This window comes from Tiliqua scincoides, chromosome 1 (genome assembly GCF_035046505.1).
Source record: "Tiliqua scincoides isolate rTilSci1 chromosome 1, rTilSci1.hap2, whole genome shotgun sequence".
NCBI lineage: Eukaryota > Metazoa > Chordata > Lepidosauria > Squamata > Scincidae > Tiliqua > Tiliqua scincoides.
The window spans coordinates 284,921,409-284,983,239 of NC_089821.1; the positions used below are offsets into that span (position 1 = coordinate 284,921,409).

At 45.1% G+C, this 61,831-nt stretch overlaps 2 protein-coding genes across 3 annotated transcripts; one reads left to right on the forward strand and one right to left on the reverse strand.

Annotated features, from left to right (window-relative positions):
• The first annotated feature begins 5,319 nt into the window (after positions 1 to 5,319).
• Positions 5,320 to 29,356, forward strand: VASH1 (vasohibin 1). Its single transcript, XM_066627554.1, has 8 exons — positions 5,320 to 5,776; positions 6,111 to 6,465; positions 14,596 to 14,684; positions 16,215 to 16,271; positions 17,179 to 17,253; positions 21,185 to 21,566; positions 22,973 to 23,085; positions 23,496 to 29,356. Exons 2-8 carry the CDS (start codon positions 6,190 to 6,192, stop codon positions 23,566 to 23,568), a joined length of 1,065 nt encoding a protein of 354 aa, XP_066483651.1. The 5' UTR covers positions 5,320 to 5,776; positions 6,111 to 6,189; the 3' UTR covers positions 23,569 to 29,356.
• Positions 29,357 to 37,666: 8,310 nt separating this feature from the next.
• Positions 37,667 to 59,003, reverse strand: ANGEL1 (angel homolog 1). 2 transcript variants are annotated; one of them, XM_066627605.1, is made up of 11 exons: positions 58,916 to 59,003; positions 55,595 to 55,624; positions 53,296 to 53,895; positions 51,698 to 51,924; positions 51,048 to 51,117; positions 49,049 to 49,482; positions 47,732 to 47,858; positions 46,493 to 46,603; positions 45,483 to 45,552; positions 43,202 to 43,365; positions 37,667 to 42,486 (listed from the first exon to the last, which is right to left on the reverse strand). In XM_066627605.1, exons 1-11 carry the CDS (start codon positions 58,977 to 58,979, stop codon positions 42,326 to 42,328), a joined length of 2,058 nt encoding a protein of 685 aa, XP_066483702.1. In that variant the 5' UTR covers positions 58,980 to 59,003; the 3' UTR covers positions 37,667 to 42,325. The 2 variants fall into 2 exon arrangements, with proteins under 2 accessions (XP_066483702.1, XP_066483711.1); XM_066627614.1 differs by lacking the exon at positions 55,595 to 55,624.
• Positions 59,004 to 61,831: the final 2,828 nt, after the last annotated feature.

A 61,831-nucleotide genomic window follows, 5' to 3' on the forward strand; every position in this document is an offset into this window, starting at 1 on the left:
GGAATGGACCTGCTTTGTTTTTCTGTTATGCAGCTGTTAGGCACAGGAACCCTGCTTGGGGGGGGGGGGGCTAAATTGTTAGTGTGAAAAATTGGTTATCTTGTGTTGAATTCTTGAGATAATTCATTTCAGAACTAGTTGTATAGAGTTGCCAATATTTTACTAGCTCACTTGCTGATTTCTGCAAGCTACTATTTTAAGGGAACAGGAACAGGTCATACAATTTTTTCTGGTCAGTTGGCAGCCTATGGTTACTGTGATTGTATTACACTGAAATATGGAGTGTATTGTATGGCGAACAATAGAGCAAAGGCAACTCTAGGATGCATTAGACACTTAGCCAAGACCAGTTTCAAGGCCCCAGCATAGGTGTGGGTCCCCTCCATGATACAACTTTATCACACACACCCCAGTCCCCAGCCTTCTCATTTTTATCCAGAAGCATTCTCTTTTACCTTACACTGGGAAATGTACATTTCCCACTTACACTTCCATTTCCTAAGGGAAATGGGGGAAATAAAGGGAGCTTAGGCACCACCCTCCACTCAAAACTACAAAAGAAGTAGACAGTCCCTGGCAGATTCTCAGGACAAGCATTCACTACTTAATTGGGTAAAAAGCAACTATGGAAACACATATGTTCTACTGGTAACATATCGACCAAAGAAGCACACAGCACAATCTTATACACATCTATTCAAAAGTAAGCCACATTGAGTTCCATGGAACTTATTTCCAGTTAAGTCAATAAAAGATTGCAGCCCCAGCTACCCATACATATGGTCTTAAAAGACACCCAAGCCAGAGACACTGTAGCATGAGAAATGGCAAAGTTACATGTGACAGGCATTTCTTCTTGTAGTTAAGACACAGCAAATCAGCTATGCAATAGCACAGGTTGCATGAGGTAGTGGGATCCGTCCTTCTGGCAGTAGCTTCCAGGATGCAGACTAGCTAGGAATGAAAGTCTAAATATTAATTGCAAAATGCTGCCCACAAGAAAACAATGCCCATTCCCCTTTACACTGAAGGAACAGAACCACCTAGTATGTAATTGTGAACTGGATTCCTCTTAGGCCCACTGGTAGCAGGAATGGGCAACTGCATCACAGGAATGACTTTTGGAAGCCTGCTGGCAATCTCAGGGATGTTTTCAGAACCACCTGAAGATTCCAGATGCTTTTCAAAGGGTGTCCTTCAGCACCTGATAGCAGTCTAATAGCAGTCTGATAGCAGACGTGACTAGAGCCTGGATAAATCAGGAAAATAGCTCATAACATAAATAATGGAAGGAATGCTTATCTCTATGCTATGCAAAACATTACCTGCTGATTCCTGCATACCATGCTGCCATTAAAAGCACAGGAGCAAACCAGACTGTTTTATTCTAGCCAGGTGTACTCTTAGTTCCTAATGGAACAGCAAATTCCTAGCAAAGAAGTCTGTGTGAGGCCTATTTATGCCAGGTCTCGAACTCAGAATGTTTGCCTTACCACTGCTTAGTTCTGGAATATATGCAATAAGAGTCAATGGGAGTGCACTTAAGCACATGCAGAGTGCATATTCTCACCAAAAAGGGTTGCAAATTGGCCATAAAAAAGAGTTGGTAAAAAAAGACAATACAGTAATTAGTTATACTGATAATCACAGAGAATCTTCACATGTCAGGGATGAAGGCGGTCAAAGGGTATTGTTCCCAGCCACGTTCGGGTCCTGGCATCCTCATTTCTAGTGCTAGAAGTCCAAACCCCATTTCATAAGCATCTCATGAAGGCCTTTTTAAAGCATTTTAAGTATGGGAATTTTCAACATGCCCCCTGGGGGATTCATCTGCAATTCTCTGATTACTCGTGGTTCACAAGTTTTCAGAAGGAGAAAAAAAGAAACTAAACTAGCTAACAAAACAGGCTTTCTTTTCTCTTAAGCTTGTGGCTCTGCTAGACAATGAGTCAAGGACATGAGCAGCTGATTCTGCCCAAGGAAATTTGTGACTGATCTTTTTCCAAGTTGGATATTAAGTCACACATACTTCATTAAAAGTATACTTTGGATCAAGAGTCAGTTACTGCTGCAGAGCATGAACTACTAATGGAGGGAAACCTCATTCTTTGGGTCAGTCCCAACCCTGGACCTATGTGAGCAGATGTGTCTTAACTCTCACCCGAATGTGGAGAAAGGAAGGGCCCGATGGATCACCAAAGGGAGGGCATTCCACCTCCACTGATGTTACCCACTGAAAAGCCCCATCCTCCCAGCTGTATCTCTGGGTTGAGAGATCCACTCCTACATGTTATGTACAGCTTGGCTCGCATTTTCAATCTTTCTTTTGAGCATGGAATTTGCATTTTTCATCCCCATTGCGGCCTCCCATTGTGGGCTTTCATCGAACTATCCACCACAGCTCCAAGATCATGTTCCTAGATAGGCAATGCCAGTCAAAGTATATTAAAGCTAGAATTTTCTTTTGTTTTGCCCCAATGTGCATCGCTTTACAGTTACATTCAATTCCATCTGCCATTTTGCCCACTCTGAAGGGATACTTCTGGAGCTTTACAGTCTGCAAGGGCTCCTGCCAGCCTCGATAATTGAAAATCATCTGCAGATTTGGCCACCTCACTGCTCACTATGGATCATTTGTGAACAAGGTAAATATCAATGAGGGGCACTGCTTACTTGCTCCCATTGTGCATATGGTCTTACCCTCTGCTTTCTTTTGTATTCAAGAGCTTTTGGTAACTCAATCCCATATCTGAAGTCATCAGTCCAATATATAAAGTAGAAGCGCATAGATCCCATTCTAGAGCCAATGACCAATCATAAATCTGACTGTGAGTTCTGCTACTGCTACCACACACAAAACTTTACAACTGCATCTTTATTGTCCACATGGTCATGTTCAGCACTAACACAAATGTGATCCTTTTTCAGTAGGAAACGAACAGGCATTGTTGCTTCAATGCCAGCATTTGCAGTACAATTGCAGTAAAGTATGTTTACCCAAAAGGAAGTCTGACTGAGTTCAATGAATGGGACTTACTCATGCATATAAAATGGCAGCCTGAATCATCATTTCTGTGAAGACTCTGGACAGCCTGCAAGTCCCCAGACCCTAATTAAACTAGTAGTCCAATCCTAACCAACTTTCCAGCGCTGAAACAAATCATGCCAATGCGGTACACACAGTGGTGTACCTAGGGGGGCTAAGGGGGGCAAATGCCCCAGAAAGCCATTCCTCAGGGGACAGCACCACCTTCCTTGCCCCCTTACCGCTGCCCCCACCCCCATCTGGGGGCCTTCAGAGAGCCAGGGAGGTTGTGCACCGCCTCCTTCGCCCTCCAAATGCCTTCTGAGACCTCAGGAAGGCCAAAAATCGCTATTTCATCTCAGAAGACATTTGGAGACTGGGGAGGCAGTCTGTGGCCTCCCTTGTTCTCCAAAGGCCCTCAAACAGTGGGGAGGGGGGAAATCACCCTGTTGTCCTGGCTGGGGCAGCACAGTGGCCAGGAATGCCAGTGGACACACACTGCATTCTGTGATGGGAGGCAGTCATGGAAGCCTCCTTAAGGGAAGGAGGGAATGTTCCCTTACCTCAGGTTGAATTGCTGTTGCACTGGCACTGGAAAATTGGTTAGAATTGGGCTGTAGGCCTAAGTATGTGTAACTCGCAATCACATACGATTCTTCCTCTGTTCACCCCTGCCTCCATTTCCGTCATCTAGGCTTATACAGTTGAGCTGTAGTTATTGGAAGATATGAACTCTGCCTATTTCACATTTACAAATTGTATACATTCAGGACTGGCTCTTCCATGAGGCCAATGAAGGGCCCAATCTTATCCAATTTTCCAGTGCCGGTGCAGCCATGCCAATGGGACATGCACTGCATCTTGTGGTGGGAGGCAGTCATAGAGGCCTCCTCAAGGTATGGAAACATTTGTTCCTTTACCTGGGGTTGCACTGCAACTGCGCCGGTGCTGGAAAGTTGGATAGGACTGGGCCCTGAGGCAATCACCTCAAGCAACACATTGGCAGGGGGTGACCATCTCTGCCTATTTACCTCCATTGCTGCTCCTTCCTGGATTGGGAAAATAAGAGGATGGTGGTACAAAAGAGGAAGTGTGGAGGAGAGGTGGGCTGAAGTATTTCTCCTCCTCCACACTTCTTCTATTCCATCCCTCTCTTCCTTGCCCAGCTCAGGAAGTGGGAAGAGCAGAGCCTGGCACATCACCAAGAAAAAGAGGGCAGCATTTGGCACACTATCTCAGGCACCAAGAGGTACTGGGCTGGCTATGTGCATATGCTCTGTTTCTTCTGAAACTCAAGGCTCCATATCTCCAACCTGACACAGTTTGGGCCTAATCCTATCCAAATGTCCAGTGCCAATGCAGTAATGCCAATGGGGCATGCGCTGCATCCTCTGGTGAGCAGGCAGTCCTGGAGGCCTCCTGAAAGTGAGGGAACATTTGTAGCTGCTTCAGGGCTGAAAATTGGATAGGATTGGGCTCACAGACTCCTATAGATCAGGAGTCTAAACTTTTCGGCCAAAGGGCTGCATCAGATATCTGGTACAGTGTTGAGGGCTGGAAAAAAATGTTAAATATAAAATTTAAATGAATACATTAGAGATGGAACATGAATGAATGAATGAATGAATGGGCTCAAATGCCCAGGATTACTCTAAGCACCAACACAGCCCAAGTAATAAAGCACACACTTAAATGGACCCCCATTGCCACACCCCACAAGCACAACTCTGGTCATATTTGGTCAACTGGGCCAGAGGCACTCGGGGGATCAGAGGCTGGCTGCGGACCAGATAGAAGCTGGCTGTGGGCCACATCTGGCTCCTGGGCCGGGGTTTGGAGACCCCTGCTATAGATCCAGCAGAGTGGCTGAGGGCCCAATCCTATGCAACTTTCCCGTCTGGGTGCAGCCCAAAGGTGAGGGAACAAATGCGCCCACGCCTTGAGGAGGCCCCAGTGCCTGCCCCCCAGCACAGGATGCAGCGCACACCCCACTGGCACGAGAATAGGGCCCGGACTCACGGGCCACCTCAGTGGACGCAGACTTAGCAGGACCAAGGCTTGCTCCCTGCAGCAGCTCAGCGCCCTTGCAGCAAACCCTGCCTGTGCACAGAGCGCCCGCAGCCCTGCGACTCCTCCTGCCCCCAGCAAGCGGGGCTTCCAGGCCAGCAGGACTGAGCCCCAGGCTGCTCCCTGCCCGGCCGGGAGTGAGGAAGGGGCTTCTGTCCCTTTAACTGGGCACCACCGAGCGGCAGGGACGCATGCGCGGGGAGTGCTCGGCGCCGGGCATGGGGGGGGGAGAAGCGGCGGTGGCCGCCCCCGGTGCAGCCCCTGGGCGTGGGAGCCCCAGCGCCAGGCCCCCCTCGGGCGGCAGGACGCAGCCCCGCTTTGTTCCGCGCCTGCAGCAGCAGCATCTGCCCAGCCTGCTCCTCCTCCTCCAGCCCCGGCGGGCCTTTGTTCCTGCGGCTCGCCCGCCTAGCCAGCGGGGCTGGCAGCCAGGCTGCTGCGCTCGGCTCCTTCCTGGGCTGGCAGCGCTCGCCTGGGCATTGTGATCCGCTCTGAGCTCACCTGCCGTGCGCCCAGCCCAGCGCAGCGCAGCGCAGCGCTGCCCCCTCTCGCTCCTGCGCCCTCCTTTTGTCTGGCCTGGGGAGAAGGCTCTCGGCGGTGCCCAGGCTTGGCTGGCAGCCCATCCTCCTGCCTGGGGATGGTGGCTGGGACCTGCTGCTGCTCCGACAGTTGAGCATGACCAGCTAGGTGAGTGGAGGCTCCTCTCCTGTCAAAGCCGGACCCTCCCCAGACCCTTCTCTTAATAATTGATGACCCCCCCCAGATCATTGTTTTGTTGGAGAGCTGATATCTCTCTCTCTCTCTCTCTCTCTCTTTTTTATGGATTCTCTGAGCTTCCCTTTTAAGCCATGTCTGCCCAACGCGTTGCTTAAAGGCAACAGGGACCCAACACGGGCCAGGCAAAAATGGGTTAAGTTCCAGAGGCAACAGTCTGTCTACGAGGATGGAGTGGTTACAGTGTAAATCTTGAGCATGATCTTGTGTGAATGAACCACACCCTTCTTGTCTGTCTGTCTTAAAGGGCCTCTGCTTGCTAACTGCCATGTCTTCAGCAGCACTTGCAACCTGAAGACTTAAGGGTAGGTGCTGAGGTCGCGTTGATGGATGCTGGGATGTCCAGTGGCAGAGCAGAAAGTGGTGGTGGTGCAGCAAGCAGCTCCAGGAAGGCCAGCGAAGGGGTAGCACAAAGAGAGGAGGAGCAAGAAGAAGATGGTGATGAAGATCTTCGAGATGGTGGAGTCCCTTTCTTTGTCAACCGTGGAGGGCTTCCCGTCAATGAGGCCACCTGGGAAAGGATGTGGAAACATGTGGCCAAGATCCACCCTGAGGGAGAAAGGGTAGCTCTAAGGATCCGGGGAGCCACTGACCTACCCAAGGTGAGAGGATTGGGGAGATGGGGTGGGAAACTTTTGTGGTGGAAGACTTTGACTCACCACAACCTTGGAACACATCTGTGTGTCTGTATTGAGCAGCTTGCTGTTGCATCGTAGAGTGACTCTAATGCCCTGGAACCTATTGCAGTGAATAGTATTGCTCCTGCAAAAACATTACTGACAGCTTCATCCTGGGTGCATTGAATTTGTAGCAGCACATCTAGTTTTCATTTCACTAGAAGTTTATTTTTTCCTAGGGCCAGTGCTCTAGTTTTTCTCAGGTTGGGTGTAAGGATTTAGGTGCCAGTAAAAGTTGACCTTTGTGACACTTTGCTAAGAACTGGTTGCAGCCCAGCTGCAAGTACTGATATTAGACTGATGGCCCCACAGTCTGGCTTACTATTAGGCATGTGACATAGTGCTGGAGGTAGGAAGGAGACAGGCAGTGCTCACTATGTCCTGTGGGATTTCCAGACCCACTGGAGTCATAAATACTAGTGCAACCTCCATAGCAGCCATGGTATGTGACTTAATAGGGAATTTCCCTAAGTGGAGCAGAGTCAGATTGATTGGCTTCCCCTGCTAGGGAGAAGTGCTGCAGCTCTCTGGACTGGCCTTTGCTTTCCCTTCTCTTTTCTAGAAGTGCAGGCCTATGCATGTCTACTCATAAGTAAGTTCGATTGTGTTCAGTGGGGCTTATTCCCAGGAAAGTATGCATAGCCTTAAGACAGTTCCCAGAACTATTACAAAAGACTCATTCTGAAAGGTGCTTGTGAGTGAATAAAAGTGTGCTATGGAGTTAATACTGGACTACAGTCTATATTCTGTGCTATCTAAAGCTGCATTAGGGAGTTGTAAGTACTCTTCCTGTGTCTGGTTTCTTTTATTCTTTTTTCATTATTGGCAAGCATTGTGCTTCCCAGATGCTTTTACGGTTTAGCACCGTGGTGGTATCTGAATGTCCGGAGACCTGCCAAATCCTCACAATTCCAAAGCTGAACAGTGATCTCTGTTCCATAAACTTTCATGTCTGGATGAGATCCAGGCCCAAGCTGTCTGAGTCAAACATGAGTATCTGGAAGGTCTAGTAGCCCATTGCCAGGAATTCACATATAGATTTACAGTCGGGATTCAGTCTGCTTCTAAAAAGCTGTTGGAGCAGTTGGACACAAACCATGTGTTCACTGCCCTACCTCTTGGAGCACTGATGGGCTGTGCTTTAGAAATTGCCTGCAAAGTGGCTTCTCCAGCAAAATATTGTCACCACTCTGGAGATCACCATCTGTAGTTGTTGTTGTATATCCCTTCCCCAGTACACCTTGTTACTAACCCACATATTGTCAGTTTAGGTGAGCTGCATTTGTAAATTGTTATTCCAGGAACAGCAGTCATGAGGAGGGGGGAGCAGGAGTATGCTCACTAGCCCCACTGTATTCCAGCATGCTGACACTAGCCATACCCACATTCAGTGCTAGCCTCTGCAGAAAAGGGTTGAATTCATGAAGGGCCAGGTGTCTATGGCTAAGGAGCACATCTGCATGGAGAGACCAATCAATATGCTCCTGCTGTCCCCAGAATGATGACATATGAAGATGGCTCTGGTAACCATCTTACCAAGGATAAAATTCCCTCCTTATCTTCCTCCCTATTAACTAGATGTGATGAAATGGGTCCTGATCATGAAGGAAACTAGCTTAGGCTATTTTAACTAAGAATATCCTTTGGGAAAACTTGATCTACCTGCAGTGACTTGCCATATCAGTCTTCCTGCTACTGGGAGTGACTAAAGAAGTAGGTGGGTTGCAGAATTCCTTGGAACTATGTTGCTGACTTTTGATGGGAACAGGGTATGGTTTGAGGATACATGGTAGGCCTGCTGAAGCTAAGCAGGCTTGAGTCTGGTCAGTGTCTGGATGGGAGTCTACTAGGAAATGCCTTGTATGCTGCTTTGAGTTCCATCAAGGAAGCAAAATGGGATACAAGTGTAACAAGTGAATACCAGATAGCTACTGCTGATGTAGCTGCTTTGTGAAAATCTCTTTACATAAGAACAGCCCTGCTGGATCAGGCCATAGGCCCATCTAGTTCAACTTCCTGTATTTCACACTGGCCCACCAAATGCCCCAGGGAGCACACAAGACAGCAAGAGACCTGCATCCTGGTGCCCTCCCTTGCATCTGGCATTCTGACATAACCCGCTTCTAAAATCAGGAGGTTGCACATGCACATCATGGCTTGTAACCCATGATGGATTTTTCCTCCAGAAATTCGTCCAATTCCGTTTTGAAGGCATCCAGGCCAGATGCCATCACCACATCCTGTGGCAAGGAGTTCCACAGACCAACTACACGCTGGGTAAAGAAATATTTTCTTTTGTCTGTCCTAACTCTTCCAACACTCAATTTTCATAAATGTCCTCTGGTTCTGGTGTTGTGTGAGAGGGAAAAGAGCATGTCTCTACCACTCTATCCTTCCTGTGCATAATTTTGTATGTCTCAATCATGTCCCCCCTCAGGTGCTTCTTTTCTAGACTGAAGAAGCCCAAACACTGTAGCCTTTATTCATAAGGAAGGTGCCCCAGCCCAGTAATCATTTTAGTCACTCTCTTTTGCACTTTTTCCATTTCCACTATGTCCTTTTTGAGATGTGGTGACCAGAACTGGATGCAATACTCCAGGTGTGGCCTTACCATCGATTTGTACGGCATTATAATATTAGCTGTCTTATTCTCATTGCCTTTTCTAATGATCCCAAGCATGGAGTTAGCCTTCTTTACTGCTGCTGCACATTGGGTCGACACTTTCATCATTGTCCACCACCACCCCAAGATCTCCCTCTTTAGAAAGGATTAATCAGAAATGTATGTTTGTTTTAAGCAGTTGCACAGATCAATTAAAGCTATACTCTTGAAGACTTGAGTGAAGGAAATTGCAAAAGGGCAGTGTCTCACAAAGCATTAATGTAGCTTATCTGTTCACTCTGAGATGACAGGGACAGATTACTGTCTCTTGCCCTCATCTCTCTCCTCCCACCCCCCCTTTCTCTAAAGGAAAAGGCTTGAGTCCTAGATGTAGAGGAAACCCTAACCCAGTCTGGGCTTCATGCCCAGATCAGACTATACTTTGTTCCCCATCAGTCTAAATACTTAACTGAGAGACTAGTTATAGTAAGAAAATCTTCCATACTTTAAGTGGTTTCCATTACACTACCTGGTGTATTGCATACAGCCCAACGGGAAAGCAGATGAGTAGCAAAAAAACCCTTCTGTTTCCTCCAAATGAGAAAGGAGCAACTAAGAGAAGTGAGAATAACAGATCAACTAACTTCCATTCAGATGAAATCACTGTTATTACTTGCCCATTAAGTTGACTTGAATTCACCTTTGGTGTTTGGGAGGACTGTGTCTGATTTCTATCCCCCACCCTGTCTTTCAAAATGATGTGCAGTTTGGCTCATTCATGTGAGCAATTTTTTTTTGAAATTTTGCTCAATCACATGTAAATTAAGAGAACTTTCTATAAGTTCTTTCCACAAGCCTAGGCCAGTGGTTCTCAAACTTTCTAGCACGAGGACCCACTTTTTAGAATAATAATAATAATAACTTTATTTTTACCCTGCCTTTCTCCCCGAAGGGACTCCTTTATTTTTACCCTGCCTTTCTCCCCGAAGGGACTCAAGGCAGCTTACAACCGGTTAAAACAGATTAAAAACATAATTTAAAACAGATAAAAGCATATTAACACATATCATAAAAACAGCAGTCAGATAAAAAGCAGTTAGGTAAAAAGAGCATAGAGCAGCAAATCATAAAAGAATCCAGCCTGTAAAAAATATTAAAAGATCTTTAAAAGGCCGAGAACTCAGAAGGCTTGTTTAAACAGAAGGGTCTTCAGGCCTCGCCAAAAACTCTCAAGAGAAGGAGCCATTCTTAAGTCAAGGGAAGGGAATTCCATAGCGTTGGTGCCACTACTGAGAAGGCCCTATTTCTTGCCGCCGCCCCATGTATCTCCCTAGGCGGCGGCACTTGTAAAAAGGCCTTCTCTGATGACCTAAGAGGACGAGCAGGATTGTATGGAAGTAGGCGATCTCTAAGATACCCTGGTCCAGAGCAGTATAGGGCTTTAAATGTCCAAACCAGCACCTTGAATTGGGCCCAGAAACGAATGGGCAACCAATGCAGCCGCTGGAGAAGCGGACTGACAGAGTCGAACCGCCTACCTCCAGTAACCACACGGGCCGCCGCATTCTGCACTAGTTGCAGTTTCCGAACCGTCTTCAAGGGCAGCCCCACATAGAGCGCATTACAATAATCTAACCTCAATGTCACCGTGGCATGGATCATCATGGCCAGGTCTGCACAATCCAAGTACGGCCGCAGCTGGCGCACCAGCCGAAGCTGAGCGAAGGGCCCCCTAGCTACAGGCACCACCTGGGAATCCAGGAGCAGCTGCGAGTCCAGGTGGACCCCCAAGCTGCGGACCTCCTCCTTCAGAGGGAGTGCAACCCCATTCAGCGCAAGCCGATAGTCCAGCACCTGCATCGAGGATTTCCAAACCAGGAGAGCCTCTGTCTTATCCGGATTTAATTTCAGCTTGTTAGCCCCCATCCAGATCCTCACTGCTTCCAGACAGCGCTCCAGGCCCTCAACCGCCATCCTGGAGTCTGGAGGAAAGGAGAGATAGAGCTGGGTGTCATCGGCATATTGATGGCACCCCACTCCAAACCCCCGGATGACCTCTCCCAGCAGTTTTATGTAGATGTTAAATAGCATGGGGGACAGAACTGAACCCTGTGGCACCCTGCACCTCAAGGGCCAGGGTGTCGAACAGGCATCCCCCAGCACCACCATCTGGGACTGATCTGCCAAGTAGGAGTGGAACCCCAGCAAAACAGTGCCTCCAACTCCCAACTCGGCCAATCGGCCCAGAAGGATACCATGGTTGATGGTATCGAAAGCCGCTGAGAGGTCCAGCAGGACCAACAGGGACGCATTCCCCCTGTCCAGTCCCCGGTGTAGGTCATCCACCAAGGCAACCAAGGCAGTTTCCGTCCCAAAGCCCAGTCTGAAACCAGATTGAAAAGGATCCAGATAATCCGCTTCATCCAAGACCCTCTGGAGTTGAGACGCCACCACCCGCTCAATTACCTTGCCCAGAACCGGGATGTTGGAGACTGGCCGGTAGTTGTCCAACACAGTGGAATCCAGGGAGGGCCTCTTCAGGAGGGGGCGAACCACCACCTGTTTCAAAGCACATGGCAACGTCCCCTCCATCAAGGAAGAGTTGACCACCTTCCCCGTCCACTCAGCCAGTTCACCCCAGGCAGCTCTTATCAGCCAAGCTGGGCAAGGGTCAAACAGGCAGGCAGATGGCCTCACATTCCACAGGAATCTGTCCACATCCTCAGGCTGTACAAGCTGAAAAGAATCCCACAACACTGGACAAGCAGTTGCCAGGGGGACATCGTCAGACATTGTCAATGTGGCATCCAAGTATTAGAATGACAGTCTGTAAGGACCCACCAGAAATGATGATATTAACTTGGAAGTGAGGTCATGGCTGGAAGTGACATCATCAAGCAGAAAATTTTTTAACTCCCCCCATATGACAAAATCAAATTAAGTAAATTAAAAATTTACAAGTTACAAAATTATTTACAATAAAGAACCCTCCTAAACCCCCCCCCCCGCAAGCAGTTGCTAATCTGTTTAAAAAAAACTTCCCCAAACATCTCAAAAGCTGTAGTCCTAACCACACTTACCAGGGAGTAAGCCCCATTGACTATCATTGTTAAAAGCATATACATAGAAGTCTTTTAAAAGGACAGATCAGTTACATTCCTCCAAATGCAGTCACGTACCATGGTAGCATCAAGCCTAATCTATCAAACATAGTATATGCATTGAAATGAATGGGGACCCACTTGAAATTGGCTTGTGATCCACCTAGTGGGTCCTGACCCACGGTTTGAGGAACTTTGGCCTAGGTACTTTTGCTGCTCTTGTGCATTGTTATTAGAGCTTTAAAAATACCTACCTGCCTGCATTGCATTTCCAGAAGATCCCCTAGCTGTGTGACTTTGCTTGGCAAATACCTTTAGCTATTGTGTTTGTGTTCACTGTTATTGGACAAATGAATAACTGTTAAATGTTGCACCCATCTGATGTCATGCTCCTTTTATTGCCTTGCCTAAGAGGTAGTCTCTATAGCAACACTCATATTAGTGGAGCTTGCATGGCTTTTAGAGAGAACTCATGCTCTTAAATATGCTTAAGTGCTAATCTACAGCACTAGAGTGGATGTAGACTCTCATGGCCACCCTTCTTTCAAATGCCTTCTGCTGAGGATGGTGGTGATAATTGATGCTCCTGTATTGATCCATTTCTGGTAGAGAACATGTTCTTCACTAACAAGGAACACCCACCCTTTTCTTGAGTATTCTTTGGTCACCATTACTTGTAACTGTTACAGCTCTTCTTACATCTGCAATGTGCGCTTTCATTTATTTTGTGCTCACTTACCTTTTGAAGTAGTTCTAGACTGGGGCCTAGGATAGAGACTTACCCAAGGCCGTGGCTGCTAGCTCAGGTGGTTTGAAAAAGAGGACAAGACAGAATGGAGGTCTAGCTGTGGGTGTTGGTTCAAAACCTTACTCAGTCATGAAGCTCAATGGGTCATCATTGTCTAGCCACTATGTAAGCTTAATTTATCTTACAGGATTGTTGTAAGGTTACCTAAGATCAGCAGAGGGGGCCCTGCTGTATGTGCCACCTCTGGAGCAGGGCCTTTTCTGCAGCAGCACCTTTATAATAGAACTCCCTCCAAGTGGAATTAAGAACTGCCTCCTTCCTTCTAGCAAAGGCTAGATGACTTTCCTCTTCCTCCTTGTCTTCCCTTCTTAATCAGTTGGTTTTGTGTCTTGTGGCTGTAGTCTGTTTTTTATTTTAATTTTTTCCCCTTGCTATACTTTATGATTAGTTTCCAATTATTGAACTTCATAATTTTGTTCTTATTTTTGCATTTTGCTGGTTTTTGTTTATATTGTACACTGTGTTATTCAGAGGAAAGGCAGGATATAAATCAATTAAGGATAACAGCAGCGGAGATGATATTTGTTGTTTTGAGCCCCATTGAGAAAGGGCAGGATAAAAATATAAGAAGTTGTGAATAAATGGAACTTTTAGGAACGGAGGTGGTCTGTATTACTCTGAGTGGCAGTTGCTGGGAAGCCTCAGAGACCTGCCCTTTCTTTTGTGTTCTGCTGTGGGCTACACAGAGACCAGTGCTGGAAATGGGATACTGAACTAGATAGGCTCTTGATCTGACCCAGCAGGGTTCTTCTAATTTTTTTTTATTACTGCACTGTGTCTGTAAACAGAGGTGGGATCAAAACTGAATTTCAATGCAATGGCTAAGATAAGAACATAAGAACAGCCCCACTGGATCAGGCCATAGGCCCATCTAGTCCAGCTTCCTGTATCTCACAGCGGCCCACCAAATGCCCCAGGGAGCACACCAGATAACAAGAGACCTCATACTGGTGCCCTCCCTTTGCAAAGATACCTTTGCTCTAGGTCCCTATATCTTTAACAGGCTCGCAGACCTTGGCTTCCCCTGCACTCAACTGCACCCCAGTTTGCATACAACTTATCAACTTTGCAAACAACTCCTGCATAGAGATACTGACTGACCTTCAAAACATTCCCTGAGCATTTAAACAAGGCTAGTCTGGAGGCAGTGTAACTCCCCAAGTTAAAACAATGAAGTGGCCTTCTTTTTAGCACATTAGTTGTCGTAATAAATACTTTCTTAGTTATCAATAATTAACTGTACAGATCTAGCACCAGAGCTAGTCCTGGTTATGAATTTCATGCTGTCTTTTTCTTTAAGAGTTTGAAATCATCAGGCGTTGCCTTTAGTTTGCTGCAAGTGGAAGACTAAAATCCCTTTTTCTGCATGATCAGCCCCTCAGGTGACCAGACATGAAAAATGGGCTTACTGCATGTGGTTCTGTGGGATGATGATGTAATGTATCTTCTGTGCTATGTTTGGGTGTGGGCTGCATGTGCAAGCTGATGTCTGCTTGGTGATCTCATATCTTGCCTTCTCCTTCTCCCTCCCTCTCTGTGTACAGATTCCCATACCAAGTGTGCCTACGCTCCAGCCATCCACTCTTATCCCTGAGCGCCTGGAGGCTATACAGCGCTATATCAGGGAGCTTCAGTATCCTTTAACTTCTGTCGAATCATCAAGGAATGAAAGGGGAAGTAAGGCAACTTCCCCAGCTGACTCCAAGAGATATTGTCTGACTTCTTGCTGCTTCAGCCCAACTGGGAAATGAAACTTCTCTGTGTCAGAAGAAGCTGCTATTTGTTAAAGCTGTGGTCTTCTTGTCCTAAATTGACCTGCTAGTTTCCTTTTGCTCATTTAATTGTCATCCCATCAGTTGGTCAACATTAGCAAGACTAATGTTGGTCTCTTGCCAGCTTTCCCTTGCCCAGATGTACAGTATTAATGAGGCATTTTACCCTATGCCCATCTTACATCTAAGGGGGGAGGGGAGTTGCCTGGGCTTTCAACTCTCCAAAGGAAAGTGAGGACAGTTGGGAACATGCTAGTGAAAGATCATGTTCTTGAATTCTCTTTGCTCTGCTAAAGGCTATCAGTAGTGGTTATAGTTCTTCTGTTTTTGTTTTTTTTAATCCACAGTTGACTTTCAGCTCCTTCTTAGGATCACTTTCTGTATATTCTTGTCCTGGGAATGAAAGTCTGGCATAGCCTTTGAGCTGAGCTGAGAACAGGAAGGGCATATGACCATTGGCTTTGAGAACAGAGCTTTATCGTGGTGATGAGCTGCCTTTACAGTAGCCAACTGACAATCCCAAAAAGGTAGGGCAAGTACAAACTTCAGGTATAGAGAATGGGTCTTTGAACCACCTCTGATTCAGGGTATTTTCTAATGGATCTGGGTAAGTTTGGGAGAAGGGAGAGCTACATGGTGTTACGGCATTTCACTATTGGTTTTCTTAAATGTTCAATGCCATGGCAGGGAGGCATAGGCTTAGTTTCCAGTTCACTGTCTTCAGTTCACTTTGGCAAAATGATTGCTAAGAACCTGGCCGTTTCAAAGGAAAAAATATAGCAGCTGGTTCTGGTATGCAGAGTCGTTGGCGATTACTAGAAAATATTCAGATGTGCAGGAAAAACTGTAATACACTTGCTCCAGAGTTGTATCACTTCAAACTGTAGCCAGGGATGACAAGTCGAAATGTAACCACCCCCAAAGCAATAGCCCAAGATGAGTTGAAAGCTACTTGCCTTCCTCATGCTAGTTTTCCACATGCAGGGAGACCTTGATGTTGGGGAGCATCTGAATGTTGCAACCTATAGTCTTTACTGGTATAGGCCTTGAAGGAATGCTAGAGATCCAAATTGCTTCCTGACTTTGAAGGGCAGGAACTGCTACCACGAGTTGCAGATGGTTTCCATTTCCTAGGCATCTGTGTGGGACCTCAACTTTTGCTGCTGGATTTGGCAGTGAGAAATCTCGAGGCCCAGCAGTAAGCAAAATAAATGCTTGCTTTTTGCTGTTTTTTAGCACTGCTGCTGTTTTTGCTTACTGTCACCAAGTATTTTGTGAATGGTAGTGGCTGTCTGCCTTGTTGCTACAGAGGTATCCCATGCTGCCTCTGACATTTGTATCTCCTCCAGTTGGCTTGTTCAAGCTGCATGGCCCTTAACTTCTCATTCCAGGTACAATCATACTGGGACGCAGTTTTTTGAAATCAAGAAAAGCAGACCTTTGACTGGGTAAGTGATATAACTCCAAACCTCGTTTTTTGGGTTCCTTCTAAGCTCCTGGCAGTCATTTAGGTTGAGCTCTCAGCTGGCCAGAGTCTTGGTGTCTGACCACTCGGAAGGGCGGCTCAGCACAAAAGCCAAATTCTGCTTTGGATGCAGCTGCTCGGAACTATGGCTCCTTGCCCTCCTTTAAGAGCACGATTTTCTCCCAGCGGCTGAGAATCCATTAATCAGCCCCAGCAGAACTATGCCCATTAGCCTGTAACTTGGGCTTTGTAATTCCTTTCTGAATTCACAGGCCTTGTGTACGTTTCTAGATGCTCCATTATCTTTTCTAAAGAAGGCCTCTAGTGCTCTAATATGCCTATGTGCTCATTGCCTAGCATTCTGATGCTTGATGTGTCATTGTCATACCAAATGTAGATGAAGGTGCACATTTCTGATTTCAGAGGGCACTCACAAGGTGTGCCCCACTTCCACATGGTCCTTGGCCTCCTGACCTCCAGCACCTGTGCCTGAAAGCAAATATTTCTCAGTATTGAACATAATAAGAATTAGTTCAGATTTTTTTACATATAATACGCAAACACACACAGGGAGAGTATCAATGATTCAGTAACAATTCATCCTCCAAGGAAGCTTACACACTTCCTTGGAGGATGAATTGTTACTGAATCATTGAAGGGAAATTTTGTGTCAGCAGTGAGTGAGGGGGGGGGGGTTGTGATGAGAACTGAGCCTGACTCTAACACTTGGCTTCTCCTCCTCTACCCCATGTGACCAGACTGCCCTGTTCCCTCCCCCTCCCTCTCTTGCCTCTTCCAGCCTGCCTGCTGCCTCTGTTCTGCTTGACACAAGCCCTTCTTGAATTTGTTTTGATTTTCCTCTTGCTCCTCCCCCCTGTCTTGTCCCATAGGCTAATGGATCTGGCCAAGGAAATGACAAAAGAGGCCCTGCCAATCAAGTGTCTGGAAGCTGTGATCCTGGGAATGTATCCTTTCCTTTTAGAAGAATACTGGATATACGTACCTGCTTACATTGCACAGTTTCAATATGTCTACTTTTGTGCTGTGTGGTATTTGAAACTCCCTTCATAGTCCTCATCAAAAAAGCACTGGGGTAGGGGTTATACACTATTCCCTGTTGGACAGGAGGGGTACAAGGAGAACAGAGGAATACTTGCCTTTTGCAAGGAATACTTGCCTTTTGCATTGGAAATGTCTACTTGCCTTTTGCACTGGACAAAGTGAGGCTGCTATTCTGTGTATCATATCCTACTTCTGAATCCCATCAGCCTTTGTCCTATCCAGATATTCTGGAGAGCACCTCATGTGAAGGGGATCTGTCTTTCGGAGAGCAACAGACTGAGGCAGTGTCTAGTAGATGCTATTGGGAAACTTGCTAGAGGGCTTCCTTTGCAGCAGCCCTGTATTTTTCCTTATGTTGGGTGTCCCACCCACTCATCCTCAGTGATTGAAAAATTGCGAAAATGTCAGTTACTGATTGTGGGATCCTTTGCAAGATACTTTTTTATTTTTTTTGCTGCATTCTTGCCTGGTTTTCGAGTCTCTGAAAAATGAGCTGTATTCTAGAGTCTTTAAATCCTCATGACTCGTTCCTCAGTCGAATCAATCTGGGGTATGCTGGGACAGCAGTTTTTCATGAAAGCTGTGTATAAAACTGGTATCTAATTTAGAAAGATAAGCACTTCTGCGCATCTCTTCTCATACACTGTCTTTTTTCCCCTGCCATTGCTCTACCTTTCCATTGCCAGAAATTTCCCTTCCCCAACCCAACCATACATAAACCATGCCTGCATTCCAGTGTGTGTAGGAAATGTGAAAAGAGCTGGGTCACAGAAGGGCAAAAGTGGAATGAAATGCTGTAAGCAGATGTCTGAGTGAACCCTAGATCTGTAAGAGATTGTTTTGTTTGGTTCATCTTAGAACATTTATGTGTGCACTACAACGCTTTGGACCCTCCTGAGAACTTTTTCTTCCCCTTCTTTTATTAGTCACAAAATGTGCAGAAACAAAATGCAAACATAAAATCCACCACAACGAGGAAGAAATACATAAAATAATGGAATACGTAAGAATTAAGCAATCTATTCATATATCTCTAAGAAAGGATTCCAGCTGTCTAGAAATACAGACATCCTGTGTATTTGCTGGGACAGTTACAGAAATATAGTGGATAAAAGGGAACCCTTCGAATGGTTCAAAGATCCCCAGTCACACAAATTGCTTATCTGCTGGTGTTTGCAGCCTTCCCGAGTCTTACTGGCTCTTTGCTGACTACAAAACGGAAGCAGGAAACACCAATAGGCAGTGGCAGGAAGCAAGCAGAGGACTGAAAAGAACCAAAGAACCTGCTAAACTCTTTGAACTCTATGATAAGCATTGTGTTTTTCTTCTTCTTCTTTGCTTCTTGTTAGTATTTCCTGGTTCCATTTTGCAGTCAGCAAAGAGCCAGCCAGACCCAGGAAGGCTGCAAACACCACCAGATAATTTGCATGATGGGGATGGGGCATGTGTGATGAGATGACAGTTTTGAACCAAGGATAATTGAATCTGCAGATACTGGATATGGGGGGGAATGCCTGTATTTCTATCCGTAGTTGCCATCTGTACACCATTCAAATGTTGATAAGGTTAAAAAATCCCCATTGAGTAATACTAAAGGGGCACTTGTTCTGAAAACTCTTACTAGTTTCTGTTACTATACAACCAGTGATTAAACACATCTCTCTTTGACTTGATAGTATCACACCTACATCAGTTGAGTAGGACCAATGGTTCCTCATGCCACATTCTCTCCAAATAGGCAAACAGCATTTAGTACTTTAGGAGGGCATGCCTTATTTTAAGAAACAGGAATACCTATTGGTTTGTCCAGGGCTTTTTTCTAATGGAACGCGGGGGGATGGAGTTCTGGCACCTTTTTGCGGGGGCCCCTCCCCTTTGGAGGCATTCTGGGGAGGGGAACAAAATAGAGGCATTCGCTGGGTGGGTGCTGGGGGGTGCAGGGTGGGTGGGCACCTGGCCCCTGCCTGACCGCACAAGGACCCCCTCCTGCCCCCATCTCCAAGCTCTCGCCTGAGCCCAGCCCAACTCCCCTCCCCCCAAGCTCTGCTTCCCCGCGCAGCTTCCAAGCCGGTGGAGGGCGTGGGGGACACGTGCCGATGCCAAGGAGGAGGACGGGGGCCAGCCAGCCAGGGAGACAGGGTGCGGCACCCACGGAACGCCCAGGTACTGGCTTGGCGGAGAAGAAGGGGAAGGAAGCTGGCTGGGGCAACCCCCATGCCAATCTGCAGCACGAGCCTAGACGTGACTACTCAGAAGTATGTCTCATTGTGCTCAATGGGGCTTGCTCCTGGGAAAGGGTGCATAGCCTTGCAGCCTGAGAGCCCAAGCATGTCTACTCAGAAGTAAGTTTCATTGTGTTCAATGGGGCTTACTCCCAGGAAAGTGTCATAGCCTTGCAGCCTGAGTAAACAGGCAGAGGAAAGGCTCTGTGGCTGCAGTCCTCTCCACACTTTCCTGGGAGGAAGCCCCACTGCCTCTAGTGGGACTGACTTCTGAGTAGACAGGCACAGGATTGGGCCCTGAGGCTGCCATCCTATCCACAGTAAGCCCCGTTCACTAAAGTGGACTTCTGAGTAGACATGCATAGGATTGGGCTCTTAGGCTGCAATCCTAGGCACTTTCCTGGGAGTAAGTTCCATTGACTAGAACGAGAGTTACTTCAGAGTAGACATACCTAGGATTGGGCTCTTAATCCTGGCAGAGATATATATCTGCACCCGTTTTCACCTGCTAAGGGCAGGTGAAAAGGGATTCTCCGTGTGTACAATGTGCTGTCCGGACTTGCCAGAGATCCTCCTCATCCTTCCCCCACAAGCATGCCCTCCGCCAGCCAGCGCTTGCAGCTCCTCTCCAGCAATGCACAGCAGCTGCTCAGGGTAGCAGAGAACATACAATTGCATGACAAGCGCCTTCCCAAAGACACAGAGTATTCTGATACCTGAATTAAACCATATTTAATGGCTTGTTTGCAAACATAGCTTTTTCTATGTGCACCTAAGGACCCCTCTCGTGTAAGAATTCCTTTTTTGTTCTTACTCCCACAGTTGCTTAGAGTAATTTTATTACATGGAACTCATTTCCGGAATCCATTCACTGCTTCCTCTCCTCGAAGCAGTGCCACACTACATACTACACGCTACAAGTGCACCTGTACAGTATTTTTCCCCTTGTGTAGAAAAAGTAGCTAGGGGGAAGGGGATGTGGAGATTGACAGCCCAATCCTATGCATGTCTACTCAGAAGTAAGTTCATCTTTAGGGGGAAAGCACATAAAAAATATTTTATTTCTCCAATAAAAAATGGTTTAAAAATAAATAAATAAATAAAAGATTAACAAGTTGTGAGTTCCTGCACCTTTTTATTTACAAAAAAGCACCGGGTTTGTCCCAAAAAGTCATGATTGGTGAAGTCTCTGTAGGACTATCCCAGAATTCTCTTGGGCTCCCCTTCTTACTGCCATACTCTCTATGGAGGAAATAGGCTCCCTGGGAAGGGGAAGAGGACACCCCAGTTAAAGTGCATCTTGCTCAGCTGAAGTAACTGTTGTGTGAAAATGGCTTAAGAGACCTTGAACAAGATGAGATTCTTTGGGCTGACTGATGGAACAAGATCACACCAAAGTGTGTGTGGGCATTGCCCAGAGGAGGTCCATATGAGCCACTGCACACTGTGCAATTAATCTTTAGATGAAGTATAGGACTAGACGGACCTAAATGTTGAACCTAACCTATCAGGATTAGTTACAGTATTGTGGGGAGTACAAAGAACAATCCTTGTTAGATTTTTTTCCTCTGTGTCATGCTGCCTGTTTCCTGAATTACATCACCATTAACAGTTACCTCACCAACAGCATGCCAACACTGGAGCGTTTTCCCATCAGCTTCAAAACTTACTTCTCAGGGAACTACTTCCGCCATATTGTGCTGGGAGTGAACTTTGGGGGCCGTTACGGGGCTCTGGGCATCAGCCGGCGTGAAGATCTCATGTACAAGCCACCCACATTTCGGACACTGAGTGAACTGATCTTTGACTACGAGGAGGCATACCGGCGCTGCTGGCACACCCTAAAGAAGGTGAAGCTTGGCCAGTGTGTTTCCCATGACCTACATAGTGTGGAGCAGATTGAGTGGAAGCACTCTATCTTGGATGTAGAGAAGCTGGGTCGTGAGGATTTCCGCAAGGAGCTTGAGAGACATTCCCGCGACATGAGGCTAAAGGTGAGATAGGAGGTGCTGGGCTATTTTATGTTCTGGTTCGCAGTGAACCAGAGAATGCTGGGTTCATGCCTTAAAGCCCAGTGTTGTCCACATGTGAACTTGCCTTATGTAGAGTCAGGTCAATGGTCCATCTAATGACTCTTCAAGGTTCAGATGGGTCTGAACCCAGTTCTTTCCCAGTTCTTTCTAGAAGTGCCTGGGATTTGATCCTGGACCTTCTCTGTCCGAAACATTCACTTCACGGTTGGATTTTGGCCCCTCCCTTTCTGTTCTAGTTGAGTCTTGTTATTTACTTGTCTAGTGTTCAGGATGATGCATGAAGAAACTTTTGTGTTTAGTGCCAAGCAGAGTGATAGAAAGGGAAGAATTTGTGTTTACTCTTCCACCAGCACAATTTTTTGATCAGTTGTAGCACTCTTTGCTATGTTTTTGGAACTCATTTGTTTTGTAGGTAGGAATACCTCTGAGCTAGGCAGGTGTGGATAAGGTGCTTATTAATTTAAATGTTGACAGTAGAGAGATGCTCAAGACAACATCAAACAGCTTTACCAACTCTCACAGATGCTAGAAGTCTCCTGTTCAATGTGCATAGTGACCAGGAGTATGAGCTGGGTGATCTCTGGTTCAAATCTCATTGTAGTCATGAAGGTGCCTTAGACTAGTCATTTTTCATTCAGGGTGCAAATCTAACCCCTTATGTCAGTGCTTTTGAGCACTGACATAGCTGTGCCAATGGGACGTGTGCTGCATCCTGCAGTTGGGTGTTACTCATGGAAGCCTCCTCAAAGTAACGGAATGTTTGTTTCCTTACCTCAGAGCTGCATTACCCTTATGTCAGTGCTGGAAAGCACTGACATAAGGGGTTAGGATTGCGCCCTCAGTGTCACTTTGAATGACAGAGGTAATAATGGCCTATCTTACAGCATTGTTGTAAGGATTGAGATGATAATATATGTGAACACTTAGAGCTAAACAAGTGCTAAGTACGTAATTATACTCAGTGCCACCTCTTTTCATTTTTGCTGCATCATAAGAACATAAGAACAGCCCCACTGGATCAGGCCATACGCCCATCTAGTCCAGCTTCCTGGATCTCACAGTGGCCCACCAAATGCCCCAGGGAGCACACAAGGCAGCAAGAGACCTGCATCCTGGTGCCCTCCCTTGCATCTGGCTTTCTGACATAACCCACTTCTAAAATCAGGAGGTTGCACATGCACATCATGGCTTGTAACCTGTGATGGATTTTTCCTCCAGAAATTCGTCCAATCCCGTTTTGAAGGCATCCAGGCCAGATGCCATCACCACATCCTGTGGCAAGGAGTTCCACAGACCATCCTCCCCCCATCTCTAGCACATGAAGGAATATGTGCTCATTCATATCGCTCATTTTTTTCCTCCTCTAGATCAGTAAAGGAACAGGGCCACCATCTCCCACCAAGGACAGGAAGAAGGATATGTCATCCCCACAGCGGAGCCAATCCAGCCCACATCGTCGCAACAGCCGAACAGAGAGGCGGTGAGCACAAGGCCGTTTGTTTGGTATTATGGCCCCACCTCAGTCACATTGTTCACTTTTGTTCTTCCACACTGTGCACCATCATACACCCACACACTCTGTGAGAGACAGGCACACCTCAGCTCCTGTGTTTCTGCATGTGCCAGAGGACTTGGGAGGTGGAAGGCAGGGGAGGGGTTGTTGGTGACTGAACACAGCGTTTTCTACTAAGTCAACGTGTATGGACCCTTTCTGAGTCTGTTCAAAATTTCCCTTTGAACATTAGGGATGGGAAGATCCCCATCCTCATTACATTTGTCTGGCAAACTGAAAGAGCAAACAAAACCCCTCCCCACAATTGGGATTTCCTCTGGGAGAAGAGTCCTGGATAATGGTTGTGTCAATTTCACTTGTTTTCCCCTCTCTTACAGGCCTTCTGGGGAGAAGAAACCTACAGAACCCAAAGCCATGCCAGATCTTAATGGTTACCAAATCAGAGTGTAAAGAATATCTTGCCTTTCACAGACCACTTCCTGGACAACTTCCTGGACAAGTTTGGGCCAAATCCCCCTGCAGGGTGCTCAGTATGTGGGGGGAAGGGTCAGTAAGCATGAATTGCTGGTTTTCCAAGGTATTTCCTGCAGTGCTGAACCCAGAGCGGAATCCTGTTGGATTACAGGGAATTCATCTCTCTGACATGTATGGGAAGGTATTTTTCAGTCCAGAAACTAAACAGTCTTTGATTAGTGGACCTGTCAGTTACTGGTTCAGTGTTGTACAATATTGGCTAGGAAAACAATCTTGTGATGGATGACAGGGAGGTTACTCTCCTTTCTGTCCACTTTGCCTGGGCACAGTTGGGATTCTTTTGACTTGACCTGGCCTCTCAGTGGGCATCTGTCTCCTTTCCTACTTCTGAAGGAATCCAAGCCAACACGAGGCCTTGGGTGATAAGGAGCCAGAATCAAAACGCTGACTCCCATGGAATAACATTTTGAATTTGTACCTTCTCAGCATTTTAATATTTTTACTGAAGGGGGAGGGGGGAAGGGAGAAAATGACTATATCTTAGCAAATGTTCTGAAACCATCAGTGTAATCCTAGTGCTGCTGGTTCCAATGATGGAGGTGTGACAAAGAACCCATTCCTCCATCATGCAGGCCCTGCTGCCAGCTAACTGGTGAATCTTGGCCCCTAGGAAGTGTCCTTTCTTAACAGGAGGCAGCTCAGAAGGTACCTCTGCTGTTGTGCATGGAAGCAGAATGAGGGACAGAGATATATTAATTGCCTGGTTGCAGTAGTCGCCTGCCATGATGCAATCAAGGGTGGCTGGAGATGAGGTTTTCATCTCTTTCTGGTGCTATTATGGTGTTGAACACATTGGCAAGACATTGCAGCTTTCAGGTGCCTGTGCAGTGGGGGGGGGGGGATGAACAGCATATCCATTCCCTTGTAAAAGGAGGAGAGCTGTCTTGTCCCCTTACTCATTATCTACTCCCTTGCTCTCCTTCTCCCACTCCTGGTGTGTGTTCATTTTTGCTACCTGACAATAACTTGCTAAAGATTCTTAGAGTATGTGCAGTGGGTTTTTTTGCAGCATTTTCTGCAGATATTCATGCAACAGTGTAAAGGGCACCCTGTATAATGAGATTTGTCACTACTCTGCACCCATATCTTGTGATCTTCCCCCCCCCCCCCATTAAAAAAATGCTTAGTTTGCTGTGGCCTGTCTAAACTGAGGACTTGCATTGCCTGGCTGCCTTATATGTTTACAGTGAATTGGCATCTCTTTTCAGCTAGACATATGTGTTAATTAACAGTGCAGTCCTATCCATGTCTACTCAGAAGTAGGTCCTGTTATGTCCAAAGGTTCTTTCTCCCCAGAAAGTGTATGTAGAATTGCAGCCTAAATTTGGCAACTAGCAGGAGCCAAGCCTGGTTACTTCATAGCCTTGACTTAAGGCTCTACCCACAATGGTGTGTTGCCAAGTGCATGGTGTGGGAGTTGGTGGTGCAACCTCACAAGCTCAGTGCTTATTGAAAAGAGCAAGAACCTTAAATATACAAATTGTAGGAGATAGTGTGAGTGAATGAACCAAGTGATCCAGGCCTCTGAGTAACTGAAATTATTTATTTGGACTTGCCTGGCTGTAGCCTTAAAAGGGCTTTAGTTCAGTTGCAGAGTATATTCAGTAATTTGCATGCAGAAGGTCCTAGTTTCAATCTCTGATTTCTCCAGATTGATTTGGAAAAAGGTCTGGAACCCAGGAGAGCACTGAGTTAAGCCATTTCTGCCCAACACTGCATGTATGCAATAGGGACCAAATGGGTACAGCTGTGGGCCGGGCAAAAATTGGTTAAATCGACCAAGGGTTTGGCTCTGCAGAAGGCAACTTTCTGTGTGAGACATGAAAACAAAATCTGGTCTTCCTTATGCCATTTTTCTCATTAGCTCACCATCTCATTAGGGCCAACTGACTTTGAGAGCAACATGAGCTTTACAGTCAGTGAAAATGCTGACAGATGCACCAATATTATGTAGGGAAGATAGCTTTAAAGGAAGCTTGCAAATCCTTCTTCCACAATATCTGGTTTCGCAGTCCTCCTATTCAATGTGGCCATTTTCAGCTGTATCTTTCATTGTAATCCCAGGAAACCTGGCTGTCTTCTGTTGGCCATCATGTACCAGATTTAAAAAAAACAAAACCCCTTCAACTCTTTGTAGCAGGAAAGAACTGGTCTTCTTCCTGATTAGTGCACTCTCTGGCATGGATTAATTAAAACTTAGAATACGATGTACTATAAGTGGGATTGAACATCTGCATTTGGGTATCTGGCTATAGGAGCAGGGAGCATTGTGGATGATCAGTGGAGTGGGGAGGAGAGGTCTGCACTACAGTAGCTTTAAATTAGGGAAGCCAAGACATATTTAGCATATTCTATTATGAAAAACATCTCATGCTAAAACTTGCCCCCAGAAGAGAAATAGGATGTTAGAAATATTTTAGGGTACTATCAAGCAAACCTGTTGCTGATTCTTTTGTGTCTGTATAAATTAGAAATGTCTTAAATATGACTGGATCATATTTTCTGTTTAAAGATGGCTGTTCTTTTTGTGGCTTACACTGAGCCTAATTTTAGGTAATAAATAGCAACACTCTACTGAAAATGAAAGTTCTGTCTGAAAATACCAAGTCTTCTCAGCGGCCTGCTATTCTGCCTTATTGCCACTGTGTTTCTTTCCCAGCTTGTTAGCTGCCAAGGCTCTCTACAAAAGAAAACACAGAAGGGGTGGAAGGAAGGTGGATGTTACCAGTTACTGAACCAGGAGGTGTTGATGGCTGAGAAGAGCTTTTAAGTGTCAGTGCCATCCTTCAGAACTTTAAAAGATGAGCCAAAATTAAATGCCAGGAAGGTATTAAATAGTAGATGCAAATTGTAGGGTTGAGTCCTTAAGGTGGACTGGTAGTTAAGAACATAAGAACAGCCCCACTGGATCAGGCCATAGGCCCATCTAGTCCAGCTTCCTGTATCTCACAGTGGCCCACCAAATGCCCCAGGGAGCACACCAGATAACAAGAGACCTCATCCTGGTGCCCTCCCTTGCATCTGGCATTCTGACATAACCCATTTGTTACTAGCAGGGTCATTGCATCATCAGGCAGCTTAACTTGTTTTTAGTGGTGAATGTGAAAATAAACACACAATTGAAACATATGTTCTTTTGCCAAGCATGTAGCAATCCCTGCCTCTCTCTAAAAAGAAATGGTCAGTCTACAAGTGGAGTTAACTTAGGGCGCAATCCTATCCAATTTTCCAGGGTTGGTGCAGTAGTGCCAATGGGGTGTGCGCTGCATCCTGTGGTGGAGGGGCAGTCACTGGGTCCTTCTTAAGGTATGGGAACATGTGTTCCCTTACTATGGGGCTGCATTGTGGCTACACTGGAGCTGGAAAGTTGGATAGGATTGGGCCCTTAATTGACTAGTTGAAAAGGAGTTGGAGGAGAGTTGCAGTTGAAAGGCAGCTCTTCTGACAAGAGGTGACTGAGAACTGGATGTATACTTGGTACAAAGAAAAAGAAGGTAGTGGAACATACTGTTGGTTTGTAAAAGGATCTCAAGGAAGAGTAGCCTTCCTCACCTTCCTCACTGAGATGTTAAACTACATAGAAGTCTATCGTCATGAAATGCTGGAAAGAATTTTCCAACTGTAATATAATTCAGCAGTAGCTGACAAGGATATGGAACAAATGGTCCTACATCTGAGATAGCTTGGCTAGGACTCCATATTTCCCTTCAGCCTCTGCTTATATTCTTTTTTATGAATTTGAAAATATGAAAATGACAGATAAATTGCAATGAACTTTTTCTGTGTAGCAAGCAAAGGTCAAGAGCTTGGCTTATTAGATTCAATGCTGTGCGCTAGCATATTTTGTGCAATCTTTCAAAGGGAATCTTCTACCATTTTTAGATAATTTTGGGTTCTGTGTAATGGTACCAACCTTGTTAATGCTTGGGGTGGGGGTTATGCTCTTTTTGCATCAAAGTTCCAAGAAAGCAGATGCACCAACAAGTAGTAAAAATGGAGAACTAAGCAACGTGATTAGCATCCCCATGTGGCGATGGAAGGAACAGAATGTTTGAACAGTCTCCCCCCATTTCACATAAAGGAGCAATTCAGATATGGTGATTGTGTGTGTGTGTGTGGGGGGGGGGGTGGAAGAGTGTTCAGATGTTTAAGTTGTACAGTCCATCAAGCAATATGACATGTGAGGGTGCTGATTGTGTTGGTGTTGTCACTGCCACTCAGTGTTTTGGAATCTGTGTGGTTTAATTTGGAATTTATCTTGTGTGATAAATGGGTGAAAGAACAATTTGATAAGGGAATAAAAGCAGGTGGGAGAAACTCTGAGTGGGCAGAGGAAGAAACCTCTTCTCTTTGCCCTAGAAGGGAAAAAGCAAGGAGTCATTCATGTCTTACAGAATTTTTGGAGCTAAAATGTTTACTTGCCTTAGAGCAAACATGGAAAGAAATTAATGTGGAAATGATGCTGTTGGGGGGGGAAGGTTTCCATTAGTATCTGTTTGGGAACTATTCTTTTTAATTAATACTCCCCTCTCCAAAAGCCTGGATTGGTCTCTGCAGAGATTTAGACAGAATGCAGATGGTGTTTGTAAATGAGCTGTTGGTTTACACCAGGGGTGCCCAAACCCCGGCCCTGGGGCCACTTGCTGCCCTCAAGGCCTCTCTATGTGGCCCTCAGGGAGCCCCTAGTCTCCAATGAGCCTCTGGCCCTCCGGAGATTTGTTGGAGCCCACACGGGCCCGACGCAACTGCTCTCAGCTTGAGGGCAGCTGTTTGGCCTCTTGAGTGAGCTGTGGGATGAGGGCTCCCTCCACTGCTTGTTGTTTCATGTCTATGATGCAGTAGCAGCAGCAAAGGAAAGGCCAGCCTTGCTTTGTGCAAGGCCTTTTATAGGCCTTGAGCTATTGCAAGACCTTCATTCATTCATATAAGTTCACCTTTAATATATTCATTTATGTAAATTTATTCAAATTTGAAATGTAAATTAATTCGGCCCCCGACACAGTGTCAGAGAGATGATGTGGCCCTCCTGCCAAAAACTTTGGACACCCCTGGTTTACACAGTAGCTGTGTCAGTATTACCAGATCTTTGTAGCAAATGTTGTGGGTCAATCCAATTTGGAAAAAAACCTGAGCTGGCTCCCTGCCCCCAAAGTAATGTCCCAGGCAGGTTTCACGTGGGTATGGCGGAACATCCTTTTACACTTTCTTTCTATATTCCCCAGGCAGCTGCATCCCAATTTCCATCTAGCTCCATCCTTTGATTTCAGATCGGCTCTTCAGCTTGCTACAGCAACTTGCCTGCTGTCATGGGAATCTGCAATGTAGCAGATAGATCTGCTGGAGAAAGCTGCATATTGCAGAGGGCTCTGGGAAAAGCTGTAGGGTACGGGACAAGTTCTTGTCGGGTGCTGACAGACCTGTTCGGCCTCAGTGTTTCTCTTCATGAACAGAGTGCACAACCCAAATGGACCTGAAACTTCCCTGTGGCTGCACATTAGAGGAATATCTATGAAAGAAGGGAAGCTCCTCTGCCGTTACTGATTTCTCATGGAGAAGCCCCTGATAACACAGGCCAACACACATTTTGCTTCCTTAAACATTACACCAATTCCTGGGTATATTTGGGGTGCCTATTCCAAAAATGGCATCTGTTTTGCCCTGTCACATCTAGTTTTGGAGACACGGCATAGCCCCTTTAGTGAATGGTTCCAGCAGCTTCCTCCTGAGGAAGCTGCTTGAACCATTCACTAATGAGGCTATACTATATCTCCAAAGCTAGATGTGATGGAGCAAAACGGATGCCATTTTTGGAATCAGCACCCCAAATTCATATCAAACCACTATAAAGTTTGGGAAAAACTTTTCTGACCCTCAATTTTGTAGGCCTGTGTAATTAGAAAAAAAGCAGTTGCTTAAAGAGAGCTGTAAACAGAAATCACACTATAGTTAATCTCTGCTCGCCTTGTGAATGACTAGAATTATTTCACCTTCTCTGGGATGTTCATAAAGAGTTTGTGACTCAGATCCTTCTCACTGATTGCTGCCCTGTTCAGGGGTCAGGAAATCAGCTGTGCTGAGCTCCTCAGGGAATTCTAAATGAAGCATGAAGTAGGAAGCAGATGTGGTCTTTAGCCATAAATGACTCTTCCCTTCTCTCTGGACAAGATGTGGTGACCACCTGGCTTAAACAACTGGGACTTCCTGTAAGCTCTGCAGAGCAGGCAGGACCTTCAGTCAGATTTGTCAGAAACAAGATGGTGCTAATGGGTATCTGAATTTGCTTCCACACAATCGGTATTTATCCTGTTTAGCAGCTAGATTTTGTTTTGAAATCCATGTCTGTTATCACGACAGCAGAGACAGGTGGTTTTCTTTTATTTCATGGATTGTCATGTGTGTCTCTCCTGTAAACTAGTGCCACTTGTGGATCTGTGATCATAAGTAGGTGACACAGACCCTCCTTAGATTTAGTTCTTGGCCCCGACTCTGTATTCCAATCCTTTTCAAAGTAAGAAATAAAATAAAGATTCTTTCTGCACAATTTACACTCTCTGTAAAGAGAAGAAAACAAATCTCTTTTTTGATGCTGTCATTTGATTTCATGGATGGTGTCTTAAGGTTCTCTTATTGCTGTACATCTCCCCCTTTCTCCTCCTTCCTTCAAAGCTAGTGCTGATATTGGGCATATCGGTAAGATAAGGATTCTACACTAAACTGGTGAATAAAATGTCAAGCATGTCAGAGGATAGGGCTACCCTACTCGAGGGCAAGATTTCTCTGCTGTGACTGCCATTATTGATAACCATAATAGTCATTATTGCAGTAATCCAGTTACAGTACAGTGTGATGTACTCTTCAAGCTGTTAAAGGCCCTAAGCCAGGGCTGTCTCACTCATACAGTGGGCCAAATAACATTTATGATGCCTGCTGAGAGCCAGAACTGATGTCATTAAGCAGGTTATCATGATCAGAAATAAGCACTTTTCACATTTAGGAACTCATTAGCTGCAAATGACAGAAGAGAAAATATGGAAACCTTGATCATATTTTCAAGATATAGCCCAATTATCACATGGGCTGTTCTTTCAGCAGTGACACCTCAGCTCAGCAGCTGAGAGCAGCTGATGGTGGTCTGTGAGAACCCGAGGGCCAGATAAAAAGCTGTCCAGGGGCCACATCTGGCTCACAGGCCTTACGTTTGACAGCCCTGCCATAGGTGATCTCATCTTGCATCTTAGGTGCCATAGATCTTGCACACTAGCTGAATGCAAGGTTTTGTTTTGCTGTGTCCCCCTCCCCTGTTAACAGTTGGTTTTTATTCAATTAACTTTCTAATGTGGTGATTTGGTATCCTGCCCTCATGTGAATATTTTATTTACTTGTTTTGTACACTGCTTTTCTCCCCAGAGGACACCCAAAGCAACTTCTTGTTCTTGTTGGCAACCTTCAGTCTCGAAAGACTATGGTATCGCGCTCTGAATGGTGGGTCTGGCACAGCATCTAGTGTGGCTGAAAAGGCCGATTCGGGAGTGACAATCCCTTCCACACCGGGAGCAAGTGCAGTCTGTCCCTGGTCTGTCTCCCTGGCTATGGGCCTTCCTTCTTTGCCTCAGTCTGTTGGCCAAGTGTCTCTTCAGACTGGAAGAGGCCATGCTGCACAGCCTGCCTCCAAGCGGGCCGCTCAGAGGCCAGGGTTTCCCACCTGTTGAGGTCCATTCCTAAGGCCTTCAGATCCCTCTTGCAGATGTCCTTGTATCGCAGCTGTGATCTACCTGTAGGGCGCTTTCCCTGCACGAGTTCTCCATAGAGGAGATCCTTTGGGATCTGGCCATCGCCCATTCTCACGACTTGATCAAGCCAATGCAGGCAATGTTTCAGCAGTGAAAATCAAAAAGAAAATCCCAAAACAAGGTTGGTGCAAGAACCAGCAAGGTTGGTGCAAACCCTCTTCAAGGTTCAAGGTTGGTGCAAAACAAGGGATCAAAAAGAAAATCCCAAACAAGGTTGGTGCAAGAACACAGCCCTGCTTCACGCCACTTTGGATGTCAAAGGGGTCTGATGTGGAGCCATCAGAGACAACAATGCCCTTCATGTGGAAAGACCTGATGATGCTGAGGAGCCTGGGTGGACATCCGATCTTGGGAAGAATCTTGAAGAGGCCGTCCCTGCTGACCAGGTCAAAAGCCTTCGTGAGATCGATGAAGGCTATAAAGAGTGGCTGTCGTTGTTCCCGGCATTTCTCCTGCAGTTGTCTAAGGGAGAATACCATATCAGTGGTGGACCTGTTGGCTCGGAATCCGCACTGCGATTCTGGATAGACGCTCTCTGCAAGTACCTGGAGCCTCTTTAGTGCAACTCGGGCAAACAGCTTTCCTACAACACTAAGGAGAGAGATGTTGCGGTAGTTGTTGCAGTCACCCCTGTCGCCTTTGTTCTTGTACGGCGTGATGATGTGCATTCTTCATGTCTTGAGGTACTCCACCTTCTCTCCAGCAGAGACAGAGGATTTCATGCAGCTCAGTGACGATGATCTCTTTGCAGCACTTTAGGACTTCAGCAGGGATGCTGTCTTTTCCAGGTGCCTTGCCAAAGGCAAGGGAGTCCAGGGTCACGTGAAGTTCTTCTAGGGTTGGTTCACTGTCAAGCTCCTCCAGCACAGACAGGCACTCAATGTTGTTTAGCGTTTCTTCGGTGACTACATTTTCTCTGGAATATAGCTCAGAGTAGTGCTGCCCCCAATCCTGGATTACCTCACCTGTGGCAGACTTCAGAGGGGCAATGTTCTTCTGTGTTGGACCTAGGGCCTGCTTGATACCATCATACATCCACTTGATGTTGCCCGTGTCAGCTGCTCTCTGTATCTGGGAACAAAGCTGGAGCCAGTAATAATAATAATAATAATAATAATAATAATACAGGTATTTATATACCGCCTTTCTTGGTCTTTATTCAAGACTTTATTCAAGGCGGTTTACATAGGCAGGCTATTTAAATCCCTGTAGGGATTTTTACAGTTGAAAGAAGGTTCTATCTTCCAAGAACCACGACATTCAGATGTTTCTTTCTGATCTGGTTTCACATTCTGGCTTCCATCCTCCCATGCTCAGAGCAGATGGAATAACTTGGCTCAGCTTGTCAGCTGCTTCAGGGTCGCACGGTGCCAGTGGCCTCGAACTGGCGACCTTGTGGATATTATCTTCAGGCAAATGGATGCTCTACCCTCTAGACCAGACCTCCTGCCTCCAGTAGTCGTTAGCACATCTCCTGGCAGTCTGCTGGACTTTGCTGCAAGCAGCTCGGAGGACCTGCAGGTTGCACTCACTGGGACAGGCCTTGTATGCTGCTTGAGCTCTCCTCTTTTCCTCACTGACTGGTGTCAACTCCTCAGAGTGGGCTTCAAACCAGTCTGCTGCCTTGTTGGTCTTCTTGCTGAATATGGACAAGGTGGTGTTGTAAACGGCATTCTTGAAATGTTCCCATCTGTTGAATGCGTTTGCGTCGGCTGGACCTGGAAGAAATTCTTCAAGCGCTCGTGCAAATTCCTCCACTTTTCTCTGATCCCGGGTCTTGCTGGTATCAATGCGAGGTCTTCCTTCCTTTTTCATGTGATACAGTCGCTTAGTTTGCAGTTTCACTCTGCTGTGCACCAGGGAGTGGTCAGTGTCACAGGCAGCACCCTGATAACTGCGTGTGATCTTGATGCTGGGAAGGCTGGAGCATCTAGTGAGAATCAGATAGAGCTGGTGCCAGTGATTTGATCTTGGGTGTCTCCATAAGCCATGTTAGGGCTTCGTGTTGAAGAACGTGTTGCTGACACAGAGACCGTGATGACAGCAAAACTCTAGCAGACGTTGGCCATTTTTGTTCATCTTCCCAGTGCCAAACTGACCTAAGCAAGTGGGCCACGAACTGTTATCAGCACCAACTCTAGCACTGAAATCGCCGAGGATGAACAATGGCTCTTTCATGGGGATCTTCTTGATAATGGTGGCCAGGTCATCGTAGAATTTGTCTTTGGCTTCTGCTGGAGATGACAGAGTCAGTGCATAAGCACTGATGAGAGTGACAGGTCCTACTGATGACTGGAGCTGCAGAGACAAAATTCTTTCACTTTCCACAGTAGGTGGGATGATGGATTCCAGCAGGGTGTTTCTGACTGCAAAGCCAACACCATGTTCCCTGGTTTCCTTTGGTGGTTTTCCCTGCCAGAAAAATGAGAAATTTCTCTCCTTGACAGATCCAGAATCTGGCAGCCTCGTCTCTTGGAGGGCGACGATGTCCATCTGCAGTCTGTTCAGCTCCATGTCGATGACAGCTGTTTTGCGTGCATCGTCTATTTCTTGCAGGTCATCACAGAAGCCAGGTGTCATTGCCCTTACGTTCCAGGTGCCCAGCTTTAGGGCAGGAGTTTTCTGTTTTCTGTTGCATGGTGCACAGCTGTCGATCCACTTGTCAGTTTTCACCCTAAACCCCACGCACCCCGTGAGGTTAACGGACCGTGGCGAGGCAACACCTTACTAGCTGGGGACTGCCCAGCTTAAGGCGGGCGGTAGCTGCCCAATGAGATGCAATGAACTCTCCCACCGTCGGAAGCAGCCCCTGGTGTCACGCTCTACGCCAATCGAGCGAAGACTTATAACCGGTAAACTGCTGCTTCCCATGTTGTGCCGATGCTGTATGGTGAAGTTGGAGTGTCTTCTCCAGTGCGCGAATGAATCATGAACATCTCAGGGTTGCCAATGGAGCATGCAGAACTAGGCAACGGGGCCATAAAAGTTACACCTTTGCACAAAAAGAATAAGATGGAAACAGTAAAAACAGCATGAGTTGAACTCCACTTGTATGACCAGGAGCTCTTTGGGCAGAGTGAGAAGGCTTCAGCCTTTGCATGTTCATGTTCCCGGCAAGATGTGGAGGGAGTTCTGAAAAGAATGATAGGCTAAAGTAAATCTTGAAAGGTGCTGCTAGACAGTAAAATACCAAGAATGTTCCCTAGAAGGTAGGCTTCACCATGAAGAAATCCTGAGAGAATACCTTCACTTTCACTTTGAAATGACGGCATGTCTATGGAGGGTATGGGATGTGGTGGAATCTACTTCAGCCTGGCTGGTCTAGATTTTGATGGTGGATCAAAAAGAACAGCAGCTGGAATTGAAGAAGATATGCTTGGGTTACCCAGAACCTCTACCTGCACTGGGGTGCTTCAGACATATGACTTCTGTCCAAAAAATTAAAAAAAAAATATTCTGATTGGAGAATGCCAAATAGTTCCTCTCCCTGGGCCCACACTTTGGTGTGTGAGTGAGGTTCCTGCTGTGCTGCTTTATTGTATTTTGATCCCATCACCTTCCACATAATCATTGTACCACCCCCAGAGAGATACTAGGAAGGTAAAAATGTCTGTGCTTGGTGCCTAGGGTTCTTCTGTTTCCTGCTTCTAGTAGTAGCTTTATTGTCATTGTGCTACAGCACAACAAAATTTATGCACCTTTGAGATACAAGCATAAATATATACTACACTTCCAACAATCACACTCTATACACTCACCCACACATTCTATACAACATGCATCATAATATAAAAACAGTATAACAAACCATAATGCCCAGGAGCATGGTAACAACTATATCGCCTTCTTTCACACTTGTTTTTCTATCCCCACTGAGACCAAGCCACGTGCTCCTCAGAGTCACTCCAAGTGGAAAAGCACTGCTTGGTACCCTTCTGGAAGCTGTTTGGCAACATAGTTTCCCCCAATAAGTCATCTCAGTTCACATGGAAACCTCGTGTAGTTAGGTTTGCTGGCATCCTGACTGGAAACAGCTCTTGATTCTCAGGCGCTTGGCCATCTGGCCATGACAGCTGCTTCCTCCTCACAAGGCTTCTAGCTCCTCAAGATACCAGTAGCCTAAGGAGAGATAATCTTGGCCATTGGCCCTTTTCCTGATTGCTCATATGTGGTCCACATACAAGGAAATTTCCTGTTCTTCCATCCCTGGTTCCTTAGTCCTTTGCATCATAACTTTTACTGAGCTTGGGTAGGAGCCCAGAGAGTTGCCTCCAGGACCTCTTAGGTCCAACTCCCTTCACCAACTCAACCTGGACCCCAAGCAACACTTCCATCATTTGGACCCTTCTCAAAAACTTGAAGCATTAGGAGATCAGAAGTAAACTCATTGAAAAGTGCAAGCAGGCAGACGGATCCTCAGAGAGCCCATACCAATATTTGGTAAGAAGCCTTCATTATGGTGAGCCAAGCTGTAGCTAGGACTCACAGCTTGGTTAGCCTTCTCCCAAGGCTATCAACAGGGTCTCTTCCTCCCTCTCCCTACAGCCAGTATTCCTGCAAAAACGCTTTCACCGCTGGCATAAACAATCTCATTGCCACAGAGTGCACCATCTCTCCCATCCTATTCCCTATTTCTGCTCTACACCTCCCCCTCCCCCCATCTCCCTCAATAGAATAAAAAAATGGTTCCCAAACTGACACCATGGTGTTCTTGGGCACCATGGCGAACTCATAGGGGCCGCCTCTTCTTACCAGCTCTCCCAGGTGCCACCATCTTGAATTGCGCATGATTCCAGATGGCAGTGTCCAGGAGAGCTGAATGATGGTACCACTGTGAAAGGGTGCTGTGGCTACAGGGCTGTGACCATGGTAAGTTCGGGAACTGCTGGGTTGAAACAATGGTCTGTTTTTCCTCCGTTTCAAGCCTGCTCAATTTCAGGGACACTGTATCTCTGTCTCTGTTTTCTCTCCTAGTCCCAGGCCCTTCTATTTTTCCCCCTCACACCAAACTCTTTCTTTTATCCCCACCTTCACTGGAAATATGGCTCTGGTTTAGTAACAGTTTTATTCTTAATGCAGATATTTGATCTCCCACTGCTTATGAAGTGCCTCTTAAGCCAGTTAGCAGTAATTTGCAGGAGTGTTCTATTTGCAGGAGTGTTGAATGCTCAAACCTGTACATTGGTAGATAAGACACTGTGAACCTTCAATGATTTCTCCTCCAAAAGGAAGCCGAAATCTGGACTGTTCTGCAGGTCCTGGAACTTCTCACTGCTTGGAGAAGTGGATTATGAGTACTCAATATGATAAAGTAGTCATCCAAGCAAAAGCAGCTACCTTGAAAAAAAAAGGCCTATACGTTCCACTTAAGAACTGAGGAACAATTACTAAACTTCTTTTTTATTGCTTACTGTTGTGGATGTTGATCAGAAAGAGACAAAACAGTTAAGTGAAGGCTAATGTGGTTTCAAAAGTGGCAGGATCAAGACATTTGCTTATCAAACTAGGCCGTGTTCATCAAATTAGCAGTTGTTGTATGCTCCCATTTGTCTCACAGAAAGCAGCCTTTTCACTATGTATCCATTTTGTTCTGGACGTGGCAAATTTCTGCAGCTGCTCAAGCCAACAAAAGACAGCGCAAATCCTCAGCCAAGAAACTCAGAAGCTTCTGTCTTTGCAGCCTGAAGTTCCAATAACTTGCTGCAGTATGCCAATATCATGTGGACTTCTACAGAATGTCATTTTATGCAAAACCATGAAAGAAACCCTATCCCATAGCTAGTTTCCAAGCATTGCCCAATTACTTGGTTCTAGAGTATCACTGTTTTGTGCCTTGTTTAATCCACGTCACCAGGCTCTGCAAGAAAGTGATGAAAGACCACAATGCCTTAAAAAATGCCTTCTGTAACACTGTTTCAAGAGAATGGCACTGGATCCGACCTAACAGAGGAGGCAATAGCCTTGATGTGGTTGGCTTGTTTGGTTTTTTTGGCAATACTAAACCAGAGGAAATGCATATCTCAGTGCTGGAGAAGGGAACCTGCATTCTGCAATGCTTAAAAATATATACACAGTTCACAACTGTATCATTACATGGGATGGTGCATTTTCTCAAGTACTAATCATTGTTTGACAGTAAGACTAGGAAAATGCAGTATTCTCACAGCAGAGGTGCTATAAAAAAGGCATATTAACCCCTTATAACAAATGAATAATAATGGCAGATTTATTTCACAACCCTCTCTCCAGAGACAAATCCTTACATCTTGAACATGCCATGGTCTGGAATCAACATGATCTTCTGATATAACAATCCATTCAAAGCCTTTTTTTCTGCCTGTTGTTTCGCAACTGGACTTTTGCCACTCATAATATCAATCATCTGGTTTTTGCAGATACAATCAGCCAACAGAAAAATATAAACACACCTTTTCATGCTGTGATAACTGCTTCTTCATACACTCTGGATTTTGGGCAAGATTGTCAGTTTCAACTATTTCTTCCTCAAATTCCTAGTTACACCAACCTGCATTTGTGCGGTCAATACAATTTTTCCCTGTGTAGCTCACTTATTGTCACATGCATGCATGACAGCACATACTAACTTGTGTGTCTAAGATGTGCTGAGCTGTGTGCACAGCCAAAGGGTCATTTTTAAAGTAGACAGGAGCTATTAAGACTGATAATTGTGAGCATAGTGTGAGGTTAACAGGCCACCAAGGGTAACCCATCTTAAAGTGATATAATCAGTACTTCTGAGGTGACTTGCGGCAAAAAATGCAGCATAAAATATTTCACAATATATCTAAATGTGCCTTTAAAAGCTCTTTTAACACTAAAGGGGCTCTGTTTCACTTAAGCCATTTCTGCCAAATGTTCCATATACACAACAGGGACCAAATGTGTACACACCTGTGGGCCAGGCAAAAATGGGTTAAGGTTATGATCTCTTCTGTCCTCCAAGCCAGGCATATACATAGCCAGGACTGTATGGTCTATGCTTTGCATTTTAAAAGCCACCTAAAACAGTGGTTCTCAAACTTTTTAGCACCTGGACCCACTTTTTAGTATGACAATCTGTCAGAACTCACTGGGAGTGAAGCCATTACCCTGGAAGTGAGGTCATAGCCAGAGGTGACATCAATTTAGGCTTCAGGCCTAAGCTATGATCAGTCAAAGTTCACATTACACAGCACGCTTGTTATTTTTCATAGCTTGGAATTCAAACATTCCAGTTTGGAAGTCAAAGCAGAATGCAGACTTGGATCCTTCTCCAACCACACAGCTTTCCCTGCTTTCCAGCGTCCCATCTCCCCACGTATTCAGGGCAAAGCATCATGCCCCTCTCCCACTGAGAGGGGGATGGGATGGGATGGGATGAGGGGAAGGCAGAAAGGTAGTAGGGTTTAAAGAGAGGGCTGGAAAGAGAGAGGTGGGGGAGGACAATGTTCAATCATTTTCTGTATGACCTCATACCTCTGCTCTTGCTTGCGAGTGAAATATAAGTACACACACAGGGATTGGGCAGCTGATTTTTGGACAGGTAAGACATTTTTCAGAAAAGAAAAATATGTCTAGAGTGCTATCCTAAAGATGCGCTCAGCTGCCATAAGTCCCTTATGCTGGCCTGGGAGGGTCACAAACGTGCTGTAAAACACTCTTGTGCCTCCTTGAAAGTCATGTCCGCAATGTGCGCCAGCCCGTGGAGGTTGAATCCAGCCTCCACGCTGACAGAGGTGGGTGAGTCTGCGCCGGCTGAGCTCAACTGGCACGGAGGTCTGGTGGTGGGGGTGTGAGGAGGGCAGGGAGAGGGTGGGTGGTAGGTGGGCAGATGGGGAGCGAGGGGTGGGGCCAAGATCTGGCAGTTATGCCAGATCCTATCCCCATCCCCAGGCAGCCTTGGGCTGCTTGGATCTGTGCCACCTCTTTAGATAGCACATATCTGAGTAGCACATAAGAGGAATTCTGTGGTGCAGCTCTGTACCCTGTATTTTCAGCTCTATATTTTCAATGGCAGCTGAGTTAGATACTATCCAACCTACCTAGTGGATCCTGATCCACTGTTTGAGAAACACTGCCCTAAAACCTTTACCGAAGATAACACAAATTCTGAAGCAGTTGTAGATGAAACAATTTTGCATGCATTTGCTTATTTAACTTAGGGTGCAATCCTTCCCCGCACTGGAACAGGGAAGCCAGGAGTCTTGCGCTATATCCAGTGCAGGACAGGGGCTAAAAGTGGCTTAGCCAGAGGCAAGGGGAAACTTTTCCCATTACCTCTGGGAAAGACATCCTTTACCCTATGGGTCTCCTCGAACGTGCGCCACCTCTTCAGGAGAGTGGAAAGGCTTGAAGCCACTCCGTTCTCCCTAGGAACAGGGGTTGGAATCCTACATAACTGCCGGATCCCAGGCCCGCACCCTGCCCTTCCACCCTCCAGGGCTGCCCACCGCCTGCCTCCTCCTGCCCAGGAATGCCTCCCTCTCGCTTACCTCAGAGGCTTGCATCGGCCCAAGCTGGCCAACACAAGCCTTGGTGCCTGTCAGCGTGGAGGTTTGTTCCAGACTCCGCAGGCCAGCACACCAGTCTAGCCGACTCCTGAGGAGGCGCAAACATGCCTTATGGCACAATTGTAACCCTCCTGGGCCGGCGCCAAGTCAAGGGCTGGATTGTGTCCTTAGTTTCACCTCAGCAGGTGGCTGGACAACAACAAGGAGTCATTATGGTGTTATAGTTAAGAGCAGCGGAAATGTGATCCCCAGGACTGAGCTGTTGCCGAGCTGGTGGTTATCCTAACTTCAGCTAACACCAGCCTCTGGGTGGGGTGTGTGGGCAATCAGGCAGAGCCTCCAAGCCTTTGTAAGTTTAAAAAAGTGATCAGAAACCACTTCTGGTTTTTGATCGCATTGCTGCCTTCTGTCTTCCCCTTACCTCCGGGAAAGTTGTAAGGGGCCACAGGCTGAACATCTCACGCTGGGGTGTCACGATGCCCCAGTTTGAGAACCTCAGGTTAAGAGCGTTAAGACTAAGAGCAAGACAATGCAAGTTCAAATTATCACTCATCCATGACGCTTGCTGGGTGACGTTTGGTCAGTCACACATGCTGCCTCAGAATGCTGCTGCATGGAATGGAGGGGGGGGAGACCTACCTGTGGGTGGGATAAGTATAATAAAATAAATGAAATTATGCACAACACTGAAAGCTCTTGCTGCCCCCCAACCTCTAGAAATCTTTCTCAGTTTTCCCCCCAACCAGTTTCTAAGATTTCTCTACGCACCGCCCTTATCATATACCTTCAAACGTATTTTCAGCTCTATAAGGCCTATAAAGGTGACTTTATCTAAAATGGAACCTGACATTTCAGGAAGATAAATTATGAACCCAAGTGACCAAATTCCATGCTCTTGTATGACTGCAGAATTTATACAGCCCTAAAACATATCTAGTCTCCTTTGCCATTTTCTTGCATAGAAAACATCTGAACTATTACCAGTTATTATATAACCACCTCTGAGAAGCTTGTTTTTTTAAGATGTTTTAGTATTCAAAAGGTGTGTAAAAAAAGTCCAAGAAGTGGCAGCAATGTACACCCTAACGAGCATTTCTTCACTATGTACACCGGAGGGCACTCCTGCAGTCACAGTTCCTTAAAAAATCACCTGTTTCTCCATTCTCAACTAGCAGTGCACAATTTTGGTGAAATTATAAAATTTTATTTTTTAAATTTAAGAAACAATTTAAAATATTGAAAACTCCCAATGCATTTTTCCCCAAAAATAAGGTTATGCCATGGTCTACACACAGCTGAACTGGATTGTGTAGTTTCCATCCATGGATCAAGAAAAGGGTGGGGGTTATCTTGAGGCTGACTACTTTTCTCCAACCACATACTCCTTCTCCACACAATCCACTGATAATAAATAGCAAGCAGCAACTGCCAGGTCCAACTGAGGTTCTGGACGGTGTGGCTTCATGCTGTAAACACCGCAACAAATTGGCTCTCATCTTCTACCAGTTTTTGCAGTCCTTCCTTCCCTGCATCTCTAGTGCCATTAGAGGTGGCAGAAATGTCCCGAGTTGATGGGCAAGAGCCTTCTGAAAAACCTGAGTATGAAATGCAAAAAAGCTCTCAATGCAGAGGAACACTTCTTTGTAATAAGGCTGAGGGTTTTTCAAATGTCTCTGCTGAAGCAGAAATTGAAGCCTGGCCAGAGGAACCCAAGAGAAAGTCTTTTTGTTCAAAGTCATTTAGTGCAAGTTGCTTTGATTCAATCTCCAAGCAGGAACGAGGACAGGCCAGTCAATACCTCTGGAGCTTTTAAGCAGCGGCAAAAACAAACAAACAAGCTACATTTTATGCAGTTGCAAAAACCAATACCAGCACCATTCTAGTCTGAATGAACTGGGAAACTGATGTGTTCCATGCTGTCTGCAGAGGAGAACAAAAAGCCTACACCAGATTCTGGCTCATATCAATTTGTGTCCTCACCAAGAGTCTTGGTGGCGCACAATGACAAAGTAGACAAACCCTGGTGGCTTCTAGATCATGATGACTAAAGCACAACTGCCAAACAGAGGATAACAAAATAGAGAAGCTGGTGTGCAAGATGCCTTTTCAAGATGATGCAGCCAGAGTCGAGGATAGCATAAACTGGCAGTGAAGCTCAGACAAGAACTGCAGCATTGGAGGAAAAACCCAATGGTTATTTCCTCATAAAAAGGAGCATGGGAGAGAAAAACAAGGGAATCTCAAAAATAGGGAAGGGGGATTGAGGGTTGAGGTGATAAAGATTTCTGTTGTTTTTAGCTGTTGAAAACTTAAACTGCATGATTTTCCCATTCAGACCCGCTCTTGGGAGAGTCCTAGAGATCTAGCACATGATCAAAAGTTAGAGTGCTCTAGGCCAAAGCTGGCCAACAAGCAGAGATGATCAGATGAACAAAAAGGATTAGGCAAGCCATATGCTGACCAAAGGATGTCATCAGAAAGGAGGGACAGACGGCCAAGCAGCTTCAGGGCTCCATCTTGGTACATCTTGCGACCTGAAGAAAAAGAGGAGTTGCATGTCAGTAGGTGACAGAAGCTGCCTACCCAAGTGCCATGGGCAGAGTGAAGGAACAGTAAGCTCAACCCTAAGAAACAGCATCCAAATAGACATGTCAGAGAGTAAAATTTGTACATACACAGTGAACAGAGAAAAGTTTCTCTCTGTCAACCATAACATAAGAGTAGGTGAAACAAATGAGGGATTTCCTAATGAGCACAGGTTTCCAGGACCCACTGTAGTCATCATGCACATGCCTATTAAGGGTGTTTTTATGCTTATACGTTTGGGCTTCTTCCTATTCTCACATCTCTCTCTAAGATCTCATATCAAAAAGGGTAAACACAGTGCCTGAAGAAGTTCAGTACAGCTCCTTCCTGTGACAACACATTGCACTGCACAGTGACAAGAGAGCTTCATAAGAGTCAGATCTAGGATGTCAGCAAAGATCTTGCCAAAAGGGATCAGTCAGAGTATGAATACCAAAGCAACAGGGAGTGGATGTTCGAGTCTATTCTGACCATACTGAAAGACCTTCTTTAGAACACAACCACCACTGCAGACCAACAGATGAAAGACAAGAGGAAATACAACTCTTATTATTTGTGCTCCACATTCAGCTGGAATGAGGACGAGATGGGATAAGGTACTTCTCATTAAGTATGTTACACGCTATATCCAGCTCTCTAGGAGATAAAGTTTCTCACACTCACTTCCTTCATTCTCATTCTGGATTGGCTCTGCAGAGTAGAATATATAATCCACTGTGGCCCCCACACCCATTGGCATAGTTGTAATCTCAGGACGTCCTCTCTGAGGTAGGAAGTGGCTATAGACAGAGGTCAGGTTGAGGCCATGTTGAACGCTGCCTGGATTCCTGTACAAGGTGAAGGGGATTAAAAAATAAGGGAAACCTAAGCAAGAAAATTATTACATATTTCTGAAAAAGTAGAATTCACAGATAATCCTCACAGTCACTATAGTAGTTTAGAAATCTGTGAGCCAGTGTTTCTCAACCAGTGGTACTTTTGGTATTCACAAGACCCCTGGACCTCTGCCACCTGTCAGCAAGACCAGAAACGTGGCACAACAATCAGTGGTAGGAGGTTCCCAAGCATGCTTTTCCGTACTCAAAAAAACCCTCCCATCCATCCTGAGCCTCTTACTAGTGTTTGTCACGTCACATCTGGCCTCCCAACCCAGAACTCACTGACGATGATGTCACTGCCAGTTTCTTCAAATAGGTGGACGATGTGAAGTGGTACACTGGAGGACAAACCTTGAGAAACACTGGTGTAAGCCACTACTGTATATTGAGAAATCAAAAACATGAGAAACATATCTGACTGAAGCTCCTCAACCAAGGAATGCACAACTTCACACTACTCCAGCAAAACCTACTGCATGCACAATTCTCTGATTTCTTAACTACCATCTAAAGGACCAATACAGCCACACGAGCTGCTGAGGGCTACCTTCAGCAACCATTTACCTTACCATTACTATTTAATTCTGAGGAAAAGTGCTCTTAAAATCAAATTAACTACTCCAAACGACAGCAGGGTATTTGATAAATTATTAATTTCGAAATGTTTGCAAATTTCTCACATGAACTCTGAATCCTGTGAAGATTCAGGCCAGACTAGAACTAGCATAGCTTGAAAAAAGCCTTCTAGAAGTAGAAGTAGATGCTGTGCTGACCTGACACATCTCGTTTGATGCCTCTTGCTTGGTTTCAAGAGAATACCTCAGATAGCCCCACCACTGATTTGTTCAATTTCACTACATCAAAGGTCAGCAAACATTCCCTCTTGCAACCCTGAATTCATAACCATTTCAAGACAAAGTTTCTCTAGCAAGTGCTCATCTCTGACCATCCCATTTCTTCAGGAAGGCAAATGACAAGCTTCCTTGGAGAAAACCACACCATAAGAACATAAGAACAGCCCCACTGGATCAGGCCATAGGCCCATCTAGTCCAGCTTCCTGTATCTCACAGCGGCCCACCAAATGCCCCAGGGAGCACACCAGATAACAAGAGACCTCATCCTGGTGCCCTCCCTTGCATCTGGCATTCTGACATAACCCATTTCTAAAATCAGGAGGTTGCGCATACACATCATGGCTTGTACCCCATAATGGATTTTTCCTCCAGAAACTTGTCCAATCCCCTTTTAAAGGCGTCTAGGCTAGACGCCAGCACCACATCCTGTGGCAAGGAGTTCCACAGACCGACCACACGCTGAGTAAAGAAATATTTTCTTTTGTCTGTCCTAACCCGCCCAACACTCAATTTTAGTGGATGTCCCCTGGTTCTGGTATTATGTGAGAGTGTAAAGAGCATCTCCCTATCCACGCTGTCCATTCCCTGCATAATTTTGTATGTCTCAATCATGTCCCCCCTCAAGCGTCTCTTTTCTAGGCTGAAGAGGCCCAAACGCCGTAGCCTTTCCTCATAAGGAAGGTGCCCCAGCCCCGTAATCATCTTAGTCGCTCTCTTTTGCACCTTTTCCATTTCCACTATGTCTTTTTTGAGATGCAGCAACCAGAACTGGACACAATACTCCAGGTGTGGCCTTACCATAGATTTGTACAACGGCATTATAATACTAGTCGTTTTGTTCTCAATACCCTTCCTAATGATCCCAAGCATAGAATTGGCCTTCTTCACTGCCGCCGCACATTGGGTCGACACTTTCATCGACCTGTCCACCACCACCCCAAGATCTCTCTCCTGATCTGTCACAGACAGCTCAGAACCCATCAGCCTATATCTAAAGTTTTGATTTTCTGAAGTTTTGAACCCATCCCAGAATGCTTCTCTGCACCAACACAAGCTTTGTGACTGGGATCAAAATTTCCCTTCAGTAAAAGTGCCTTCATTCCCCAAGACAAGCATTATTTTCTTGAAGCATTATTTAGTCTGTTACTCCTCCTACATTCCTGGTTACAGCCTTGCCTCACACACAAGGACCCAACTCCTTTTCAGGTTACCTTGAACAAAACAGTTCTTGATCAGGGTTGTTCACCACAGTGAGCTCCTTTGGCCAATGTGCAGGACGATCTGCAATGCAGCAGAGAAATTCTGATCAAACACTGAACTGAACTAGCTTTGAACTAGCAGCACTTTAGGTCAAACGCACAATGAACTACCTAAGAAAAATTGATGCTCCCAATGTGGTCTGGCATCAAATGAAGAATTGGAAGGCTGGGGAGTGTGTCAAGGGTTCAAGCCTGAATGCAAACTATCATGATGTTTACAAACAAGAGATTAGCAGACCTCCAGTGTGTGCCTGCCAAATCACAGCATAAAGAGGGGGGCATCAGAGGGGTGAACGTCTATCATGGTTAGAAACCAGCCCAGGCTGCCCTGCCACCTGCAGAATTAGATTTTAGCAGCTTGTATGTGGACTAAAACAAGATAAAAATGTTAAACTGAAGAGATGAGTAAAGATGCTGCCGTTTCATTAAATTTAAGATTGGGCTTGGCCATGCCCAGTGGGATTTTTTATTCTGAACTGCTGGCTCTTATGCTGTATCACAAGTTGCTTAAGAAAAGCATGATGTTTCAGTAATAGTTTGCTATGCAGCATGCAGGGTGTTCAAGATATTTCCATATATTTGTGTGCTAGGCTGGAACCCAAAGAACCACATTTTTGTCAGCACATCTCAGTTGCCCAAACCACATTTAGGTGTCACCTAAAAGGGCAGAGAAATTGTGAGAGGATATCTCATCTCTCACTAAATCAGGAGATTACAAAGAACAAATTTTAAGGATCAGGAGAAATGTCACCAAAATTCAAAATTTCCTATCCTTTTTGAACACAAGAGTAGCTTTGCAGCTCATACAAGACCAAGGGGAGCATATGATGATGTTTTAGCCCTGCCTGCTAAACCCTTTCCAAGGTGTCTCAAACCATAATATATTTTTTAAAAATCATATGCAATGAGGTATATCATACTGCAGAAAATAGCGGTGGGGGGAAAACATCTTAGTACAGTACCTGGAATGGCATCAGTCACACCCTCTAACAGGATCAACTCTGCAGGTCGCTCACAGGCAGCATCACAGTAACGGAACTGAAGGAGGAATTCACGGCTGTATTTGCGCCTATCTGCAGGGGGAAAGCCAGATCAAAACGAAGAAGGGGAAAATGACATATTTATGTTCAGACCAACAGCAGCAATGTATTACACGAAAAATTACTTGTTGGAAGCAAGGTGTGCATCACAACCTGTGAGTTGTATAGGTTGTATAAAACTAGGTACTCTTTTCTGAATGGAACATGAGCATATACTGATGAATACACAGATGCATCAAGGATACTGAGGAACAAAATTAAAATAAAATGTGACAAGTCTGGACACACACTTAAAACTATGAGCTATACATTTACACCCTTGGAAAGTCTTTCAAATATTTTCTCAAATGCCTAGATCAGCGGTTTTGTGGGTGGCAGCACACTAATGTGTGCAATGAATGGTCCTCAGGTGTGACACCAAAAGCTTGGGGAGGATTACTTTAATAGTAGGGCTACCAGGGGATGTAAGCCCTCAACGGCAGTGTGCTGTGCCTTGTCACTTGTCAAAAAACTGATGGTATCTTGACAATTTTAAGGCACACCTTGTAAGGCACACCTTGTAAGTGTGCCATAAGATGAAAAGGGTTGAAAATTGCTGGTCTAGATGATCAGATACCAACCACAATGACATGGAAAATACATAGGCTCACAGAATGACAATGCAGTCATTTGGGTGCACTATAAGTTAACTATTTCTTTCTCTGTTTCTCACAAAGGTATGAAAGGAAAGCATTTATAAACAGGATGATCAAGAAGGTTGCTAACCACTGGATTTTATTTAAGAACGTAAGGTGGGTACAGCTACAGCTTAACTTCCAGGCACTTATGGAGACATAAAAAAACAGTGACAGCCCACTCCTAACCAACTGTCCAGTGTTGATGTAGCTGTGCCAACAGAGTGCGGCGGGGGGAGAGCAGTCACAGAAGCCTCCTCAAGGAAAGGGAATGTTGTTCCTGACCTCTGAGCCACACTGTGGCTCCATCAGTCCTATAAAGTCACCAAGCTTTATCTGAAGTCTATGTGTCTTTTTTAAAGGAAAGAATCCTTAAAACACCTTGAAGACCCCAGACTATAAAAATGTGGTACTTTCTGACAGGGCACTCATGGAAGAGGCCAACAATATACAACACATGTCTGCATCTTCATCATCAAAAACTCACCTGACGTCTTTCTTTGGCAAAGAGTGGCATACTGGCAATTATCCATTATGCCCAGAGAACTGGGCCACAGAGGTGATAGTAGTTTCCGCTGATGCGGGTGCTGACAGAACTCCTCCTGTCCAGACACCTACAGAGGGAGGAAGAGCAAAACACCAAGAGGGAGCACAATTTTAATAGCTCAGGGCCACGCCATGCATACACAGAAATGCATTTTGAGATACTGTTAACACTTCTTTCAAATATAGCAACATGTGCAGCATGTGAATATACATAATTAAACTGAGTGAGATAGCCAACACTCACACCAATAGAACAAGCACATAGTTACAACTCCAAGTGATTTTCAGACAGCGGAATGAGTGACTAGAACAGAGGAAGAAAGCCCAATGAATTGTACACATTTCCAGTTATTTAGCAGCCAGGCTTTCAAATAGGAGGCAGCATAACAACAAATGTATACATCTGCCTCAGGGACCAAAGATTTAGAATCAAGTAATCTTAGGTTGCAAGCCTAGCCACACTTACCTGGGAGTGAGCCCCATTTGCTATAATGGAACTTACTTCTGAGTAGACATGCATAGGATTGGGCTTTCAAATTCATATCTGCAGACCTGGATCCTGCACTTGACAAATGTTAAGGCAACTTTAGCCTACCTCACCTGACCATACTGCAGAACCACCATGGGCGGTGTAGGCTGCACAACAGATTTCACGCATTTACAAACAGAAGTGGGTTGCCGGTTTTTTGTTGTTTTTTCTCTTGCCTTTTAACAAGTGGCAGACTGAAAACAAATTCTCTTTTGGTTTACCTTGCAGATAAACTGTTAAGGGCACAATCCTAACCAACTTTCCAGCACTGCCAATGTGGTGTGCACTGATTCCTGCAATGGGGAGGCAGTCAAGGGGGCCTCCTCAAGGTAAGGGCATGTTTGTTACCTTACCATGGGACTGCACTGCGGCTAGGCCAGTGCTGGAAAATTGGTTAGGACTGCACCATAAGACATTCATATTTTTTTATCCACTTAGTACATATCAAGAAGCCATGCATACATACCCTATGTTTACACAGAGTCCATCTGCAATTTGAATTTTCCCCTGGAAATCACATGATTCAAATACAACAGCTTTTCATGTGAGAAAAATTGTCTAGTTCACAATTCCACTGCATGACTTGATTACAGCCAAAGTGGTATCAGTTGTGGAAAGAAAAACAAGCATTAATCTCACAGGTTATTATGTCCATAGAGATAAGAGCTATACATTTAGGAGTTAAACCAAACCAAGGACTGTTGCCCGATATTCCCCTTCTCTGCTTACCTTCCAGGCTGGCATCCCTTGGTAATACAACTGGCCATTCCGGATGAACTTGTATAGTGGTGAATCAGGCACAGAATTCAGATCCCCACATAAGATGATGGGGCAGTAATTGCCATTAGCCATTTTTGCAGTCTTGTCTATCTCTGCCATGAGTAGAGCCATCTGGGCCAGTTTGATATCTCCCCGATGGGGATTATACAACACATGAGTGTTTGCCACACATAAGGGACTGATTGCTGTGCCTTCAAAGCTCTCATGAAGTAAGGGCTGAAGCAGTAACACCAGACCCACGTTGTCCCTGTTGAGGATGTCCAAGCCAGGCCGAAAGTATTCGACAGGGCTAGCACTAATCAACTGGAACCTGCTCTGCTTGTAGCAGATTGCACAGCCATCTGTTTTTCTTCCTGTTCGCCGCTTGTAGATGCAGGCAAAACCTAGAACAAAATCTCTCTTCAGAGCAGTTTAAACTATCAGGAGTCTAAGACAGAAATCCTAAACAAAAGCAAAACCCACTGGGACTGGCTTCTGAGGAAACATGCACAGATTTGATTTACGTGTCTTTTATGGCAAAACATTTAGACCCTATTCTTTAGGCTTTTATTTCTATAATGACCAGACAATACATGTTCTTCCTGATCTTCCTGAGAAACTTTGCCAAACCAGACATATCTGATTACCACTCAGAAGGGACAAGAAGGTAGGAAGAATTTAAAGTGGAAAAATACATGAAAGGAAACAATTTTAAGCTGCCTATGACATACCTGACCTTAATTTTTTTTTTTTTTAAACTGTCAAGAGATTATCACGTTCATCTTCCCTGCAACTTGTACTCTGGTCCTTAAGCTAAACTTAGCCCAGCCCCACTCACAAGGACATAGAGAAAAGGGAGGAACAAGGCCCTGAACTACCCCCCACTTAAATCGCAGTGTCCCAGTTTAGTGAAAAACCCTAATTTTCTTTTTACTTTTTTAAAAAAACCTATTTTGACCTTATCACTCAAAGAGGCTCCTGTAACAGGTCAGCATCCTGAAAGGGCAGCCAAGTCATTCGGAAGTAGCAGCCATTTCTGCTTTGTTGTTGGTTCTTCGCCTTCATCCCCAACTGGCCAGTAAACCCAGTATGACTTTCAACCTGGCCTGTGATTGGCCTGTGAAGCCCATCAGATTCCCCAAATTAGGAAAGTCAAAGGGCTGAGGTCTACCCTGTGTAACTAAAGGCAAATCTAAGTAATGGCCAACGCTTTTTTAAACTGAAGGAACGCACATTTTCCAAAGCCTCATCCAGAGTAAAGGATGCATAGGTGAGGGTTGTCTGCTCTCCCCCACCCCAGTGTGGGGGACAGGAAGTGATCTCCTTGACTGGAGTGAGTACATAACGAAGGGGAAGTAATCAGAAAGATGCATAGGATTTGTAAGTTTTCAGCTTGCCTTTTAACCTTCATGCCAATCTCTGCCCAATTCTTCACCTAGGTATCCTTTGTTGCCATTGCTTGGTTCCCAAGCTCTCGTTTCAGTTCCTTCCATTTCCATCCCATCTCTTGGTGTATTTTGATTCTCTTAATAAACTCCTTTCATTGCACTGTTTCGCCTGCCTAGTCTCAGTTCATTTGGGTGGGAGCTGGTTGCCCCATCTTCCCACGACACTCACTTTGCAGTGAGTCAGGCTTTGCAGGGGACATCTTTGTTGGGGGAGGGGGATTCTCTGCCATACTGGGAAGGACTTTTTTTTAAATCAAGACTACTCTCTTCTGTCTGACTCTTCCCTAGTGTAAAGTGTTTGTAGATTAACTGCCATCCAATTTTAACCCCAATCGCAATGTACACAGCCATGCCTGTTATAACTGTGGGGGGGGGGGAGGGGTAATCTGCCTCAGCAACTTGGTGGTCATTAAAGCTAAATATGATGCATTTCCACAGTAACACAACAGTGCCTGGAAGGAATAAGAAGAGTGTCCCTGAGTTAGCCTCAAAACCTGAACTTCAGAAAAGGGTAGCTGTACCCATCATCACAAGTGCTGGTTCCAGCTGCTCCCAATAGTGATTCTCCTGAGCTTCCTGGAGGCAGAGGATCTGGAAGGAAACAAAGAATGCTGCTTAGCAACTACACTTGCTAGGCAGAACAAGAGGGTAGGTTCCCTCATTTTAGCTGCTTACTATTATGTTACTGTTGTTGTTATTATTATTATTATTATTATTATTATTATTATTATTATTGAATACTTTTCCTTCACTTATTCCCCTTGCTACAGTCAAAAACACAGCTTCCTTTGGGACTGTATGCAATTATGTACTCAAGCAATGTTTCTCAAAATAGGGAAAAGAGCTCATGAGAGTGGGAAACTGCAAGTGGAGAGCTCATAGCTATTGACTGGTGCTGTCTAGAAGCCAGAAGGAGCTCAGCACCTCTTAACAGCAACAGATTTCTGAGAATAAAAGGGCAGCTGCCTCCTGTATCCTGTTTGTGAACTTCCCATCTCTGGAAACAGAATGCTGTACTACATGGATCCCTCCTAAAGCTCATTTTCTTAGAGTAGGGTGGGTTGCACTTGGCACAGAGTAGCTGAGCCATGATCAAGCCTTGCATCTAAACTGTTAGTTAATATCCACATCCCATCTCAGTAGCCAATATAGATGGACAAGTTATACTCACATCAGGATCCCAGTGCTGGATCTCCTGAAATAGATTTGTGAGACGATAGTTCCAGTTCAGAATGTCTGGATGGCAATGCATGTAGAGATGTGGACTCTGTTCTATCAGGTCCTGGGCTAGAATGTTGTAGGACATGACTCTGAATTCAAATAAAGATTCAGTCTCTGCGCCCTCCTCTGGGATGCAGACCTGAGCAGAAAGGTCTTCCCAGTCCCTCCACAGAATCTCTGCACATGAAGAAAGAGAGGAAGCAGAAGTCAGGTTGATGTTGAGAATCCCTTTGTATTTGTTCTTCAACTTCAGGGGTGTGTGTGCATGAGATTTAGTTTCAAAAAACTGTAGGATAAAGGGTTAGCCCTGTTTCCCCCAATGCTGAAGTTTCAAACCAATTTAGGGACCCTGTTGCAGTTTTCAATTTCAGGGGAATAAAAGAAAACATGAGAAAAATTTCCACATCACATATACAGGGGAGTCCCCATATCCATGGATCCCTTATCTGTGGATTCACTTATCTGTGGATTGGGTCCATGAGGTCTCTCTGTGCACTCCACTCCCCTAACTTCTGGAGGGTCTTCTGAGCTTAGCAGAGGTCGTACACTTCCACCCATGGTTTCTGCCAGGCTCAGAATTATTCTCACAGTTTAAAAATGTGACTTCCAGATTGTTTTGAAAAACTGGAAGTGACTTTTTAATGCCTTATAAGGCATTGGAAGGCCCAGGGAAGCCCTGGAATCCTATCCAACTTTCCAGTACTAATGCAGTCGTGCTAACAGGGCACCTAGTGTATCCTGCAGTAGAGGGGGAAGCAGTCATGGAAGTCTCCTAACAGAAAGGGAACATTTGTTCCCTTACCTAGGGCCTGTATTGCAGCTGCATCGGCACTGGAAAGTTGGATTGGATTGGGCCCTACCTACATGGGTTAAGCAACTGCTTCTGCATACACCATATGCAGTATATGTGTGAATTATAACACAATAAATGTGACACTATAAAATGAGTGCACATTTTCTTGAGACACTATATACTTTAAAGAACCAGCTGACTTATTCATCAGGGCACCTTATCATTGAATAAAACCTTTAAAATTGATTCAACTAACTGAATTATGAATTAAGCATGGTACACCTAGTATATAGGAATTAGTATTCTGGAAAGTGCTCACTAATATCAAACAAGCATCCAGAATCCTTTTCTATGAACTATATTCTGCAACCTCCTCTACTTCACAGACAATGTTACTCCTTAAGTAATTTATATGAACTATTTTGCTACACCAGTGCGATGACAGCTAGTCACAAAAACTCATGCCTATGCTTTCTGAACTGCAAGTCTGAACACTTATAGAGGTGTACCTGAATATCAGATTAGAATAAAATAACTCTAAACTATAACAGAAGTTCAGCAATGGATTAAGTAGCCTAGGAAAAGTTGTGGAAACTTTAAAAGATTCCAGTGAAAAGTAAGATAGGAATGTTTCAGTGGCACCCATGACAAATAACCTTCAGACGTGGTACAGATTATGCAGTTATATTCTATTGGCAAATCTCATTTTAGTACAGCAGTATCAGAATCATAAGATGAAATTCATTAGCATTTACCATGATAAGGTATCTCTGCTGGTAGCGGCTGAAATTGACCTGCATTCTGAAAAGGCCATACTGCTCCCTCTGTTGACACCATATCACTTTCAAGTGCAGGACTCCAGGCCAACACAGCAGGGTCTTCAATCCACACTTCTGTGGACAGTGGAGCAGCATTGATCACCTCAAGATCAGCCTGCGTCCGTACTGCTGCCCATACAGCATTGTCTCCTACAGCCTCTTGTCCCTCTGCAGGACAACTTGCCAGTGCAGTTTCCACAATTTCCTGTAGCCCAGGAGATACTTCAGTCTCGACAGTTTGCACATGCTGTTGCTCCTGGTCATCAGATTGTGGCGATACATTCAGGTTGCTTAAACTTGTCATCAGTATCTCTGGACCTTCCAGCCACTCAGTAGCTGAAATAGCTGACAGCTTCTCAATTCTTGAAGCACTCTCATTGGTGTGCAGACCACCAGCTCCTTCCTCCAGCCACTGCTGTAGCAGGGCTTGTTGCTCCTCTAAGACTGGCTTCCCACTGACTGGAGCAGAAAAGCTATCTATACGGGGGGCCGTGCTCTTCGCCAGAAGTATGTTCTTTCGACAGGTAAAGAAAGCATCTGCCAAAAAAATGAACATCAGAAAATTGATTAAAACCCATTAGTTTCCTAGGTGCAATGAAATTATTTATAGCAGAATGCAAGGACAATGCATAGTGATCACATAAGGACTGGTATAGTAGAACAGACCTACTGTTAACATGGGGGGGGGAGAGTAGTCAAAACTATTGTTTTGTCTAAAAGCAGTCTTGTGTTTTTGTGAGTCTCATGGTTCTGAGTATTTGGTGTTAGCATCATCAGAACTTACCCTTCAACTGGCTTGAAGTCTCACCTTAACACTGAACACAGGAAATGCTTGCTGAAACAGTCTTCCCTGACGCACAGTATCTGCATTTAGTTTCCATCCCTAATAAGTGCAAACTTAAGTATAAATTAAATTCATTTCCAAATTTTGCCAAGCAGACCAAGATGCAGAGCCATCCCTTGGGTAGGGTACATGGGGCTGCTATCCTAGGCCCTATGCTTTTATGACTAATATATGGCCATAATAGGGGCCCCCTGCACTGGTTAAGTTGCTCCAGGACTGCACCCTTCTAGGGGCTGCTTTGCCAGGGTGCACTGTTAATAGAGACAAAGATTTTAATCAGGATAATTTCAATTACCTAATGAAATGGAATGAAAGGAACAGAACGAACCAATATAAAATGTAAAGTCCAACATTTTTCAGATACACTATTTGGTTGGTACCTGTATGTTTTCCCCTGTAGAACAAACAGGAATGGGGGGATTGGTGGGTTTTAAATCAGCAAATGATGTAGAATGGAAGAATTAATAAAACATTCTGCTTTCCCATTTTTATGGTCTTGATCTGTTTCAGGGATGGCCACACATGCATGCATGCACACAAACACCCAAGATGGCTATTAACTTTAAGAGAGAGAGAGAGAGAGAGAGAGAGAGAGAGAGATCCTGATCAGCTTGAGTATCACATCTAGTTTGCCCTGGATGAACTCTCTTCTCTGGTTTAGAATTTGTTGGTCCTGCTCACATTCCTGGTTTAGCCATCCGATAGTATAGGCTAGCAAAATGCCTGTCATTATGATGAGAAGAGTGTATGTAGATGGAGATCTTGTTTTCTGCAAAGGGGGGCGGGGAGAGGCACCTGTTGCCTGATTCCAATTAATGAAATCCAAGGTGGATGGCAGGTTTTGCTCTCACTGCAACAGTGTTCTTAAGCACAGCATTTTACATATCCATATACCAGTGAATGGCACTTCTTAAACCTTCTAATTGCATAGACTCAACATGCATAGGCTAGGGTTAGGTGGCAGCAGCCATCTCTGCCCCCAAGCTAAACAACTTTGCTTTTTCTTGTGAAACTATAGACATAGATGTGTATGCACACCAGAGGCCTCCCAATCATGCAGACATGCGTGTACATACAAATACTTGTAAGAACAGTCACACTTCACGTGGTAAAATGGATACATGCAGGTTAGGGGCAGGAGTTACCATATAGATCTTACAAGTATATACATATACTTGTTCTTACATATACTTGTATATACATATACTTGTAAGAACAGTCTTACAACTGTTATAAGTGCAACTTATAAGTGCAACAGTCATATACTTGTACATATACTTGTATATGTACAAGTATATACATATACTTGTAAGAACAGTCACACTTCACGTGGTAAAATGGATACATGCAGGTTAGGGGCAGGAGTTACCATATAGATCTTCTCTCACCTACTTGTGAGGTAGCAGATCACAGTTAGAATGTCTATAAAGAGATACCACTTCAATTATATGGGAAAAGTAGAGAGGCAAACCAAGGGACCCTATCAAAGGAAACATAAACCCATTTCTGGCTTCTGATAGGACTCAAACGTGTTCCTGTGTATGCGGCCACACCAGGGCTTCTGTTTCTTGATTGCTAGGGAGTATAAGGGAATGCTGGTAGTGACAACTAGCTTTAATTATGTGTAAATGTTTCCTGGTCTTACTGGTAAACATTGGTATTGAAAGGGTTCTTCCTAATGGGCTAGAGCCCCGAAATTTGGGGCAAGTATTGTCCATCACTAGAAAAATCTGAAAATGAGATGCCTGTAGCCTTCTCTCTCAAACAGAGAATCAAAATAAAATCTAATATGGTTAAGCTAGGCAGCGCAGAAAGTTGAAATTTGACAAATGTGCTGTCCAAAAACACTTAGGCTGCAATCCTAACCTCACTTTCCTGGGAGTAAGTTCCATTGAACACAATAGGACTTACTTCTGATCAGACCTGCTTAGGATTGTGCCCTTACTTATAGAAAAGTCTGATAGGGAGCCCTATCAGAGAAATGAAAACAAATGAGTATTCCAAATAATTCAAGTACTTTCACACCGCTCAGAAAGCTGAATTTCGATGCATATGTATAATGTCCAAGACATGCTGATTACTAGGAGAGTCTGAAAAGGGGGTATTTTTGTACCTTACAATCAAAACTCAGGGCATAGATTTTACGTCATAGAAGAAACCAGCATTCCAGTACAAAGCAAGCCAAACCACAAATGGGATGGAAGGCTGAGGTAAGAGAACTGTGACACTCCTCAGATGTTAAATCAGACTTAAATCATACTTGGGTGCTTCCAACAGCTGCACTCATGTTTGCAGAATCCAAGCTTCCTTTATTACCCAATTATAAAAACACTTTACAATTCTGTGGAGAAGTATTTGCAACAGGGGCAATGTCATTATTTTACAGTACTGCACTCAGGGCATTTCTGAAACTAAACAGTATTTGGAAACAGAACAAATGCTCAATGAAACAACTTCTTATCATGGTTCGTACTTGGAAATATTTAGAATTGTTGATACTGCTGGGAAGGAGACAGTTGCTCAGTTTTGCAAACTCATTGCAAATAGTGGTTCAAGGTTCACTGCTTCTGCCATGAACTCACCTTATGCTACTTATACCTTATGGTACTCTCAACATCAGCATTCTACATGGGCATGGTAACAACGACCTATCTTACAGGTTTATTGCAAGGATTACAACCAAACAGAGTATGAAAAGCATTTTGAACAATACTATATAAAATCCCAGCTGTTAAACACCAAGTATTTGAGAACTGGAGTGGCAGGTGAAGGACCCAATCCTATCCAACTTTCCAGTACCAATGCAGCAGCAATGAAGCCCTAAGGTAAGGGAACAAACATTCCTTACCTTGAGAAGGCCTCTATTACTGCCCTACCACTGCAGGAAGTACTGCAGCACGGCTGCATCAGTGCTGAAAATTTGGATAGCATTGGGTCCTAAGAGATGGAGCTGTGAATCAGGAGTTCCCCCATTTGAAATCTTATCTTGCCCCTGCCATTAATTCTTAACACTGGATAACCCTGGGCAAACCATTACCTCTCAGCTTCCCAAGCTGCAATACACAGTGGGATAACACATTTGTCCCCTGCTGTAACACTTTGTATGATCCACTTTGCAAGTACCACCAGAAGTAATAGGTGATGATGCAACTTGACAAACACCAGTAAGAGGCTCTTATTGGACAGGAGGGCTTTTCAGTGTGTGAAAAGTATGCTTTGGAGCTCTGCCCACCAAGCCAGGTCTGGTACTGATCTTTGTCATGTCACGTTGCTTGCTGCGCAGCAAGTATCTGAGGGTCCCACAAGTATCACCAGACACCACCTCAAGTACCACTGACGGTACCTGTACCACTGGCTGAGAAACACTGCCTTACAAAGTTATTGTAAGGATCACTTCAAGCTCACATGTGAAGTGCCCTGCACGTTTAGAAAACGCTGTATACCAGAGTTTTTCTGCTGGTTTTTCCTCTGCTATACCACTTCACATGATCAACCTATTGGAAGTACCACCAGAAGTAACTGGCGATGGCATCATTGCCAGTTACTTCTAGGTTGGGAGGCCAGATGTGACACAACAAACACCAGTAAGAGGCTCAGGGTGAACGGGAGGGGTTTTTCGAGCATAGAAAAGCACGATCTGGACAGGGTGACCAGTTCCTCTTTTTCCAGGACATGTCCTCTTTTTATCCTTGTGTCCTGGAAAAGAACTTAAATGTCCTCCTTTCCCTGTGAGCAGTCCCTGCAGCAGCACACAGCCTTCTTGAAATTAATAAATTATATAGTTTTAAACTTAATAATAAGAAATGTAGTGTTTAAATTGAGCACATGAAATTAATAAACATTTTTAACTGTCATTTCCTACATTTCTCTTGGGTGTCCTACATTTTGGGGTGCCTTGTCCTCTTATGTAGTTATGACATCTGGTCAACCTGGTTTTGGAGCTCTGCACTCTGAGCTGAGCCTCCTACTATTGTTTGTTGTGTGGCATGGCAGGTCTTGCTGCCAGGTGTCCAGGGGTCCTGTGATTACCACCAGACACCACCTCATGTACCACTGGGTGAGAAACACTTCTGTATACTACACGTACAAGTACTAGCCATGTATTTTTATGAGCCCTGCTCCCCCCTCACTATCTCTTTATCCCCCCTCCCTTCTTAGGTGCTTCTTAGAGCCCAATCTAGGCATGCCTACTCAGAAGTAAGTTCCATTATAGTGGGGCTTACTCCCAGGTAAGTGTGGATAGGACTGCAACCAGCTCTACAATCCTAGGCATGCCTACTCAGAAGTAAGTCTCATTATACTCAATGGGGCTTACTCCCAGGTAAGTGTGGCTAGGACTGCAGCCTGAGTCCAATCCTAGGCATGTCTACTCAGAAGTAAGCTCCAATGGGGCTTACTCCCAGGTAAGTGTGGCCAGGACTGGGCCCTTACAACGCTTTTCAGCACAGCAGCAGGTGTGGAAGTGGCGGGGGTTTCACAGTCAGAAGCTCCCTGGCGAGGCTTCCCGGCCACGCTGACAGGACGGGACGGGCGGCTCTGGGGAGGCCCGCGCCCTCTCGGTGGGAGTCCTGTCAGCCGCGGCCCCCGCCCCCAGCTCGCGCAGGCCAGGCCGGGGCCTCGGCGGGGCCTCCCCGGTGGGGCGCGTCCTGTCGGCACCTGCGACCCGCCTCAGCACGCAATGAGGGGGCGGCGGAAAGAAGCGGGGAGGGTTACCTCGCAAGGCCCGGAGGAGCCGCGCCACGGGCAGCAGCGCGTAACAGAGCACCGTCCCGATCATGCCGCCCGCTCCGCTCCTCCCCTCCCGGCGGCCAGCCACGCGCCAGCCCCGCCTCGCCCGGCTGGGACCGGAGCAGCAGCCTGAGGCGCTCGGCCCCCGCCAGGCAGGTGGACGCGCTCTGGCCGGCGCCCAGCCTGAGGAGGCCCCGCTCCCCTCCCACAGAACACACCCTGCTGAGGCTGCAGTCCGCCCACACTTACCTGGGAGGAAGCCCCTCTGACTGCAATGGGGCTTACTTCTGAGTAGGCACGCATAGCATTGGAATCCTATCCGCACTTACCTGGGAGGAAACCCCACTTACTATAATGGGGCTTACTTCTGAGTAGACACGCATAGCCAATCCTCTGCATGTCTACTCAGAAGTAAACCCCATTATAGTAAGTGGGGCTTACTCCCAGGAAAGTGCGACTAGGATTGGACTGTGAGGCTATCCTAGGCACAGTTTCCTGGGAGTAAGCCCCATTGAATTCAAAGGGACTTACTCCTTGAGTAGAACTGCATCAGATTGTGCTGTGAATCTGAAGTAGCAATCCTATCCACACTTACCTGGGAGTAAGTCCCACTATCTATAATGGGGCTTATTAGTATATATGCATAGGATTGGGCTGTGAATCCAAAGTAGCTCCCAGGTCAGGCCTGGTTCCAATTCGAATTCATTGTCAGGCATTTCTTTGCATACCAACTTCAACAAGCTTCTTGAGGTGGTCTACACAAGTAAAAGCATCACAACAGCAGCTAAAAACAGGTTTTCACAGGGTTCTGAAATGACCCAAGCCAAGGCGCCCTTCTGTGAGGAGGGAGAGCTACAAACAGAAAAGGTCACAACTGAAAATGGCTCCTCACTGGTCATCACCACACACCTCAGAGGTTCTGGGGACACCCAACCTTAGAAATGGATCTTAAATGTACAAGCACTTGATGTGGGGGTCAGTTCCAGTACCTAGCCAGAAAGCCAGAAACCAACTCTGAGGAAAAGACGTCAGCCCTACACACAACCCACATTTTAATATTAACCATCTCTAAAGTGGTGTGCCAAGTTTGTCAAGTGCATGTAGTAGAAAATGGCATAATACAAAATGTCACACATTTTTAAAAATCCTTAATTTAGATAACCCTTTTCTTAAACACTTTGAGCAAAATGCTGTACTTGTTTACTCAGAAGTAAGTCTTAGTCAGGGTGACCAGATGTCTTAACCACAAAAGAGGACAAAAAGTAGGACATCCAAGAAAAATGCAGGACATGACAAAATAAAAGCTAAAAACACTTGTTTATGGATTTCATGTGGTTAATTTAAATATTATGTTATTATTAAATTTAAAACTATATTACATATAGTTTCATATAATATATTAATTGCAAGAATGCTTTGCGCTGCCTGCAGGGGCTGCTCACAGGGAAAAGGAGGACATTTAAGTTCTTTCCAGGACATGAGGCTAAAAAAAGAGGACATGTCCTGGAAAAAGAGAATGCCTGGTCACCCTGGTCTCACTCAATGGGGCTAACTCCTGGGTTAGTGCATCCAGGACTGCACTCTTTCTTTCTTTCTTTCTTTCTTTTCTGTTCAGTTGTTTATATGTGGTGGTGCAAATTCCAATACAACTAGCTATGCAGAATCATGACTCATTAGTTATTCCATATTAATTAATTCAAAATGAATGGGTGTAAACTTTGTGTATGTGCTCTAAAGAAATAACCTTGGGCCCTAAACCAGCAAAAAAGTCCAAGTTAGCTACTTTATAGAAATGGGAAGGTTGACTTTTTAATAACTCATGAGATTGATTTAAAAATAAAATAAAATGTCGTCTCATTTTGCCTTCTGGTGTCTCATTTAAATCCATCTCATCTTATCTCCAAAATCTCAAGAAGTAGGACTTTTAAAAAAAATGCAAATTATCAGTCTTGTGTCATTAATATTTTATACTTGCTAATTAAAAGATCCTAAAAATAATCACAGCCTTGTCCGTCATGTGTTCTGACCAATTTCTCTTTATATTTTCATTATTATTTTTGCCTCTTCTTGTCATGTACTTGCTTTCTTGACCGACATGGGTTGGTTTTACTAAATTTACCACTTGCTTGTTTGCATGATTGCTTATCCCAAAATAACCACCATATCACTGGTTGCAGCCTTGGACATTTATATACTAGCTGGGTAAATCAGAGGTCAAACTGAGTGATAATTGGACACTTATTTCCTTGCCTAGCTGGTTATACCCAGTGCAGCTGTCACTAAAAAAAAAAAACATCGCTAGGTAGTAGTCAAAGCTGGAAGAAGCTCCCACCATGTAGCTAGCAAACAAGAGACAAGCAGGGACATGTGGCTAACAAGCCCAGTTCCTTGTAGTTAGGTGCACATAAGCAATATTCCTAATTAATCACCTTTTAAAGATTTGGGAAGGTGCCACTGCCACAGCCAATTTTATTATATGCATGATATCTGAAGAATGGCTGTTATTACAAAAAATCCTGTTTATAGCCTTCAAATCCATCATCATGCAGTATTTGAAACCTTAATATTTGTAGATAACAATTTCACTTTTGGATCTCTGCCATTTTCAGAGAGAGAGAGAGAGAAACAGGAGGAGAATATTAGGCAGTGAATCTCAATATTGTCTGGTTGGGGAGAATTCTTAGAAAGAGCTAATCTTTCTAACAAACATGAGTTTGTTTGGTCCAAATGTCAGTGTTAATTGGCCACTCGAGATTGCCTTTTGTCAGAGACAGCCAACCTTACCATATCTGTAGTAGGGGAAAAAACAAAACAGAACATGGCCAGCAGGCCAGCAGGTGACAATTGAAAAAAATGACTCTCTCTACCTTGGTCAAGAAAGTTAGCAACATAAACAGAACC

Coding starts and splice junctions, on each gene's coding strand:
- VASH1 (XM_066627554.1), top strand. CDS start 6,190: ATGGATGCTGGGATGTCCAGTGGCAGAGCAGAAAGTGGTGGTGGTGCA. Junction 6,466..14,595: donor GAGCCACTGACCTACCCAAG/GTGAGAGGATTG, acceptor CTCTGTGTACAG/ATTCCCATACCAAGTGTGCC. Junction 16,272..17,178: donor AAAAGCAGACCTTTGACTGG/GTAAGTGATATA, acceptor CTTGTCCCATAG/GCTAATGGATCTGGCCAAGG.
- ANGEL1 (XM_066627605.1), bottom strand. CDS start 58,979: ATGATCGGGACGGTGCTCTGTTACGCGCTGCTGCCCGTGGCGCGGCTC. Junction 55,625..58,915: donor GCTCCTCCGGGCCTTGCGAG/GTAACCCTCCCC, acceptor ATCTCTTTATAG/ACATTCTAACTGTGATCTGC. Junction 46,604..47,731: donor TTGCCAAAGAAAGACGTCAG/GTGAGTTTTTGA, acceptor TTCCCCCTGCAG/ATAGGCGCAAATACAGCCGT.